Raw genomic sequence first — 72,089 nt, forward strand, 5'->3', positions numbered from 1 at the left:
ATCTCATATATCGAAGTAAATTGTATGTACAACCAAGCCCGCCTCTGCTTACAGTAAAACACTCGGTGTCAAGATTCCTAACCTAGCAATCTCAAGTAAGAGGGAGAGCATGCACTCGTAATGTCACTCTCTCTACCCTTCTCCCTGTTACAAAGCTTTCTCTAGACTATGCAAAGCCATCTTGTAAAAGGTGGCATGCACGGCTAACTATGTTGTTGCTCACCATTGGTTAACTACCCTAAATCATCTACTTCACCACATGCTACTACTTAAGTATGTTGCACTTCTTGTGGCCGCTCACTCCAACCAATGAGACACTTAGTCCACCACATATAGGAACCATACTCACCTCTATACTTGTAAGTTCCTTTTCTTTGTTGGCCCTAACCCAAGGTCCAACATGTTGCTCTATGTCTTTCTTGTGTACCTCAATAGATCATTTCTTATTTTAATGGTGTTGCACAAGAGAACTTAAGGTGGACAAGGCATTTATGGCTTTTCCAATAGCAGCCTCCTCCATAGTAGAATGATATCTCTTTGTTAAGATAATGTCAAATCTAGTATTTTCATATGGTAGAGTACATTTCACCTTCGTACTGAATTTGAATACCTTTTTGCCTTTTGTCTGAGAAGGAGATGTCAGTGGAGTACTAGTTGCTAGCATTGCTGCTGATTTGGATATTGGATTTGATCACATGACTTCAATAGGTGATGTCTTTGGTAGTTGTTTCGTTGCATCTTGTGCTTCATAAACTAAGTAGGCTTCCTTAATTAAATCTTTGAAGACAAAAACTAGATTACCGTTAAGCCGATGGCTCATCATCTAAACTATCAGTCGTGGCCATTGATTTTAAGGGTGTTGGTCTGACTTATGAGACCATTTCAACTTTGATAGACACCTAGTCTGATTACTCCTAGATTGTCTAAGTGCTTTGTATTGGTCCGGTGAATAGATATTGCCTTTCCATTTCTTCTAGGGTAAATTTACATAATCCAAAAAACCAATCCTATTAAGGCATATGAGATTAGCCACTAATTCAAGGTTGATGTTGAGGTGGAAATCCTGAATTGGGTGCATCATTTCTATCACCAATCAATAGATCTATCTTAACTTGATGCTCACATCTGAATCACAAACATGTCTAAAGGTCGAGGAGATCACGTGGTCTTTATAGATGCCATGGGATTTCTGGGGCAAAGAGAGTGATATTCATTGTTGTCTCTGTGCCAACATGGACTTAGGTAGCACAAAATGTGTTTGTAGAGTAGCAGCAAAGCTCCGCTTGTACTTGCATAAGGCTAGGAATAATCTTTCTTGGGAATCCTCAACATGCAAGTTCTACTTGCAACTCCTACATGCATGTTCTATGTTCTACATGCAACATCCAACTCCTACATGCAAGTTCCATTAGGAAAAAAGGGAGCTCATTTTGGGGCCTTTTAGGGTTTAGAAAAATAGGCTCTCGACCAATCAAAAAAGGTCCAACGTAACGTTGGAAAAATACCCAAAACCATGTAAAAATATATAATAAAGTCATATTCAAAATCTTTTTCTTTTATTATGTCTGACATACGTGATCTTCAAAAGATGATTTTTTGTACAATATTTGATGATTTTGACATTGCCAGTGCATTTGGAGCCGGCCAAAACCCCCAAATCGACCCTGGAGAGACCAAAAAGCGATTGTCGAGAGGCCACAAAAAGGGCAAAAATGCCCAAAAGCCAAATTATGATTTTGTGCAAATCCCGCATTTCGAGCATTTTTTCCCATTGTACAGCTAGCCAAATCGTGTTTTTATGCAAATCCCCCATTCCGAGCATTTTTGCCCTTTTCCAAGCATCGGTTTTCGGTGTCTCCAAGGTCGATTTGGGGGTTTTGCTCCGGACACTTACACCTTCTTCCTCTCCCACTCCTATGCTCTCCCTAAACCCTTAGTCCCTCAACCCTTGACCTCCATGATCTACGAGGTAGACGAGTTCTCCACCATGTACTCTATCCTCACTCTATTCTGAACCTCGGATCCTCCTTCTAACCCTTAAACCCTTCTGGACCCTGGAACCTCTTCTAGACCCTGGAACCTGCTTCCAAACCTTGGAACCTCCTTCTAAATCCTAAACCTCCCTCTAACACTCAAACTCCTCCTAAACCCTTCAACCCCCAATGAAAGCCAAAGCCTTCGATACCCTAATCATGATGATGCATGTCCCTTTCACACATGCATGCACTATATTTTCTTACCACACTTAAGCCTACGTTTCTCACTGAAATATGACCTGAGGTCCTAAGCTACACTTATACTACAAACAACAACACCGAAATATTTGTAGGTGACAAAAAGCCTCAGAATGCTACATACTGAGAATACCCTACTCTTCCTGCGGATCCATGGGAAAGAGCCAACATTTGGCACCGTTATCATGGAGACTAGCATCTCAAGTAATGAGTAAACATATGCAAGTATGTGTAAAAAACAGACTACTATGAACTTTCACAAACATAACACTCAAGGGCAAGGAGAGTTTTAAAAAAATTCCAACCCCAAGCATCAACCTTGGGGTACTACCTTAAGAAATTTTCTTTATTTCTTAAAAAGTAGCCACTTGAAGAACAAATCAAGCTAGGTAATGGAACCAATATGTAGAGCTTGTAATTTCAAACATTTCACCTTTTACAGAAGAGCAATGTGAGTAACCATGAAAAGTTAAGGCCCGAGAAGAGTTTAGGGTTTTACCCTAACCCTACACCCATTCCTATAAAAACCCACTCCACCCCATCATTCTTCTTCTTGCACATCTAGAATCCATCCTCTTCCCCATTCCGAGCCCTACGCAAGACCCTCCTCCCTCTCCATCGACCACCACCCTACTCCCATCCTCACACGTTGAGTTATTTCGAGCTCTTCTCGCAACGATAACCTAGCCATCCACCCACCTTCCATTCACCCTCAACAATGCTGTTATATCGAGAAAGACTTGGAGAGCATTGTAGGTGACCATCTACTCCTCCCTTTGAATTTCCATCAAAGTTTTCCATCCGTCAAGTTTCCACCACCACCTCCCCCTCCCTCCACCCACCCCCACCCCTCTCCACCCCCTCCACCAACCCTCCCCTCTCAACCACACACCCCCCCTCTCCACCCCCCCTTGAAGAACAAATCAGGCTCATAACGGACACCAATATGTAGAGCTCGCAATTTCAAACATTTCACCTTTTTACAAAAGAGCGATCTGAGCTAACCATGAAAAGTTATGGCCCAGAAAGAGTTTAGGGTTTAACCCTAACCCTACACCCATTCCTATAAAAACCCACTCCACCCCCTCATTCTTGTACTTCGACATCTAGCCTCCATCCTCTTCCCCATTCCGAGCCCTACGCAAGACCCTCCTCCCTCTCCATCAACCACCCCCCTACTCCCATCCTCACACAGTGAGTTATTTTGAGCCCTTCTCATTGTAGCAACAATAACCTAGCCATCCACCCACTATCCATTCACTCTCAACAATCCTGTTACATCAAGAAAGACTTGGAGATTGTTGCAGTTGATGATTTGCTCATCCCTTTGAATTTTCGTCAAAGTTTCCTATCCGTCAACAAGTTTCCATCACCACCACCTCCCCCTCCCTCCACCCCCCCCCCCTTCTCCACTGCCCCCTCTTCATTGCCACCCCCCCCTAACCCCACCCTACTCCCTCTCCACCTCCCCTTCCCTCTCGTCTGTCCCCCCCCCTCCACCCCCCTTCCCTCTCCACCCTCCCCCCCAACCACCCCCCTCCACCCCCCCCTCTCCACCACCCCCCCACCCCACCCCTCTCTAACTGCCCCCCCTCCCCCCACCACCGACTCCCTCTCCACCTCACACCCCCTCCCTCTTCTAAATCTTATCCTAAGGGGCCCTAAGGCCCCTGCTTTGCCTAGTCGGCCGCTGTGATGACACAACCCGCTTGCAGCAGTAGCACCTCCTGCCCGCCACCCCAACTCTGCTAACGACAACCCATCCGCCCACCAAGTCAAAACTGCCAGCACAAGGCGGCAGTGCTCGCCACATAGGCAATGCCCACCCCACCCCACCTCTCACTCTTGTGCTTGCCTTGCCCTGCCTCTCACTCTTGTGCCCGCCCGCGATGCCTCCTACTCCCTCCACATGCCCTACTCCATGTGCCTCCTACTCCCTCCACACCTCCTACTCCCTCCAGTACTCGGCTCCCCTCCACTCTGCTCCCCTCTGCGCATCTCTCACCCTCCTCCTCCCTCACCTCCTCCCTCATCTCTCTAACCCCCCCCCTTACCTCCCCTCTCACACCCTCCTCCCTCGACTCCCACCGCCCCTCAACCCCTCCTCCACCCTCTCGACGGCCGTCGCACCCCCCCCTCTGTAAAACAACAACAACAACAAAAGAAACTAGACTAACCCTAGTTAGATGTTAGGTTAGGTAGTACTATCTGTAGTTAGTTAGGGGTTAGGTGAAGGAGGGTTAGGTTGGTTAGATTAATTGTGGTTAGTAGAGGGACTTACCCCGATTAGATTAGGGCACACTAGTTCAATTAGACTAACTAAAGTTAGTTTGGATAGGTTAACGTAACTATAGTCAAGTTAAATTTATGGATAGGTTAGGCTAACTCCGCTCGGGTTAGTTAGCCTATGGTTACATCAACTAGTTAGGTTAGTGTCTAATTAATAGTTAGACAAACTAACTTAGTTACCAAGGGTCAATCGGATTGAGCTAGTTAGGTCAACTGAGCTGGGTAAGTTACTCTCCCTCAGTTAGACTATAAGTCCATTCACACTTGGACCTATTGACCCAGGGATCCCCCACACAAAAAGGCCACATTTTACCCCAACTTAAACCCATCAAAACTCCTCCATTGGGCAGCCAAAATGGACCCTAATTGAACCAAGATTTCACACACAGAAACACCACGCTACGGGAAATTTTTCCAACCCATTTCACACCATTTCAACATCCCTAGCACTCGCTAATTCATGCCCCCATGTGGGCCCCTTTTTGCACTAATTCGCTCATAAATTTCCACGTCGTGACCTCTGATTGATGATCCATCTGCACCGGCACAATGCCCCACTCACGTGGGACAATCCTAGGCACATTATTAACACGATGGTCCCTGCAACAACATTATTAACACGACGGTCCCTACAACACTAACGCATCTCTAACCCCCCTAACACACCTAGATCAACACTCGCACTTGCGGCAGAGGCTCATTCCACCTCTCACCAAATCTGCATGCAACTACACTAGAGCCAACGCCTCCGATAACCATTTGCCCCGAATTCCCCCCTGAAATTCGGCAAATCCCTTTGACTCCTCCACGACATGACATGGCCAAGCACCATCCTGATGATGGGGACCTTGAACTCAAAGCGGAGGGAACAATTTCTTTAACCCTCCAAACAATTTTAACAACAATAATAGCAATCAAGGCAGGCACCCCCCTCCTCCGGCCAAACTCGAACTTCCCAAATACAATGGTAGGGGCGATCCAGCCCGATTCCTCCAACATTCTAATGCCGCATGTCGGGCAGGTGGAGATTGATCCAATGAAACCAAGGTCGCCTGGTTCCCCATGGCCTTAACTGATGAAGCCTCAAAATGGTACCTAGGCCTCCTAGTGGAAGAAAGAGCCACATGAGACCTATTACAAACAAAATTCAAGAGGTGCTTTCAAACAGAGAGACTACAAGATGATCCTGCTCTCCAATTAAACAAGCTCAAACAAGGTTGGTGAGAAGATGTACGCATATACCTGGGCAAGATGAAATGCTTAATTGCCAAATGTGACCCATGCCCCGATGCTAAGTATCTTATGGCCTGGTTCATTGCAGGCCTAAGGAAGAAAATCCGCAAAGACATGAAAAAGATTAGCAGTTATGAAACATTCAGTGCTGCTCATGCGGCAACCATCAAGGATGGCATGACTGACTATGACACTAGTAGTGATGATGGAAGAGCCAGTGCATGAGATAAGTGCTCTAAAAAGGGAAAATCCAAGTCCACTATAGAAATATCTAATGAAGATCGCCTAGACACCATGACCCTGAAGCTAAGAGATGAAATGATGCAGACTATGGAACAAAAGCTTCACATGTCTCAGCCACCACCTCAGACTTATCCACCATGGTGAGAAAATGTATGGTGTCCATACTGCATGGTCAATCATATAGCAAATGAATGCTTGGTCCTTAGAGCCAAGATCACTGCACAAGAAAATCCACTGCCAAGGTTGTGGTGCCATATCTGCGTAGTCGATGGCCATGATGAAAATAGTTGCATCTTCAACATGTGCAACAACCTAGCTCGACCTCAACAATACCAACTGGCACCCATCCCACTGTATAGGCAACCGGAACTTGCATAAGCAACCCCAGCTCCAAGGCTGAATCATGTTCCCATCCGGACCCAAGTTCCACAATTACTCAAGAATCCAAATCCATGACCATATCTAAGAGCGCCAAATCTAGTACAACAACTTCAAGCTGAGGAAGTGGATTCACCATTCGAGTATGAAGCTGAGTACCCAATGTACTATGTGGAAGGAGCAGAAGGTTTAATACCATTCTATGCGAGTCAAGTTTGGCTCAACATGTATCGAGTGCCAATCAAGTGCTATGGGTCCTCTCTATGACACATGCATCAAGGGTCATTGCAAGATGAATATTTTGCCATGCTGCCTTTGACACTTTTGACCTATAGTATGCATGGGGTGGTGACACACCTAAATCTTCTTGGGCCATGTTTGTGCTTGAAGTAGCACATTCATTCATTTCTTCATTGCCACTAGAGCCTACATTCTCCAACTTGAATCCTGCAGCTGTGAGACAGTCAACCTCTTCTTGTGTAAGGGATGTTCCTTCTTACACATGGCACACAATCAAGATGGTATCTGGTATTGGACTAATGTTGGAGTGAACATTCCATGCATGCATGTTGTATTGCAGAACCACACCATTTGAGATACTAGACAGCCATGAGGATGTTTCCTTGTAGCAAAGAAACATGGTGCTGGTATTGCCAGGCTGTGTTTTGAGATAATCTCATTGCACTTTCTTCTTTCAACTGTCCACCATAAACACTTTACTTGACTTCCTACATTGGTCCTTCGAATTTCCCAAAATGTGTCTACCACCTTTTGCTCTGCCACCCTTTTCCCATCTTGTTCAGCATGAACTTGTTATTGACCTTCTGAGCTATGTTCATTGCCTATCAATATCCTTCAAGGCCGTCCTCTACTTTTCCTAGGTTGGTTGACATGATCATATTTTTGGCATGTGGGCTGGTACCCTCCTATTGTCTCTGCACCAACATGGACTTAAGTAGAACAGCATGTGTGTGTAGAGTAGCGCAAAGCTCCGCTTGTACTTGCATAAGGCTAGAAATAATCCCTCTTAGAAATCCAACTTGCATGTTCTACATGCAAGTTCTACATACGATTCCTACATGTGAGTTCTACATGCAACTCCTACATGTGAGTTCTATATGCAAGTTCTACATGCAACTCCTACATGTGAGTTCTACATACGAGATCTACATGTAACTCCTACATGCAAGTTCTACATGCAACTCCTACATGCGAGTTCTACATGCATGCAGCTCCTACATGCAACTTCTATATGCAAGTTCTACATGTAGAGAGAGAATGTCTTACAATTCCTACATGCAAAGAGAGAAGCTCTCCAACTTGTATAAATACCCTATAATGGAATAACGCCCACACTCTTTGGGGCATTGTGTTGAGTTCTACTTTGGTATTCCAAGCAATTGTCTCAAGTGTCCATGCTTCCTTGCACTCCACGTCCAAAAGCATGTCCTAACCTTGCAACTCCTCCTCCCCTCTCCTCCAACCTTGCAACCCATCCTCTCCCTCTCCTCCTCCCTCCTCCTCCTTCCTTCTCCTATTCCCTTCTCCTCCTCCTCCTCCTCCTCCCTCCTCCTCCCCCCTTCTCCTCCTCCCTTCTCCTCCTCCCTCCTCCCTCCTCCTCCCTCCTCCTCCTCCCTTCTCCTCCTCCTCCTCCTCCTCCTCCTCCTCCTCCTTCTCTCTTCTTTCCCCCATGCCCTTACACCTTCTTCCTCTCCCACTCCTATGCTCCCCCTAAACCCTTAACCTCCATGATCTACAAGGGAGATGAGTTCTCCAGCATGTACTCTACCCTGAACCTTGGATCCTCCTTCTAACCTTGGAACCTCTCTCTAAACCTTGGAATCTCCTTCTAATCCTTGAACCTTCTTCTAAACTTTGGAACCTCCTTCTAACCCTTAAACCTCTTCTAAACTTTGGAGCCTCTTTCTAAACCTTAGAACGTCCTTCTAAACTCTAGAACCTCCTTCTAACCCTTAAACTCCTCCTAAACCCTGCAACCCCCAATGAAGACGAAAGTCTTCATTACCTCAAACATGATGATACATGTTCCTTTTACACATGCATGCACTATGTTTGCTTACCACACTTAAGCCTATGTCTCTCATCGGAACACGACTCGAGGTCCTAAGCTACACATATACTACAAACGACAACCTCAATATATCTGTAGGTGACAAAAAGACTCGGAACCCTGTATACTGAGAAAACCCTGCGCTTCCTAGGGAAGTCATGAGAAAGAGCCAACATTTGGCACTGCTGCCAGGGAGACTAGCATCTCAAGTAAAGAGTAAACACACACAGGTATGTGTAAAAAACAAACTACTTCAAACTTTCATGAACATATCACTCAAGAGCTAGGAGAGCTAAAATTTTTCCAACTCAAAAATAAAATAAAATAAAATAATTCTTCGCTGAAACTCTTCATTATCGGTTTAGGAAAATGCATGTTTTCTGGAAAAACAACACCTTAAGAAATAAATCAGACCATGTGATGGTTGTCAGAGTGTAGAGCTTGAAATTCTAAACATTTCTCTTTTTTACGGAAGCACATTCTGACACAACCACCAAAATTTATGGGCAATTAATGATTAAAGGTTCTAAATGCCATAACCCAAAAGAAAAATTAAAACCACCTCCCTAGCCAAACATGGACAAACTCAAAGCCGCACATGTATTTGAACACTCAAAAGTGGACAAATTCAAAGGTGTGCCAAATTCAAAGCTGCACATGTATTTAACTACTCAAAAGTGGACAAATTCAAAGGTGCACAAGTGTTTGACTAAATCCATAGCTCCCCCTCCTTCCCTATAAAAGAGCACCCATCCCTCTCATACTTTTTCTTTCACATCTTGCCTCCATCCTCTTCCCCACATTCCGAGCCCTACGCAAGACACTCCTCCCTCTCCATCGACCACCACCCTACTCCCATCCTCACATGGTGAATTACTTCGAGCCCATCTTTTAGCGATAACCTAGCCATCCACCCACTGTCCATTCCTTCTCTCCATCAACCACCACCCTACTCCCATCCTCACATGGTAAGTTACTTCGAGCCCATCTCGTAGCGATAACCTAGCCATCCACCCACCGTCCATTCATCCTCAACAATCCCGTTACATCGAGAAAGACTTGGAGAGCGTTCAAGTGACCATCTCTTCCTCCCTTTGATTTCCATCAAAGTTTTCCGTTTTCCATCAAAGTTTTCCGTCCGTCAAGTTTTTTTTTCTTTTTTTCTTTTTTCCCCCTCCCCCTCCTCCATCACCCTCCACCCCTTCCATCTCCACCACCACCCCCTTTCCCCCCCCCTCCTCCATCTCCCCCTCCACCCTCCACCACCACCCCCTTTCCCCCCCCCTCCTCCATCTCCCCCTCCACCACCACCCCCTCCCCATCTCCCCCCCCACCACCACTCTCTTCCCCCCTTCTCTCTCTTTCTCTGTCTCTCTACCCCCTCTCTCTTCTACTCCTCTCTCTCTCTCTCTCTCTCTCTCTCTCTCTCTCTCTTCTCTCTCTCTCTCTTTCTCTCTCTCTCTCTCTCCCCCCCTTCTCTCTCATTCTCTCTCTTTTCCCCCTCTCTCTCTCTCTTTCCCTCCCCCTCCCTCTTCTCTTTCTATCTCTCTTCCCCCCCCCCCCTCTCTCTCTCTCTCTCTCTCTCTCTCTCTCTCTCTCTCTCTCTCTCTCTCTCTCCCCCTCTCTCTCTCTCTCTCTCTCTCTCTCTCTCTCTCTCTCTCTACCCCCCCTCGTTGGCCTCTCCTAATAACTAACACTAACCTAATAAGCAAGGGCCAAGCCTTTGCTACTAAGGGCACGGCGCCTGTAGTGACACCCGTTGGCAAGGCGGTGCCCACGCGCAGCACCCGCCCTGCCAGTGGCGGTGCTGCCCTTTGCCTCCACGGCTCCTCCTCCCCGCCTATCAACGCTGCCCTCCATCTCCGTGACTCATCCTACCTTCCCCCCTCCACCTCCACGAGTCCTCTTCCCCGCCCTACCTGCCGATGCCTCCCCTCCACCCTCCCCTCCACCCACCCCTCCAACCACCACCCCCCCAACACCGCGCAAACCCCCCTCCCCCCACCATTTTTTTAAATTAATTAATTATTTTTAAAAAAATCTTTTTTTAAAGAAGAAGAAGTAACCCTAACTTAACCTTAGTTTAACCTTAGCTAGGTTAGTTCTAACCTAGGTTAAGTTTGAGTTACCTTAGGTTAGTTTAGCATAGGGATTGACTACAGTTAAGTTAATAGACTAACTGAGTTAGTTTAACTAACTCAGCTTTATGACCAAGTTAGAGTAAAGGTACTAACTGCTGTGGCTAACCATTAGTTAGGTTAGTGGTGAACATCTAGATTCATTAACAAGATTGAATCAGTTAGGTCAATTAAGTTGGATCAGTTACTACCCCTCAATTGGACTTAAAGTCCATTCACACCAACCTTAAGACCAAGACCCCCCCTAAAAAGGCCAATTTTACCCCTACTTCAACACTTCGTATCGCACCCATTTGGGACCCAAACTCGACCCGGTTTAAGCCAAAATTTCACACATGGAAACACCACGCTATGGGGCATTTTTGCAGCCCATTGCACACCATTTTGGCATCCCTAGCACTCGCTCATTTGTGCCCCCGTGCGAGCCTCATTTCGCACAAATTTTCTCGCATCTTTATGCCGTGACCTCAGATTGACGATCCGTCTGCACCGGCACATTTCCCTATACACGTGGGACAATCTTAGGCACATTATTAACATGATGGTCCCTACAAAACTAACACCACTCTAGCCCTCCAAACAAAACTACATCAACACCCACACTTGCGGTAGAGACACCCTTTGCAAATCTTGCCCAATCTACATGCAGCTACGTTTCGACCAATGCCTCTGACTCAATGCTCGCCAAATCCACATACAACCCTGTTGCAACCACCACCCCTGACAATCCTCTACCCCAAATCCCCCCCTAAAAATCAAGCAATCCCTTTAACTCCTCCACGCCACAACATGGCTGGACGTTGTTGCGACAATGATGGGGATATCGACCTCGATGCAGAGGCTGACAATTTCTTTAATCAAAGAAATACTAAAAATCAAGGCAAGCACCCCTTGGGAAAACTGGAACTTCCCAAATATAATGGTAGGGGAGATCCAGCCCGATTCCTTCAGCATTTTGATGCCACATGCCGAGCAGATGGAGATCAATCCCATGAAACTAAGTTGGCTTGGCTTCCCATGGCCTTAACTGATGAAGCGTCTGAATGGTACCTAGACCTTCTAGTGGAAGAGTGAGCCACATGGGATCTACTTCAAACAAAATTTAAAAGATGCTTTTAAATGGAGAGGCTACAAGATGATCCTGCTCTCCAAGTAAGCAAGATCAAACAAGGCTGTTGAGAAGATGTACGCATGTACCTGGGTAAGATGAAAAGATTAATTGCCAAATGTGACCCATGCCCCGATGCAAAGTACCTCAAGGCCTGGTTCATTCAAGACTAAGAAAGAAAATCTGAAAGGATATGAAAAAGATTAGCAGCTATGAAATGTTCAGTGTTGCTCATGTGGTAGCCATTGACATCGAGGATGGCATGACCGACTCTGACACTAGCAGTGATGACAGCAGATCTAGTACACAAGATAAGTACTTGAAAAAAGGCAAATCCAAGTCCACTGACGAAACATCAAATGAAGATCGCCTGAGGCCATGACTATGAAGCTTGAAAGAAGACATGATGCAGGCCATGGAACAAAAACTTCACTTGTCTCAGTCACCAACTCAGACATATCCACAGCGAGAATGTCTGGTGTCCACACTGCATGGTCAATCATACAGCAAAAGAGTACCTGGTCCTAAGAGCCATGATCACTACACAAGCAAATCCACTGCCAAGGTTGTGGTGCCATATCTGCATCATCGATGGCAGCCATGACGAAAACAGTTGCATTTTCAACATGTGCAACAACCAGCCTCGACCTCAACAATACCAAGCGGCACCCATGCCAGTGTACAAACAATCGGCACTTGCACAAGCGCCCCCAGCTCCGAGGCTAAATCCTATTCCCATTCGGACATAAGTCCCACAACTACTCAGGAATTCGAATCCATGACCATATCCAAGAGCACCAAATCTAGCTCCTCAAGCAGTTCCAATACATCAATTACAAGCCGAGGAAGTAGACTTGTCATTTAAGTATGAAACAGAGTACCCAGTGTACTATGTAGAAGGTGCAGAGGATCTAATACCAGCTTATGCAAATCAAGTATGTCCCAACACATATCGAGCACCAATCAAGTGCTATGGTTGTGGAGAAAATCACCGGATCACAGAGTGCCCTCATCGTGGTAGCCCCACTACTTTCCAATCACTCTATGGAGATTGTGGCATAGGACATGCCTATATGGATTGTCCCATGAAAAATAAAATCCCACAACTAACAGAGGTTAAGCTTGACATCCAATCGGCATCATTGGGGTGGACCATCAAAGTCTAGGTCCGGCAAGTGTAATATCACAACCTGTAAATGTAATAACACGCCAACAGAAAGAGGCCACCAAGGACCCTCACATTCCAATCCAACCAAAGCGACTTCTTAAAAAGAAAGCACAAGTGCCTCCACCTCTGCCAAGCAATGAGCAACCAAGCTCATCCACATCAACTCCCGAGCCTCCAATAAAAGAAGCTCCATACCCAAATGCAGAGGTGGAGAAGGCTCATTTTCAAGCACTTCAACAATGGGTACAAAAGGAACAAGCTCAATTTGAGGCTGAGAAACAAGTTCAAGACCTAATCCATGACTTGGCCCTACAAAGTATTGATACTGTACTCAAGCCTTTGTTCCAACAACAAACTCCATAGCATAATGTACTGCCACATCACTTGAAGGAGCCACACTCTCTAGCACCCTAAGTTGCTCTGTGTCAATTCCCATTAGAATCCTCCTATGGAATTGTCCCAATCTTTGGGAGAGTTTCAAAGGATGGATTGAACTCACAAATCCTCCTCCACCTATGAACGACATCGAAGATATCCCTGTGCGGATGGGTGAGAGAGATGACATACGCAAGATTACTTTGCCTTTGATCCACAAGGCATATAATGAAGTCCAAGCCATAGTGGATGGTGGAGCAGGTGTAAATGTCCTATCAAAGGAGCTCTACGAAGAATGGGGTCTCCCACCAATGCAAAAGGCTAATTTCAACATATGCCTTGCCAATGATTCACTGGATAAACCCTTGGGAATAGTAAATGGCATGTCCACATAGGTCGCAAGAGTCCACTTTTCCCTTCAATTCACAATTTTGGATCTCCCCAAAAAATCCTATCAAATCTTACTTGGATGTCCTTAGTTACGGGAAGCATAAGTCCTCCATGACTGGGGAACTAATAGACTGACAATCTAGAATCGCGACACTGCAATCAGGGTGAATGTGGGAACAGGAGCTATAAAACCAATTGTGCCTAGAGCATTGGATGACACATCTTCCATGACAAAATCTCAAGCATATCAACTCCCTTGCAACAGCATGCCATAGCGGGTGACTCACAAAGCCATGTCAATAACTGGATACAAACATTGGCAACCATCGACAACTGCCATTCATTAGACCCCATCTTCTCACAGATAGATGCTAAGGTGCTATAGGTAGATCCTCCACTCACACATGAAGAACTTGCCCTTCTTTATGGCTGACCTCGAGTGGGATAATGAACCTGAAGAAGGTACCCATACCAATGATGACTTAGATTTTCCTTGGAACCTTGAAATTGAGGCTGAGAATGCTAAAATTGAAGATCAAATCTTTGATAATGATAGCCATTTTGCATGCCGTAATGTCAATCGAGCTCCCAAAAGTTGAACCTCCAAAGTTGAATAATAGCAGAAGATCCCGCAAGAAAGCTGAAGGAGGAAATCGCAGAAAAGCCAAGGCTAAACACTTCAATGAATTTGAATGAGTCCAAACAAGGATCATCGAATTGTACCTTGCAAAGCTAGCTCCCTCAAAATCAGAACCACCAGCTCTTGAATGGTTCCTTGAGGGACTAGAAGGAGTATGTGCATCAAATGAACCCTTACTTGGAAACACCTTACCAATGGAAAAGTTACCCCACAGTTCCCAACGTAAGAAGTTTTGAAAATATAAGCCACATGTGTGGATGAAGCTTGATCAAGAGACTTCAGAAAAAGAAAGTCCAGAAGAGCCTAACAAATTGGTAAATACAACTATGCCACCCAGTACACATGGCACATATCAAGCTAGTTCAACACCATCAAAGGCTGATCTTCGAGAAGTTTTGGAATACTTCAAGAATTACACGTGGCAGTGCGCCAATAGCAATGCCAAGACCACTAACTAATAAATCGGTAAATACAACTATGCCACCCAGTACACATGGCACATGTCAAGCTAGTTCAACACCATCAGAGGCCGATCTTCGAGAAGTGTCGAAATACTTCAAGAATTACACAAGTGGCAATTTGCCAATAGCAATGCCAAGACCACTAAGAGAATCTGAAGTTCAAGAAACTAATAGCATTGGAGAAACTCCAATCTATGAGGGATTGGCAAAAACATGCACAATAAACCTCACCCCTGAAGGGGAGGAAGAAAAACTAGTTTTCATTGGGAAACAACTTTGACAAGAAGATGAAACCAAACTCAAAGCACTGTTGATGGAATACCGTGACTGCCTAGCATGGTCATACATAGAGATGAAAGGAATTTCACTAGAAGTGGCAAAACACATGATACCTATAAGGGAAGGTGCTCACCCTAAGGTATGTGGACCTTATCGCACAAATCCTAAATATTGCACCATGGTTTATGACAAGCTGGAAAAACTCCTAGATGCCGAATTCCTCTATGAGATAGAGCACACTAATTGGGTTTCACCCATCGTCATTATGCCTAAATGCAACAAGAAGCTTAGAATATGTGTAAACTTAAAAAATGTGAATGCCGCCACAATTAGGGATCATTATCCCCTAGCCTTAAAAGAAACAGTGTTGGAAAAGGTGGCAGACTCCGAAATATATAGCTTCTTGGATGGCTTCAGTGGCTATAACCAAGTGCAAATTGCTCCTAAAGACCAATGAAAAATAGCATTTGCTATAGAATGGGTTATTTTTGCATTTAGAGTCACGCCATTCGGCCTTTATAATGCCCCGGCCACATTCCAACGAGTCATGTTCACAGCTTTCAAGTCATTTTTGAATAAGTTTTTAAAGGTGTTCTTGGATGATTTGTGCATCCATTCAAACAAAAAAGACCACTTCAAATGTCTTGAAGTAGTACTAATCAAATGCAGGGAGTATGGCATCTCCCTAAATCCAACAATATTTCAGTTCATGGTCACCCACGGAGTTGTTTTGGGACACATCATCTCTCAACATGGGATTGCAACTGACATGGACAAAATCAAAATCATCATGGAATTGCCTCCTCCTACAAATTCCAAAGGTGTACAAGTCTTTATGGGACATGGTGGCTATTATAGAAGATTTATATTGTGGTATGCCATGATAGCTAGACCACTTTACAAATTATTAGTGGAATTCTTATGGACAGAAGAGTGCGACCAAGCCTTTGAGCTATTAAAGTGGCGCCTAATCACAGCACCCATCCTTATATCTCCCAATTGGGATATTGATTTTCATGTTTGTATTGATTGATCCAAGTATGCAATTGGGAGTGTGCTTTGTCAACCTGGTGAACATAAGAAAGACTACCCATTCTACTTCACCAATCGACAACTCAATGACGCAGAGATCAACTATACCACCACAAAAAGAGAAGCCCTAGCAATGGTGTATAATGTAAAGAAATTTCAGCACTATCTACTGGCAAATGATTTTGTCTTCTACACCGACCACCATCAAGCATTGCTTTATCTTGTGAATGTCCATGTACAATAAAAACAATAACTAGATGGCTTGTCTTGCTTCAAGAATTCAACTTCAAAATAGTGGTCCGCAAAGGTGCCCAACACTACATTGCCGCTCACATGTCTCGAGTCAAAGTCAGGAGAAGAAGCCACTAGAGTAGAAGACGACTTACCAGATGCCACACTATTTCAAATAGATGATGTTCCAGAGTGGTGTGGAGATATCATTGGGTACTTAATGACAGGAAGACCACCCCTTGAAATGAAAGCAGTAGATGCCAGAAAACTAATTCTAAAGGCTGCACCCTATCAACTCATTGTAGGATAACTTTACAAGATGGGCAAGGACCAGATATTAAGAAGATGTGTAGTGCCTCATGAGATCATGCCAATCCTAAGTGAAGTCCATGAAGGCATTGTAGGAGGACACTTCCAAGGGGAAGCCACAGCAAGAAAAGTTCTCCTCACATGCTACTGGTGGCCAACACTATGGGCAGAATCTGCTTATGAATATATAAAAGGTTGTGATGTATGCCAATGGACTACTAAACCATAACACAAATACTTTAATCCCCTAACAACAGTTGTTGCACAAAAACCCTTTGAAAAATGGGGGATTGACTATGTGGGTCCCATCCATCCCCAGCAGCAAAAGGAACATAGGTATGCTACATCATTGTGGCCACTAATTACTTTACAAAATGGGCTGAAGCTAAAGCAGTCAGAAAGGCAGATCCCAGAAGCACAGCAAGATTCTTATACGAAAATGTGATCACCCAATTTGGATGCCCCATTGAAATTGTGTCGGATAGAGGCACACATTTTGTTAATGAGGTAATCCAAGAACTCTTGTCTGGCTTTATGGTAATCCATAGAAAAATCACACCCTACTATCCCCAAGGGAATGGACAGGCTGAATCCACCAACAAAATATTATGCATTATCCTCACCAAGGTAGTAGAACCACCACGTTTTGATTGGGTAGAGAAACTGAATGCAGCCTTATGGGCATACAAAACCACACTCAAGGTTAGTACAGGGAACACAAATTTTCAATTGGTGTATGGCCTTGAAGTTGTGGTCCCATTAGAATTTGTAATACCAAACCTATGCATAGCAGTACAGGAATGCATGGGAGACCATGAATCCTTGAAAGAAAGACTCTATCAGTTGAAGAAGCATACAAAAACAAGACTAGTCGCCTACCATGCCATGACAACAGAAAAACACAGAAGAAAGGCATGGTTTGATAGAAATCTTAAAGCTAAAGACATCAAGGAAGGTGACTTGGTCCTATTAAACAATGCCAAAGTACACAAGGGGAAACTGAAGTATCTAGGTCAAGGACCCTACTGAGTAAGAAAGATGAATCCCATCAGAACTATGCTACTAGAAACATTGGATGGAGTCCAATTCAACACAACAATAAACGGGAGCTGACTAAAGCGCTACTGCTTCAACACACAAGCCATCCCCGACAAAAATGAAGATTTGGAAAACCAAGTCTTCCCTAGTTAGGATTAGATTGTATCACGAGCACTCACTAGCATATGCACACTTTTGCACATATAGTTTGCACTAGATTGTTACACGCACACTCACTGGCATATGCACGTTTTTGCACATTTAGGAAGACCTAATCAATTTCGTATTAGGGATGATTGAGTCTTAGTTTCCCTATTAAATCCCACAAATAAGCATATAGTTAGACACATCACATGCACTCACACAATTTTGCATAGGCACATAATAGATTGCATCAATAATAGTATCACATGCTTTCATTCCATACTCTCCAAGCATGCAATGAATTCACAAGCAGGACAAGAAGCTATGCCAAAACTCAATATGAATTGGCAAAAGAGTCTGCAACCTCAGCAACGAGACCCCCACCAAACATCACAGCTATCTCCTAAATGCAAAAATATCAAACTTGCATACAAACTTATCTACAAGCTCAATGATATGGGTGCAATCGCATCCAACATGTATGCAAGATAGCAAGAAATGCCAGCCTCAACAATGAGACCCCCACCAAACCTTTTCCCAAGAAGATTCAATGTCAGAGTCCCGGAGCCTCAGCAATGAGATCCCCTTTGAAATTCACAAGTGTCTACCCCTCCTCAAGAGGAGATAAGCTTCCTGACTATAGACCATAAATTGTAGGTGCAAAAGCATTACAGCAGGAATGACTCGCATGCCACAAGCTCAACAGCCACTGGGTTATGCACATGGCATCCCAACTACGTGCCTGCAATAAGCCATAACCCGAGGATGGGTAATAAAATGGATCTGATAGTATGTTGTCTCTGCACCAACATGGACTTAGGTAGAATAGAATGTGTGTGTAGAGTAGCGGCAAACCTCTGCTTGTACTTGCATAAGGCTAGAAATAATCCCTCTTAGAAATCCAACTTGCATGTTCTACATGCAAGTTCTACATATAATTCCTACATGAGAGTTCTACATGCAACTCCTACATGCAAGTTCTACATGCAACTCTTACATGCGAGTTCTACATGCAACTCCTACATGCAAGCTCTACATGCAAGTTCTACATGCAACTCCTACATGTGAGTTCTACATGAAACTCCTACATGCAACTTCTATATGCAAGTTCTACATCTAGAGAGAGAATGTCTTACAATTCCTACATGCAGAGAGAGAAGCTCTCCAACTTGTATAAATACCCCATAATGGAATGAGGCCCACACTCTTTGGGGCATTGTGTTGAGTTCTACTTTGGTATTCCAGGCAATTGTCTAAAGTGTCCATGCTTCCTTGCACTCCATGTCCAAAAGCATTTCCTAACCTTGCAACTCCTCCTCCCCTCTCCTCCAACCTTGCAACCCATCCTCTCCCTCTCCTCCTCCCTCCTCCTTCCTTCTCCTCCTCCCTTCTCCTCCTCCTCCTCCCTCCTCCTCCCTTCTCCTCCTCCCTTCTCTTCCTCCCTCCTCCCTCCTCCTCCCTCCTCCTCCTCCCTTCTCCTCCTCCTCCTCTTCCTTCTTCTCTCTTCTTTCCCCCATGCTCTTACACCTTCTTCCTCTCCCACTCCTATGCTCCCCCTAAACCCTTAGTTCCTCAACCCTTAACCTCCATGATCTACAAGGGAGACGAGTTCTCCACCATGTACTCTACCCTAAACCTTGGATCCTCCTTCTAACCCTGGAACCTCTCTCTAAACCTTGGAATCTCCTTCTAACCCTTGAACCTCCTTCTAACCCTTCAACCTCTTCTAAACTCTGGAACCTCTTTCTAAACCTTGGAACCTCGTTCTAAACTCTGGAGCCTCCTTCTAACCCTTAAACTCCTCCTAACCCTGCAACCCCCAATGAAGACGAAAGTCTTCATTACCTCAAACATGATGATACATGTTCTTTTTACACATGACTGCACTATGTTTGCTTACCACACTTAAGCCTACGTCTCTCATTGGAACATGACTCGAGGTCATAAGCTACACATATACTACAAATGACAACCCCAATATATAGGTGACAAAAAGCCTCGGAACCCTGCATACTGTGAGAAAACCCTGCTCTTCCTACAAAAGCCGTGGGAAAGAGCCAACACCTCCTCAAGTCTGCTTACTTGTACTGGTTTTCTTCTCTTTTGGATAGTCTCCCAGTCACCTTCAAGGTGTGTTCTCTCATTGTATAGAGGGGATCTAGCTATCTCATCCCTAATGACATGTACCACCTCTGAAGGCTTGCTTGTCTTGCCCTCTCTTGCTCTCTACTATAGGGTTGCTATGGATGGACCATGTCCTATGTGTCTTCCCTCATCATATTAATTTTTCTTTTCTCTTTGGATAATTGTGTTGCATAGATCGCTAACTGCAACATCATACAGAGATATATTTGTTTTGAGCCCTTCTCCAGCTAGCCAACTATGGTGTTTTGCTTCTGAGAGATTCACAGTCAATATTAGGGTTGCTCTAGGGCTTTGGATTGCCTACAAATGATGTCAATCCACAATTATATCTCAAGTCTCACTTTTATTACAGAAATTAAAGAAAAGTTTATTCTACTTGCGTCCCTTACCACTCCTTCAAAATTTTCCCAATGTTGAATTCCTACTCCCCACCAACTGAGCCAACTCTCCATGTAATGTAGCTTAGCTGCTACAATAGTTCCTCACCTCCAAAATGCATGTATCTCTTCAAATAGTTAGTCTGCCTCCTCTCTTGTTTGACTCAAATGCCATCACTCACATATCTCCTTGTGCTCCACATGATGTCTAGTCTTTACATATGCCTGGTATCGATGCAAACTTTGCTCCCAATGGAAAAGACATGACCGCTCCCTTCCTTCTATCCCACGACCCCCATTGAATACATGTCATATTTCCAACCACCCTACTTGAGCTTCATCATCCATAAATCCATAAAAATTTGCTTTCGAATAGTTGGACAGTACCATGACCTGGTTAAGGTTCTCCCAGAAGAGTATTTGTGCATTTGTGTCCTCTTCTTTCATTTCACATGTGGCTATATTGAGCACCTCCCACAACCTATGATACAAAGAATAGAATACAAGATCAACATGCAACATGTAGCAAACAAACAGTATGGGAAAACCATAGCAAATTATGGAATATTATACCTTGGATCATAGACATGACAAGCAAAAGTGCTCCAACCAACCACTCTCCATGTGTGATCAAACATCAACCAACTTATCTTTAGATCACCGGGACCATCGTGATTCATGCGATTAACTATGTCAACCCCTGAAGCTGGACCCTTTGTGCATATTTTGAGCACAAAACATCTTTCCTCCTCAAACCCCTGTCCAGGAAATTGGCTACAGTGAAAGAAGTCATACATGCATTTTTGTTTTAGCTCCAAGATACTGTCTAGCCCTCCATTTCCAGGTAAATTTGTCCTTTTTACCTTCCCAACAATGTCTTTCAGCTTGGTTAAAATAAAGGCAGAAAACCCATTTATCATCAAAAATTTTCAAACACCAAGAAAGAAAATGACAAAGGATTTTGAGATACCTACACGTTCTTGCGAGAGGCTCCAATTCTTCCGAAATGTTGTACAACTCAATATCACCAAAATGAGACTCTAGAGGCCTTTTAGAATTCATTACCATTTCCTCCATTAGTCTTCATGTCACATCCATTTTTATTTTCCTTGTTCTAGCAATGCGATTTGATTGCACGGTTTCTTGCACCGATGATGTTATCTTCATCAACCAAGTGAATTTCGCATCGTGGGGCATGACATAGTGAGCGGTTCTCTGGCACACACTAATACACATAGGTATTTCTTGCAAAAATGGCACCTCAGGGACCCTCCATCCTTGACAGAGGGCTCCATGCTGACATCACACTTCTTTCCTGATAGACCCTTGAAAATTGCATCATTCTTCATTCCTATGTTCAACAATTTTGGACACAATGGATTGTCACATTCAAAGGCACCTGCACATGAAGATTTGCAAACTGTGCCTTGAAATGCAATATTGCAAGTTATAGGCTTTATCCACAAGTGGCCATCATATTTGAGCTCCATACCCTCCATTGGTCGATCTACTCTTTGGGGGGGCAGCTCAAAGACATAGTCTCCATTATACTCTCTTAGGAGCTCATCCACCTGCACAATGTGCCCACTCCTTCTCACTAATGTTGCTAAACTGGTTGATGCACAATGAGAAAGTATGTATTCTACAACACTGGTCCCCTTTGATTTTGCACTTTTACTTGTGGAGGGTTCATCCTCTTTTGTGAACAATATCTCGTCACAAATAGTTTCAAAAGGAGCCCGACTATAGGAGCCTGACTGGATGAGGAAACCTTGTCTACACTTGTTTTCCATGTAGGCCTAAAGGAAGATACACTTCCAATAGATGTGCGGGCTTTACTCCCAAGTGATTCCATAATATTTATTGGTGTGATAGAACTGGACCCTGACATTGTGGATTTCCACTCTGTTGTAGACACCACCTGGACTGTCTCGTCATCATCATGAACACTCATAAAACATTTATCATCACTGTATTCATCATCCTTGACATATATGGTGTGTGGATCACTTCTTGCCATTGCTGATGAGGATGTCCTCTTTGTGGTGGACATTATATACTTGTCAGATAAACTTGAATCCACAATGAAATGTATACATCCTTCCATGTTTATGTGCTCCACCATAGGGCCAGAGTTTGGCCACAAACAGTATCAGCAATCACAACATTGAGTCCATCAAATATGAGGCCTGTAGGAAGCTTATTAACCAAGAAAATTTTGTTCACAAGAACTTTCCTCCCTTCAATGGGATTCCTACATCTTGCAACCGCATTGAGCATCAACTGCAATGGTTGCAATGGCCATTGTAGAAGTTTTCTACACAGAAGTTTGCAGAGGGCATAGTCAAGAGTTGCCATGGGCAGGGACAAGAAGATAAAAGCACTGTAAGAGGACATAGAAGCGAGGATGTGGGAGGGGAGGCAAGGAACTATGTTGGGAAGGGAACAAAAGAGAAAGGCAGGGACCAAAAGAGAAGGGCCAAGTACTAAGGGATAGGGGGATAGTGCAGCGAGGAATGTGCAGAAGAATGTTGGACAAGTGGCTGTTGAAGTGATTGTTGAAGGGACACTTTTTAAAAATTTTCTCATGCACACACCTCCTCCCTCATGATTCCTTTTTAACTCATGCACAGACCTCTCCCTCACTTTCCTAATCTCTTTCTCCTCAAATCCCAAGATGCTCCTGCCAAGGTTTCTTTGCCTTGACAAATTTTTGCAACCATTACATCATTTCTTTAGATGCTATGTTTCCTTTTCCATAGGCTTTCTTAGCCTTTTCCATAAGCTCACTAGGCATCATGGAATCAACGTCATTGGCTTCCCTCTCCTATGTTTATTTCCCATCTATGACACCTCATTTACTTGTATCTCCATAGCAGTTCAAAACTAAATATAAAAGTACCACCACCTTCATGTATATTCCGCCCTTGTAAGGTGTTTCTTGCTCGAGTGCACTAGAATGTGAGGTAAAGTGTCTTAAGAACCTGAAATCTCGTGCATGACTATCTTCTCGATAAGCCCAAAAGGAGTAGCACATCTAATGTAAAGGCATAAAGAAGATTGTGTGTCTACGGTGTAGGCAAGGATCTACTATTTATAGCATAGGAGCTTATGTAACCTCGCATTCAATTGCCTGAAGCAATCATTTGTAGCTTAGAGGGTCAGCATCATCAAACATCTCGTTGTCCTCCACAATACGAAAAATTTATGTTACAAAGCAACTCTGAGATTTAGAACAATGAATTCCATTGGAACCATAGCTTCAAGCCCATAGACTAATATGAATAGTGTCATACATGTAGTTACCTTGAGTGTTGTCCTGAATGCCCATAGTGCAAAATGCAATTTTTGATCCCAATATAATTTATTTTTTGAAACTATCTTCTTCAAAATTTAGAGTAGAATCTTATTAGAGATTTTTTCCTATCCATTTTCTAGTGGATAATATCATTTATTGCTTTTTTATGCATGATCAAATGCATAGTGGTTTGCTTAGAAGTCACTTGAGAAAATATACCCCTTGATCACAAACTAGTTTTCTTGGATATCCAAATCTCATCATAATTCTCAGATACAAGAATTTGGGAACAATACTAGCTTTATTATCTCTAATTGCAACTTCAAGCGATACAAGAATTTGGCAACAATACTAGCTTTATTATCTCTAATTGCAACTTCAAGCCATTCTGCGCAATCATCTATAACAACCAAAATGTATCAATTTTGTGTGTACCTTGCAGGAAGCTTGATTGGTTTGAAAAAATCTACAACCATTTTAGAAAAGGTTCCAAAGGGTGTACAAGTGGGCTAATGAGGCATTTGACTTGGTTGAGGTGGCCTACTATATACTACTTTTGCAAAGTTGAAAGAATTGTTGAAAGCATTTATTTGATTGAAATGGTCTACTATATTCTTGACATTATATATATAGTGCTTTGCAAAGTTGAAACAATCTTTAAAAACTATGGGCCACCATCACGCTTCTTGCAATTATATCACGTCTTACTGTTGAAATTCCTTGATGTTCTTCTAATAAAACTGCATCTTTCTCAAAATCAAGCACACATTCACTAATTATACAAAACATTCACAATTAGATAAATCATTCCCATGCAAGCTACCTTATTTCTATAATTTTCAGAAATAGTCTCTAGTACTAGTTCGTCAGTTAAGAAAACATATGATCATATCAGGAATTGGAGTTGAGTAGTTGAATATGAAATAGTAATGCATTGGGAAATTGTTCATATATTCCTTTAGGTGCTTTATTCAAATCTACTCAAGTAGTCTGTAATTGCATACTATCGACCCGGAAGCAAAAGAATACACTTGGCCAATTTGATTTAAATTTGTTATTTATCAACTAGATAAATGAGAGCTTAGTGATCAAAATGACTATCTTATCATCTAATAAATAGTGTCTTAATATTTTTAGTGAAGAAACAATACCCCAAGCTTCTCTTTCAATGAGATAAAATAATTTTTTTTAGATTTGTTTATCATTTTATAGGCATAGTACACTAGTTTGGTACTATATTTTGGTTTTCTTGGCATCAGAATTGCTCCAATAGCTATTTGGATGCATCCACAAAAATCTAAAAAGGTAGTTCCCAATCCCCAAAGATTCCAAAATTGAAGCTTCAACCAAGATTCTCTTTAATAGAGAAAAATATTTCTATTGTTTCATAATCCATAGATACAAAACATCCTTTCTGGTTAGATTGGTTACAAATATGAGATAAATACCTAAGAAGTCTATTGTGCAATTTGATTTAATGAATGAATCTATCCATCTACTTCAAATTTTTGGGTCCTCGGGCTTTCCAACCTTAAGAGGATGTATTTTCATGCCTTTTGCTAAAATAATATGTCTTAAAGGATGCCTCTCTTGGCTCCAAATGCACATTTATAAGAATTTAGACTCAACTTTTCCATGACACTTGTCAAAAGATAACTTTAGATGGTGAATATGATCTATTTTCTTGCAAAACACACTAAATTCATCCATAAATACCTTCTTGATTCAGTAAGAAATGGAGAAAATACTTGCTAAATCCATTTTTGAAAGGTAGGTGGTGCATTCTATAGTCCAAATGTCATTGCATTACTAGCAAAGACTCCCCATTCAGTTTTGGAAGCATCGGACATCATGGCTCCATTGTTCCCTCTTCCATCCAACTTGAAGTACAACTTCACTCCTTGATCTTGAACAATGACGAACATGCTATCTATTTTGGATTTTTTCCTTCCATATAGCGAGTTTTGTCACTTATTTGGTGTTGAATTGGCCTTAATTGTTGCTACTATGGAAAAACTTATCTTTTCTTCTTCTTGGTTTAGTTAACCTTGATCATTCAGAATTTTGGCTATGAAATTTGCTTTTATGTACCATACTAGTGCTAGTGAATTTATTTCATTCACCTCAAAACACTCATAAGCTAATATTAAGTGTTTTTTTTGCATGTCCCAAAATTAGGGGATATTTTTTATTAATTATGGTTGGCCCCATATGAACTCAATAAGAGGTCATCGATTTTATAATTCTATATATATGTCATGTGCAAGATTCATAAGTCTCTATCCTCTTCTTGTTTATAATGTTTGGGGAGTGCATGCAAACTTTAATCTAATTGTATAAGGAAGTTAGCTACATGTCTATTACCCTTGCACTATTGTGTCATGGTTGTCCTCAAAACACTCATAAACTAAAATGCCCCAAAATAAGGGGATATTTTTTATAATATATGGTTGGCCCCATTTAAACTCAATCATAGGTCATCGGTTTTAGGTCGATTTTTTATTCTATATATATGTGATGTGAAATATCTATGAGTCTCTATACTCTTCTTGTTCTTAATGTTTATGGAGTTCATATGGACTTCAATCTAGTCGTATATGGAATTTGCGGCATGTCCATTGCACTTGCACTATGTCATCAATTGGACTTGCAAATAGCCTTCATAATATGGGATACATTATGGACCATTGCAAACAACATCGGGGAGTGTTGATGTGTGAAGCTTTAATGGGCATGTCACTCAAGGCAAGTGCATATGTAGCCATAAATGCAAGCACTTTCATCCAAAACTCAACACGATACAATAATTGTCGAACTCTAAGTACCATCTACATCAAATGTCTATCCTTGCATGCTTCATGATCCCTCCCTAACCATTTACCAAGTATCATACTTATTAGCAAGGTTGCTTTAGCCAACCATGCTAATTGTGGCCTAAGTCTTGCCAAAGTATGATTAATGAAATATTTACAACTACTCTAACAGTCCTTTATGTAGTCTACATGTCTTCCTACATTGAAGATAATAAAATGATGACTTGCTTTGGAGTGCCTTATTCATGTGAGTTGCTTCAAATTGCAGGGATGGGCTTTGTCTGGCATTAAGGGAAACAGATACCCTTTCTTACCAACTTAAAATGCTAACATACAACAAATGCAAAATTGTAGAACAATAATGGACAAATACAACACTAAGACTCAGAAGTGTCTGAAAGAGAGAGAGCCACAAGCTCACAGACAAGAAGATACAAAACTATATTTAGATCTATCTAAGAGTGGACACAAGTCTAGAAATATGGCTACAAAGTCAGTTCTTGTAGTGTGTTTTTAAAGACTATCAGGTAGTTTGTGTTTTGGAACTATTTGCCTTCCAATAGTTGAATCTACATATTTCAAACATTTAGATTCAATAAAGATGTAATCTAGAACATCTAGCACATTTGGTGGTCAGATTTGAAAATCTGCTCTTAAACCTGCCTAGTACATAAAGAAATTTTACTTAAAATTTAGGGTCTATAGAAACAAACTATTAAAACAATATTTTCATAGTAGAAGAAGCAAATGTAGAAAATCTTGGTTTCATAATTTCCATAACCTCTTACAGAGGTTGGCTTGCATGCTCAAGAGGTTGACTCTACCATCAAGCCTTAGGTGCAATATGTTTGTGTCACTTTTACTATTTCTTCTAGCAACGTATGCTCAAATGCATTATTTAACTCCTATAAGTTTCTGCAATCATTTCTATATATGTCTATTAATGTTTTTGCTACTGGTATTTGTTTAATTTAAATGAGTTCAATTTGAAGTTGATTCAATTTGTCAATCAACCCACATTTTTTAGCTTCATTGTCATTCTAGGCATAGACTTAAAATGGCTTGCTTGCAAATTTGAGCTATTGAGACATATTCTCCCCGATTTGTTAGCTTGTTTGGACCAAAGCGTCTTTAATTTCTTGTAAGTCCACATTTGTTATGTACACACTGTTCACAGCCACCTCTTAGGCATGTACCATATCATTCAACTAGTTCTTAACATCTACAAGGGCTATCAACTATTCAATTAGAAGCATATTTTTTTCTTGTAGAGCATTGGTATTCTACATGAGTAAATCCAACTCATTAAAAGAAATTTCTTGCATTTCATCAATACTAGGCGTAAAATACTTGGATTTTGTAGTTGTATGCCATTGTTGTGCATGACCTGTGATGTTTTGTTTGGTTGATCAATGTTTCTTCGAGGTGTTTTACCTTTTCATGTAAGGTCTATATCTCTAGGTGCTACTATTGTAGTTCTTGGGTTGATGGTCTGGTTTACTCACTCTTGACAAGCTAATTTAAAGGTGCTCAGTGCTTGGGAATAACCAACCCGATGTAGTGCTTGAGTGAAGATGCTTGCTCTTGCAATCCATTAAGTGTAGTGCACGTGCTCAAGGTGATGAAATAGTGGTCAACATTAAATACTCAGAGTTGGTGTTAGCTGTTCAAAGGAGGGACCATATGGTGATGGGAGAATTGAGTTATCAACACTTGGGAACTTAATAGCACACCAAATAGACAATACTTGATTGAGAAATAGGAAAGAAATCAATCTCGTATATTAAAGTAAACTGCATATACAATCAAGCCTGCCTCGAGTAAGTGTAGTTGCCATGCATTAAATTTTATGTGTCGTCGCTTGAATAAGTGCATGATTAAGTGGAACATACCCTTTTTGGATATGATCACCCTTAATAAATTCCCCCATAATGTTCAAAATGCCACATTTCTACATGTGTCATATCCCTTCTACTGTCACCAAACAGCTGATTGGCATTCATGTTGGCACAAAATTCACCCAAGGCATTTTTAACCCAGTGACCCATATCCAATTTCTGTGTGACCAAGAAACCTATTCCTTGATGGGGATTCACTTTGCTCACATTATACAACTTGGGGAACATATTTCCTTGCAAAATCCTTGAGCAACACTGTCCCATTAGGAAAGACTTTAGTTTAACACCTATAGGGCCATTCCAACCAAGTTTGAAATTTGTTTTAAGGGGTCCTAGCTTAGCATTATACAATAGTACAAGCATACCCTTTTCCAAGTTCTTAGGCACAATATACCTATCATGCCAAGCTTTCCTTCTACACTCAATCACCTCATGTGACCAGGCTTCTCGGAGGGGTAGTTCATCCAAGTGGCTTAGCTAATGCAATCATCCCTTGATTGCCTTGAATTCATCCAATTGATGCTTAGTCACCACACATAGATTGGGAACAATAAATTTTAAGGGAACTACCGCTTCCAATCCAAATGCCATATGAAAGGGAGTTAGATTGGTGTAGGAACCTTGTAAGCACTACGGTAAGCCCAAAGTGCTGCATGAAGTATAGTATTCCAATCACTTTTATGAGATCAACTTGAGTGTTTCATTAGTTGATTTAGCTTCACCATTTCCACGAGCATAGTAAGTGGTCGAAATTGAATGCATAGATTTGAATTCGTTCTTCAGCAATAACTTCATGAATTCATTGAGAAAATGTGAGCCTTGGTCACTAATAAATTGTATACCGCATCCATATCTACAAATTATAACTTCAAAAACAAACATAGCAGTACTCTGAGATGGGTTTTCTTGAAGGGCCTTAGCTTCAACCCATAATCATTAGCCACTATGATATATCTATTCTATGTGGACCTAGTAGGTTTGAAGGGGCCAACAAAATCCAAACCCCACCTTTGGAATGCTTCCTAAGGATAAGTAGGTTGTAATGGCATAGATTGATTTGGCAATAGTCATCCAGTGCGCTGAGACACATCACAATGCATGTACTTAGTCTGATCATCCTTAAACAACATTTCTCACCATAAATTGACATTGCAACACTTTCCTTGCATTCAACTCTCCTTCAAAATGTCCACCTAAAGGACCCGAGTGAGCTTCTTGCGATACTATTAATCACTAATAAGCTGTATACAGCATCCATATCTACAAATTATAATTTTAAAGCCAAACTTAGTTGTACTCTAAGCTAAGTTTTTGCGCAAGGCCTTAGCTTCATCCCATAATTAATAGCCACTAGGATATAATTATTCTGTGTGAACCTAGCAGGTATGAAGGGGCCAACGAAATCCAAACCCCACCTTTGGAATGCTTCCCAGTGATAAGTAGGTTGTAATGGCGTAGACTAATTTGGCAATAGTCATCCAGTGTGCTCAGACACATCACAATGCATGCACGTAATCTGAGCATCCTTAAACAATGTTAAATTTACTTGCAATACTTTCCTTGCGGTCACCTCCCCTTGAAATTTTCCACCTAAAGGACCCAAGTGAGCTTCTTGCAGTACTATTGCTCACTTGTGTGGCAAAACCCAATGCCAAAGAACACCATTGGCAAAATAATGATAAAGGTGTCCACCAATTAAAGTGAATTTCCTAGCCTTCAAGGCTAATTGTCCATGCTTATCATTTGAGATATGAGAAACTGAGTGTTCTCCTCAAGGAGTTGTATAAATGGAGAAAAGCTGAGATATGGGAAACTGAGTGTTCTCCTCAAGGAGTTGTATAAATGGAGAAGGTACCTAGAACTTCTATCCATATTGCATCTTTTAAAGTCGTTTCAATATCTATCCCTGCAAAAATAGTGATTACACCCTTGAGTTTGTAAGGTTGTATGCTTGTCATAGCTCGTAAAAAATAATTTGTGTAGCTTCCTTGAGGCCTTTCTCTCCTTGCAAATTACACAAACTAATTCCTACAAGGTTGAATCAACACTAATAGCTGAGATAACCTTAATAACCTAAAGCAAATTGAATGTCTCTCAAAATTCAGCATGTTTTAAAAACACAGAATGCAATTAAGGATGTGCAAAAAACAAACAATCACTCTTCAAACATTGGAGAAGATAGGACACTTGATTGCCATATCTGATCTATTGGATGTGAGTTAAGGAAATGTTTGATAGCTTGGCTGAAATAGATGGATCCCTTAATGGATCTGGAATTGGCACTCTCGAAAAGTCTTAACTTATATACATACCTCTTTCAAGTAATCAAATCTCTGATTACCCTAGAATGTAAGCTGATGAAAGATTCAACTACTCCATGAGGTGAATATGGGGACATATGTACAAGATCATTTCAAAGATTTACATGAACTGACACAAAAACCTATAAGATTTATTGTGATGAGATTATCTGTCGTGCTCCATCTCCAATGATAAGTTCATCTCGTTGCTCGAAGGATATGCCTAGCTTGATAATAATGACAACCAATGTTGCCAATGGCAACTGGTTGCCCTCACCCTTGTTTATAGTGAAGGATATGTCTAACTTGATAATAATGACAACCAATGTCGCCAATGGCAACTGGTTGCCCTACCCTTGTTTATACAGTCATTGCAAATCTCGTTGTGCTCGGAGATGCTATTTTCAAGCAAATAGTAAGGCTCTACATTACAAGTGGGGATTCTTTGTATGCCTGTGGAAGGTTTGAAGGTGATGGTTTAGTTAGTTTACCACTAGCATTCCTCACGTTTTCCACACACATGGAGAAGTTAGCTATATCCACACAATCTCCCATATTCAAAGTCTTTACAAACTCAACATAATCAACCTCGTCAATATGCAAGGTAATACAACCAATTCCTTTCAAAGAGGGTGGAGGAGAAGCTGCTAACAATGACACTACTCCATGTAATAGGGAAAGGCTTGTATTCTGTACTTTTGTTCCTGAGACTCGTTGGATAACATAGTATTTTCTTTCTCTTCCATAACAATCTGATCTAATATACAAAGTCCAAAATAAAGCAGAAAATACTAACTTTCAAAGGGGTGTCTACTAATTCATGTTCTCATAATACACAATCATTCATCTACAAAGCTTGAACAAGAAGTTTGTTACTTTGAATTGTGCTCCCATAAATACTTAAAGCAACAAATCTAAATCCCATCTCTTATAAGACAAAAATTATTTTACAAGTATGATTGCAAAAAATAAAACTCTGCACTAGTACTTCCAGTTTTAACTCTGTCGAAGGACTACATATAATCAACTAGAAATTCACTGCTAGTATGGCCTGTTTTACACTGTCATTGACCAAGAACATTAAAAATTTATTGTCTTAATACCGCTAGTAATGTCATAATTACATTGTCAATTGACCAAGAACAACAAAAATTTCATTGTTTCAATATTTTCATCAACTCACCAAGAACAACAAAAAATTAACTATTTTAATACTGCCATTAATGCCATTTTTATGCTATCAACTGACCAAGAACAACAACAAACAATACTCATTTTGAACAGTGCCACTAATGCCAGTTTTACACTGTCAACTGACTTGTCTAACAATTTAGATGGCATGATCTTCACATGCAATGCCAGTTTTAACAATGGATAGTGGCAAGAAATGTGTAGTTGCAACAGTGCTGGCAATCTCATATTTCAATATTATTACCTATCTCAAAACCAGCAAAGAGAAGGCTTATGCATTCCTTATATGAATATAAATATCCTTACATTTTTGTCTACTTCTCAATATTTGCAAAGCTATAGCAAATTATACTTTAAAATTTTGACGCTGTTCACCTTATAACCACAAAACCAGTCCCTTATAAAATTCATGGCATCAACTGCACACTTTAAAGTCCATCCATTCGGTTCTAGTTGTTCAGCTGTAAGCTATCTCTTAATGATAGCTCCAACTACTCCATCGCATTCTCCTTTCCCATGGCCTCAAACTGGAAAGCTCCATAACATTTATAAGTCGAAAGGGTGCTTGGCTTTGAAATGGGCTACACATCTGTCCGACCACACCCAATGGCATTTTAGCACAAGATCCTGATGTTTAAGCCACTAGTCATGTAGCAGAAATAAATTTTTGCACAAAGAGGGTGTCATGTGCCTTGTCATTCGAAATATAGAAATGGAGAGTTTTCCTAACATCACCCAAATCAGTGTGCACATGAAAGTGGTATAGGAAAACTATCAAAAGTATCTTCTTGTGGACCATCCCAACCACATTAGTGCTTCATTTTGGGCGCTTGTAATATACTGTGCCGAGCAACATACTAGAAGGATGCATCACATGCAAGAAGGAGAAGCCATCTGAACTTGCGCATCATCCACGAATGAGCCTGCAAGCCACTGAGTGCATGCTCAAGCGCAGCTACTACTACGAGATAGATACATGCCACGAGGTGAAGGGATGGAAGGAAGCTAGGAGCTCCAAGGAAGAGGGAGAAGGTCAAGGTTAGCATAGGATTCCCATAAGACTAGCCTCAAACTTCTACACTTAACCACTAACTAAACACGTAAACTACAGTTAGCATGCACCACGCACCTAAACAAGTAAGCATGACTTTTCTAGAAAAACAAGCCCAAAAGTAGCTTCCATTTCTCTACTATCGATGACGTTTAGTAGACGCAACGATCGCCTGCGAAGTAAGATTCATGGTTTCTCAGTCAGATAGCAGCTGTGTTAGCGAGAATTGGGCATCATGCCATGCATCTGCCTTATCGTCATGAATAAGAAAAGAGTTGCGATGGAGCTGGACGATCATCTACTCAGCAGCATGACTGTAGGTGCTGCCTTCAAAGATTATGTAAGGCCTTTGTTTTGCCGTGCAGTCTGAAATTGAGCGAGAGAGAGAGAGAGCGAGAGAGCGCAACAAGAGAGAGAGAGAGATATGGGCCGCCATGAAGGCAGCTGTACCAGATGTATGACCCGTATGGTCAGTCATCAGTCCAAACTTCTCACTCTACAACTTAGTGACAAAGATCCAGTGATGGGTCATGTCACTAGGGTCAAGAAGATACGAGATCGGCTGGCTGCAGTTGGAAGCAAGCTGGGTATTCAGCAGTTAACGGTAATGTTGCTGAACCAACTTCCTTGTGCCTACTAGAGTTTCATCACAATGATCACTTTTGGTGAGAGGAGTAAGCCATTAGCCTTTGAGAAGGTGAGCTCCTTGTTGGCTCAAGAAGAGATGAGGCAGAAGTTGTATGGAGGAGGGGATGAAGCTGCATTGGTAGCCCAAGGGAAGCACAAGAAGACCAACACCAGGGGCAAGAAGCCTATGGGAGAATCTACTTCTCAGATCGCGAAAAGAAGGAGTCTGACGGACATGAAACAAGTGAAGTGCTTCTGCTGTCAGAAGCTTGGGCACTATGCCAAGAATTGTGGCAGACAATGCAAAGAAGTCTCAGTCTACTCCAATGAAACCAATGGGAGAGTCGACAAAAGTTGCTAAGTATGAGTTACTCTTTGCATAGGTCCATGAGGGACGCTGGTTTCTATTTCGGAGCTGCCCGGTACAGACCCAGCAAAAGGAGTGGGTTCCCACAGATTGAACCTATACCTCAAGAGTTGGCGGTGACCATCGGCGATGATTTGAAGTGTCCGTTAAAAGGGCGAGGTTTTATTCCTTTGTCTGCTGATGATGGTGTAACAAAACTTTGTCTGATGTTTTGTATCTACCAACTCTCGCAAAGAATTTCTTTAGTCTTTGCCATGACCAGGATCAATATGAAGGTAGAGCAGGCATTGATTCGAAGACTCTTTGCACTGACAGGGGTGGAGAGTATATGGAGGTCCTAGCATTCTGCAAGCCAAGGGGAATCAAGAGATTAAATGACAGTTGCTGTCACTCCTCAACAAAATGGTGTGGCGAAGCACAAGAACTGAGTCATTATGGAAATGGCAAGAAGTATGATGGAGGGAAAGAACCTGACAAGGAGTTAGTGGGCTGAGGCTGTTCAGACAGCGCTCAATATCATCTCAGAGCTCAGCGACGAGGTTCTTGTAATTGACCTCTGCATAGACAGGAGATTTTTGAGGCTACTGTCTGGTACAATCTTGGATTCCTATATCAATGCTTGAGCTAGTAGTATCACTTTGCAAGTAGGTATGCCATATACGGGCTACAAATGATCATACTTTGTACATATTTGGCGACTATGAAGTTGCCAGGCATTGTAAGCAGGAAGGCCTTTCACTCTATCCTTAGCTTGGCCATATATAGGCTACATAGTTTGTACATATTCGGCAAGTACTGAAAAGGCCAGGCATTGCAACCAGGAAGGCCTTTGATTGTGTCCTAAGGGTTCTTCTCTTCCAGAGGCTAGCATACTGGTGCTTCTCATAGAATGGTGTTCATCTGTAATGGCTGTTGATGAGAAGTTTCAGAGTAAGATTCAATCTCCTGTTAGCTGGTTAGGCAGGCTGGTGGACACTGTCTTGAGCAGACAATTGTTTAAAACACGGATGTGCTCTCTCATGTACCTTGTTTGGTCTTTATATTTACTAGCTGAGCTACACATCATGCAATTTTGTGGTAGGGGGTTTATGCTGGCCTATACTTTTACATGTTGATTGTGTGGTCCTGATTTTGTCCAGTCAGGAGGTGTGCAATGCAATGGGACTGCACTACTATTGTTATTCAAGCCCTCAAAGACAAGGCCAGGGTTCTCAAGGATTCATTTGCTGGGCTTAAAGGGTCAGCAAGAGTTTGTTGTTGGGTAACAGCAATCAACTTTGTAATGTGAGAGAGGAGCACAATAGCAGTGTAGCATTGTTTTGACCAGGTCTTCAAAAATATAGCAAATCTCAACTTTATCTGATGATTTTCCCTTTAAGCCAAATGCATAGCATGACGTAATCTGAGCATTTAGGCTGCAAGCTAAAAGCTTGTTCTCAACCGCCCCTATGTATCTAGAGTTTTGTGAGGGCATAGTCTTGTTTCTAGAAGCCGATCAGCATGTTATGTGGAGAAGTTAACAATATAAAGTAATTAATTGCTCTCGTATTTTGCAAGTTTGGCAGGTGCAATCCAAAGCAATGCAATAGCTAATATGCACATAATGCAGGATGCCTTTCAAAGTAGTGTGTATGGCAATATATGCGTATGAACTTGGTTGCATCTCCCGAGTAAGTTGGAAAAAATTTGATCTTCTCAAGAGGTTTGTCATATGCAGACTTGCAAGATCAATTCATTGGACTTTCATGAGACTGAAGATTTTCTAGTTACAGCAAGTGATGATGAGTCGATACGCCTTTATGACACAGCGAATGCCTTGTATGTAGACACGTTCCCTGACTCTATTGTCAATGTGCAGTAATCCATTTTCAATCTAGATATTTTTAGTAGCTTATGCTTGCTTCATTGTTGTAACTGGCTAAAACTCATAATGAAGATTTTCTGCTTCATTTTCTGCTAGGTGTTTGAAGATGATCTACAGCAAGAAATATGGTGTTGATCAGATTTGTTTCACTCATAATAAAGGTTCTGTTTTATATTCCTCAAAGAATGGTTGGGATGGTGAGTATGTCCAAGTTTAGAAAGGTGATATTTGACAATTCTTGCCTGTTTAAAAGCTTTGTGGTGTAGTGCAGGCTTGATATTGACAATTAAAATATCCTCACTGAATTCTGTTTGTGTTGAAGGGCAGAATCATTGCGCTACTTGTCCCTCCTTGACAACAAATACATTCGCTATTTCAAAGGCCATAGAGATAGGTATGCTTGTCCATGCCATTCTCTTTTGGAATATATTTTCTTTCTTTTATTGTGGACATCTGAACAGGGAAACAAGTTTGGAGGGCGGGAACTGTAGGAACACGTTTGTTAGAATATTCCAGCTTGAAAGAGATGGGATGTTTTAGCAACATGGTCTTTAGTTTCTGTTGCATACTTTCAGTTGACTGTAAAAGAGGGGTCGATTGATTGACAATGGAGGGACGAATGACCGTTGATAGCAGAACCGATCCCTTAACCATCCCTTAACTGCAACTTGACAGAAATGGATCAGTAGATAAAAGAATAATTGTGGAAAGCCATGTCACCCGAATCAACTATTTTGTCTAGACCTGCTAGTGTCATGTAGTTTGCATCTCGTGTTTCGGTAAAGTTGCAAGCTCACGCACATCATTTTTTTGTTCCGTGGTAAACAAAGGTCTGTTGAAAGTAAGAAATGTGCAGATATTATGTGGATAGGACACACCCTACCCATATATCAATATAGTTGCACATAGGAAAAATTGAAATATTCCATCTCAGCTTCGCCCCAATCCGCCTGCTCCGCTGCCTCTCCAGCGCCTCCCCTCTACTTCCTTTCTGCCCCCCCCAAACTGATTTGATGATCTGATGATAGATTGACGATACGGGATTGCAACATTCACAAAAACTTTTAATGGAATTCACAAAGGTATACTTTAATGGAATTCAGATTCTCTCTCGCACTAGGGCCCAGGACAATCGTTGGGCTGGACCCCTCTGAAGGTATTTATTCCACGTTTTAAAATTTGAATACAAAATGTCTCAACTGTTAGAAATCGACCAATAGAGGGTATGCACAGCGGAAGACTGATAGAATAGCTCAGGAGCTCACACAGTGTGGTGTGGGGTGTGGAATCACAGACTTCTTAAACTTATGTGCATAGCATAGGTGTGCAGAGTCATCAATAGACAATGAACCAGCCAGATAGAGAAACCACCAAAATAATATATTTCCGTCCAAAGCTATGGACACAATACAAAAGAGATAGATCCAGAGTCCCACCAATGGTGTGGTCCTCCGATCTTACCACGAGGTACTCCTTCTATCTGCTGGCTATCTCTAGACTCGAGCCCGCATGCTCCACCTCGAGCGTAAGTAGACTTTCGGTCCAGATCTCTTCCACCTTGCTGTCTGCAAACCAGCCTAGGTGGGCAGCCCTCTGAGTGAGCTAAGTCTGCAGATCTCCAGCCAGGTTCACCTCTAGGATGAGGCCCTACTATTAAAAATGGCAGCGGAAGATGCAAACAAACTGAAGCTACAGAACCACACAGAGAACACTAGAGACAACAAGATGTGCCATAAACAGATCTGCTGTAACTCAGCCCATAAACCAGGGCAGCAACTGAAATACAAAGTGTCCTGAACAGGATGAGAAACAAGAGCTGCTGAAGGGGCTGAACTGAAGCAGAGGAAAGGGGCACAAGGAGGCTGCAGCCTGAGAGCACGGAGGCTGGAGGAGCGTGAAGCGAGGAGGCAGGAGCCTGGGAGCGAGGAGGCTACAGGAGCCTGAACCGAGAGGCAGGAGCCTGGGAATGAGGAGGCTGAAGGAGCCCGGGGCGTAGAGGCAGGAACCTGGGAACAAGGGGACTGAAGAAGCCTGGAGCGAGGAGGCAGGAGCCTGGGAAAGAGGATGGATCTGCAGAGGGAGCGTGGGCAGCCAACAGGGCAGCTTAAGGGCTCAGGTAGGGACTGCCAGGAGCAAGCGAAGACTGGAGCCTTGAGGAGCTGCTGTAAAGAGTGAGTGAAATGAGGAAGGGGGAGGGCCCTTATAAAGGGAAGGCCAGGAGGGTCGGTCTAGCAGGGGGCCAGGGGCTGGTCGGCCAGTCTACCCCCTCTGGCCCCCTGCTGTGTGGGAGCTGGTCGGCCAGTCTACCCCCTCTGGCCTTGCTGCGTGGGAGCTGGGGTGCGCCTTGGAGATGTCAGTCTCAACACCCCCTCTCAGCTCCAGGGTGTGGCACAAGACCCAGAGAGCTGGCATGACGCTGGAGAAGGGGAGAGGAAACAGGTTTGGTAAAAATGTCGGCGACGTTGTCGGTAGTGGTGCTGAAGAGGAGCAAAATGGTACCGTCAAGAACCTTCTCTCGCGTGTGGTGGTACTGAATTTCGATGTGTTTTGTCCGAGCATGGAAAACCGGATTGCGAGCAAGGGCAATACAGCTTTGATTGTCACAAAAAATTGTGGTAGGAGCGGGTTGCTGAAAACCACAATCGAGAAGAAGGCGCCGAAGCCACACAGCCTCACAGGTGGCACTACACATAGCACGATACTCAGCCTCGGTGGAGGATAGGGCGACCGTGGGTTGGCGTTTACTGGACCAGGAGATAGCCGCAGAGCCAAAGGAGAAAACATAGCCCGTGGTAGAGCGGCGAGAATCGGGGTCGCCAGCCCAATCAGAGTCACTCCAACCTCGGAGAGTGAGCGGGGAAGGAGAGGAACCACCGGCAGTATATAGGAGCCCGAAAGTAGAGGTCCCCTGAAGATAGCGGAGGAGACGTCGAGCAGCGTGCCAATGAGAAAGCGAAGGGGTTTGCATGAAGGTACTGAGGGTGCCGACAGAGAAGCCAAGATCCAGTCGAGTGTTAAGTAGCCAGATAAGAGAACCAACAAGCTGGCGGTAGAGGGAGGCATCAGGATAAGCAGTGGACCCAGAAGCAGAGAGTTTAGAGTTGGGATCCATGGGAGAAGTGATGGGCCGACAGTCAGCCATGTGGAAAGTTTCGAGGAGCTCGTGAACATAGCGCTGCTGAGAGACAAAATACCCCCTCTTGGTCTGCCAAATCTCAAGACCCAAGAAAAAATGGAGGAGGCCCATATCCGTCATCTCAAATTCAGTTTGAAGAGCAACTTTAATGGCAAGGATATGATTGGTATGACTCCCAGTAAGTATTAGATCATCCACATAAAGAATGATGAAGGTATGAAGCTGTCCTTCATGAAAGAGAGACAGATTGGGATCAGCCAGAGAGCAATGAAGCCCTTGGCAGCAGAAGAAGGTATCAATACGCTGATTCTAGGCCCTAGGAGCTTGCTTGAGACCGTAGAGGGCCTTGCGAAGGCGACAGACCATGGAAGGAGAACGAGAATCAATGAAGCCAGGTGGCTGATCCACATATACCTCTTCTTGAAGATCACCATTTAAAAACGCAGATTTGACGTCCATTTGAAAAATGGGCCACTGATGGTGGGCCGCAAGAGCAAGGATCATTCGGATGGTGCTCATCCGGGCGGTAGGTGCAAAGGTCTCCCCATAGTCGATGCCGGGTCGTTGGGCATAGCCTTTAGCCACCAGCCGAGCTTTATACTTGTCGACAGAACCATCAGAGGCGTACTTTGTTTTGAATATCCACCGGACACCGATTACGGAACAGTGTGAGGGACCAGGAACAAGGTCCCAGGTATGGTTCCGAAGAAGAGCATGAATTTCTGCTTCCATAGCCTGTTTCCAATGAGGCTGGGCCAGAGCCTGAGGAAGGGTAGTGGGCTCGCGAGTGGCGAGGATGCGAGACATAAGGGCGTAATTGACATGGAGGGGATCAAAAGAGGACGGTGGGGGGTGGCGATGAGAGCGACGAGGCCCATCATCAGGATGTGGTTCGGAGTAGGGATCCTCAAGACCGGAGGAGCGGAGAGTATCAATGAGCCATCGCGGAACACGTACCGAGTGGGGTTCCAAGGGAGGAGCAGACGAGGGTGGAGCCGGAGAAGGAGGCGGAGGAGAGAGAATAGGAGGTGATGTAACGGGGGACGAGGCAGGTGGAGGGATAGAGGGCTCCGGGGCATCGGACGGATCTCCAAGAACAGGGGGAGAATCGGAGGATGGCGGAAGGACCTGCTCGTCGAAAAGGACATCCCTGCTCACGGAGATAATTCGGCGGCGAGGATCATATAGGCGATATCCAGTGGAGACGGAGTTGTAGCCTACGAACAAGAGCTTGTGGGACTTAGGATCAAGCTTTCCACGATCAGATTTAGGAATATGAACATAAGCATCACATCCAAATACCCGAAAATGGGAAACATCGGGCTTAGATCCATAGTAAGCCTGATAAGGGGTCATGCCTGGAACCGCTGATGTCGGAGAGCGGTTAAGAGTATGGATCGTTGTCATCATGGCCTCGGCCCAGAGGGACTGAGGGAGTTGACTGTGAGTCAGCATTGTCCGAGCCATTTCAACGCCGGTACGATGTTTACGTTCAACCATGCCATTATCAGAAGGGGTACCTGTGTTGGCAAATTCCCAAATAGCACGTGTAGAAGTAAGGTGCTTGATATGATTGAGAACCCCTGGTTGACAATTGAGAAAGATGAACGAGCGTACACGAGCATTCAATTTGTCCCAGATAAGAGAAGCATGTGGATCCTCCTCAGGAGACGGACGAGGGATCCCGGGATCAACAAACTCGGCAAGATCATAAGATTCCAATACAGACGCCATCTGAATTTTCCAAAGGGAATAGTTGGTCCCATCTAACTGCCGAGCATCTGGAAATGTAGGAAGAGTGGGGATGCGTACAGGCTTGTTAGACTCTTGAAAGAAACTGGACATAGGGGGAACGCGAAGATCCGGAGCAGAATCCTTTGTTTCATCAGCCATGACTGAAACCAGGGAGTGGACAGCAACCAAGGGCTGAAGAGAACGGGGCTGGTGAGCAGATCGAAATCTAGAACGGGGCTGCCGACAGGCAGCAAAAAAAAAAAAATAGGGGAAGAAGAGAGCTCTGTAGTCAGCGGGAAAGAGAGTTGCCGACGAGGACAAGCTTCTTCAACTTCATCAATACAGGAGCTCCAAGATCAGAGAGTATTCTGGTGCTCTGATACCATATTAAAAATGGCAGCGGAAGATGCAAACAAACTGAAGCTACAGAACCACACAGAGAACACTAGAGACAACAAGATGTGCCATAAACAGATCTGCTGTAACTCAGCCCATAAACCAGGGCAGCAACTGAAATACAAAGTGTCCTGAACAGGATGAGAAACAGGAGCTGCAGAAGGGGCTGAACTGAAGCAGAGGAAAGGGGCACAAGGAGGCTGCAGCCTGAGAGCACGGAGGCTGGAGGAGCGTGAAGCGAGGAGGCAGGAGCCTGGGAGCGAGGAGGCTACAGGAGCCTGAACCGAGAGGCAGGAGCCTGGGAATGAGGAGGCTGAAGGAGCCCGGGGTGTAGAGGTAGGAACTTGGGAACAAGGGGACTGAAGAAGCCTGGAGCGAGGAGGCAGGAGCCTGGGAAAGAGGATGGATCTGCAGAGGGAGCGTGGGCAGCCAACAGGGCAGCTGAGGGGCTCAGGTAGGGACTGCCAGGAGCAAGCGAAGACTGGAGCCTTGAGGAGCTGCTGTAAAGAGTGAGTGAAATGAGGAAGGGGGAGGGCCCTTATAAAGGGAAGGCCAGGAGGGTCGCTCTAGTTGTCCTAGACTGATCAGCCTGGTCGGTCAGCCAACTGGGCCGACCAGCTGGTCGGCCAGGGATTGGTCGGCCAGGACCTGGTCGGCCAGGGGCTGGTCGGCCAGGACCTGGTCGGCCAGGGGCTGGTCGGCCAGTCTACCCCCTCTGGCCCCCTGCTGTGTGGGAGCTGGTCGGCCAGTCTACCCCCTCTGGCCCTGCTGCGTGGGAGCTGCTACCCCCTCTGGCCGTGCTGCGTGGGAGCTGGGGTGCGCCCTGGAGATGTCAGTCTCAACACCTACTGCTGCTGCTGGTGCTGCTCCTTTCTGCTCCTCAAAGGCTGCTCCAAGTGATAATGAATGAGGGCACACGGCCCTTCCTTTTATAGGCCTAGAGAGCTGGCCAACCAACCGACCCAGCAGACGTAAAATGGCCGACCTGCTGGTCACCCCCTTTGGCCCATTAAATGCTCCCATTCTGGGGCTCAAAACAAGGGCCTGTTGGCCCACAAAACTAGGGCACATGCCCCCCTATATATACAGGGTCCAGCCCCCCCCCAGGCCTGAAGGGTGGCTGTGACCAGCCCTATCATCCTTCCAAACAGCCGACCAGGTGTTGGCTCCTTCCGTCACGTGTGTGCCACTTCTAGGGCTTGCTGCAGGTCGCTCTGCTGCCCACAACCCTTGCCAACTGGCTTATCACCTAGACACCTGCTGCGCCTCCTGCCAGGCCAGATCCAAGGACTTTTGCCCTCGCCACCTTTCCTGCACATGGTCGCTATCTGAGACAGCTTCTGGAGCTCCAGGTATCTTTTCTTGTGAGGTGCTGCCCATGTGGCAGCCCCCTCTCTTTCTCTCTATGGGTGGAGCATTTGGTGACATCCCCTCGGCTTCTATTCAGTTGACCTCAACTGAAAAGCTTCCTTTTAAATATCAAGGAGGTGTGGATGATCAGACAACATGTCTTCATCCATGCACTTGGCATTCAATGCCAAATAGTTCTTGAATTTTACAAGGTACTTGTAAATTCCTTGCAATAGGGGCCTTTGCATACAGTATGGCACACAATCTGCTCTGGTTGAAGGACCTCCTCCAGCTCTTCCACGTCCGTTGGATCTTCTGTTATTTACTGGCTCTGCAGGCTCCGGCCCTTGATATCTCTTTAGAAGAGTCGCATGAAAGTTATTGTGAATCCTCCAATGCTCTGGTAGTTCCAATCGGTATGCAACCTCATTAATCTAATCTGAAACCTTGAAAGGGACATAATATCTGGAAGATAACTTTGCATACAGTCTCTTTGCCTTTAAGCTTGCGGAGCCTCACCTTTTCAAACTTCAAAAGTACCCAATCCCCTCGCCTGAGATCTAGCCGTCGCCTATGCTTATTTGTAGCCTTCTTATGCTTTTCTTGAGACCTTTCTATTGCTGTCCAAACCTGGCTGAATGTTGTTTGGAGGTCTCTGACATAGTGATCAGCTGCAAATATCTCATCTTTGGTCCTCGGGTAGGTGGCAGAATCACCTTTCCATACATGACCTCAAATGGGGCTTTCCTTGTGGAGCTGTGAACAGTATTGTTCACCGTGGAGCTGCGAACAGTATTGTTATATGCAAACTCCACAAGTGGAAGGTACTTTTTTTCCCAGTCTGATTTTTGGTCAGCCACGTAGCATTTCTAACATAGTCGAATTCACTACTTCACTTTGACCATCTGTCTAGGGATGGAAGGAAGAAGAAAAATTCAGATTCGTCCCCATATTATCAAATAAGGCTCTCCAGATAGGCTGGTCATTTTGGGGTCTCGGTCACTGACAATGGACTTTGGCATACCATGATGCCTGAAAGCCGTTCAGATAAAAAGAGCAGCCCACATGATGGAAACAAATATGGACAGCAAGGGGGCTGTTATATCAGTTTGCATGACCGATACATTGCTCTAGACAATGCCCTAGCAGTTCAACATACCAATGGAAGGAATACATGTATGCATGGTGATGGCAGAAGCCTACATAAGGCCAAATGGCTGAAAAGATAGATGATGAGAAAAGCAATGTTGAGCAAATCTGTGATAGAAATCAAGATGCGGATGTTGACCAGCAAGATAAGGATGTGGATGCACTTGCACTTAACATGTCTAGGCATGCAAACTTTGAGGACACAGTTTTTGAGGAGGAGGTGAGTATCCAGTGTTGTATGGTCTCCATTAAGGAAGAAAATATTGAAGAATACGGTGATGATAACAAAGGATGCCAAAGCAAATCTACTAAGAAGCAGATTGTGCAGCAAGAGCAAGGTATGCATGACAGTTTAATCCCTGAAGCTGCATCACCACACATTCAGGAGCAGTACAGTGGGAAAGATAGCCACATGAATAATGCCCTTCACTATTGCTCACTAAATGAGTATACTTGGGAGTTTTGCCTCCAATACTTAGCAGCCATAATGGGAATGAAGGCATTTCGCATGAGTGCTGTAAATGGAAGGGCAGCATGTCATAAATATTGCTGCCATGTATTGGCACTTTCAAAATTTGAGAACAAAGTTTTCAAAGGGCAATCAAAACTTGAGCTGCTCAACTTAAATGACATGTTTATGAAGCACACAATAGAGATGCATTCATTTGGGACTGAACTTAATGGTAGGAATGGAAACCAGGCCAAGCATGCAGATTTCTGGGATAATACCAGATGGCATACGTTCATGACTAGAGGAAGGGGACTGAACTTAATGGTAGGAATGGAAACCAGGCCAAGCATGCAGATTTCTGGGATAATACCAGATGGCACGTATGTTCATGACTAGAGGAATGGGACTGAACTTAATGGTAGGAATGGAAACCAGGCCAAGCATGCAGATTTCTGGGATACTACCAGATGGCATACGTTCATGACTAGTAGGAATGACAAAAGCTGCAAGTACATGGTACAACCTCGAAATGACAGCCCAAATTATGAAGACAATGGACAGCACAAAGAAGATGGCTGTTATGGCAATGGACAGCAGAAGGAAGATGCCTGTTATGACACTTTTGAGAAGGTGTATGGTGGCAAGCAACCCTTGCACAACCATATTGGTCTAAACAGCTACTGTTTCCAACAGTACATGGGTCCACAGCAGCATGATAATGCAGATTTTCCAGATGATGGAAAAGATGCACATGGAAGTGCGATGGAAGGAGACCAAGGTAGAGCTATAGTTAGGGGTGAGGCAAACTTGCCACAACACAAGTTGGGTATCGTACAGGACAAAGGCAATCAGCTTCTTTCTGAGAAGGGTGATCTCGTACGACACGATGATGCTTCATCCTTGTCTGTAGAGCACGAAGTTACACTCATGCATGTGGATTCTGTCGCATCCCCACACAAGATGCAGGGTGGGCAGCTGGTAGAGTATTTACTACACAACCAGCCAAATCCTTCCATCTTTGGGAAGCGTATTAGTGAGCAGCCCACTATGATCTCACCCATGGGAAATTTTAGCCAGAGACTTCACCAGCGACTCTTCCAAGGGGTGATATCCTTGAGTTATGTGCAGGGGATATAGGCCCATCTTTATTGCTGCCATTTGTCACATCCCAACCTCATGTTGATGTTTTTGGGAGAGCTTGTCCCTCTAGCACTCATCTCTCAGCTTTGCTTCAGCCCAATGCCTATGAGAGGATTTGGCCTCGATCTGAATCAGACATGAGGCTCTACATAGAGTCTAGGCCACCTCGAATGCAGCCTGGACAGATTTTTGTGGAAGGATATTTCAGATTATATCCAATGGATGATGAGGGCAAGGTTCCTCATGATGGCATGCACCATGCCCACACTTGGTTAAAGTTGAGGGCTTCGTCTTGGAAGTCCTACACATGGGCACCTTTCAAGGACCTCATGGGTGTCATGGTTAGAAGTAAATTACAGCGATACAGCCCAGAGCTGAAGGCCTTACAGGTGAGGACTGAAAATCCTTGGATTGCTGAGGAAGCACAAGCACTGCTGGAAGTGTCAGAGCCTGAGTACAGCAGCTATAATGAGAATGATTTTCAGTTCCTAGCATATGGGCAGTTGAAAAATGCAATGCAACAACTCCTCCTCAAAGCTGCCTTACAAGGTATATGGCAAAACAATGAATGCTTCTGACGTGGGGAAAAGTGGGCAGCAAGGCATGGAGAGGTCCCCAAAATAGCTGTCTTGGGGAGAGCTAATCTGTATGTGCTTTTGAAGCTTCTGCATGACAAGTATGCTAGGTGGGATCAACACTGACATGACCCCGGTGGTGCCACAACTTATGGGGACAAGGACTATCTTATTTTTCCTTTTGACCCGGGTGGCATATGTTTCACCGTTTTGCAGCAGCCAGGAGCCTTTGTTTCCAGCCACCACTTGCTATTTTGAGGGCAAAATTACATTGAGCGGGGATGGTTGTAATGAAGGCCAAGATCAGGCCAAGTTAGTGAGGGTTAGATCTGATTTGGCTTAGGGGATTTTTAGACCTAGAGGGGGCAAAAAGGAGATATAGTAGAGGGAGACTATATAAGTCCACCTCCACACCTTTGTACGGACTTTTTGATGCGACATATAATCCTATCTACTCTCCCTCCCATTCTTGCTACCTGTTGCCTACGCTCACACTCTCTCTCTACTCCCTCCCTCTCTCTCTCTATCCCCCTCATCCTTCTCTCTCTTCCTTTCTCCTTCCCCTTCTCCTCTCTTCTCCTCCCTTCCTTCTACTATTCTCTCCCCATCTCCAAATCTGCTCCTCCCCCCTTCTCTACATTGGATGGCTTGGATCTTCGCAGGGTCCATCTGTATTCCATTCTTGGAAATTATGTTCCCCAAGTAGTGGAAATTATGTTGGCATAGAGCTGGTGAATACTCAGCTCTTGAACAATAGCAACAACATGTTCTCCGTGCTCTTCTTTGGTCTTTGAAAAGACTATGATATAATCGAAGAAGGTACCTTTAGAGTGTGTGTATGGATGGAAGATGCGATCCATCGTTCTGTTAAAAGTAGCCGGGGCATTTGTCAACCCAAAAGGCATCACCAGTTACTCGTACAGCCCAAATGTAGTGCGAAACGTTGTCTTATGCACAACATGGAGCTATATTCAGACTTGGTGATAACCACTTTTCAAGATTTGCTTGATCCCGAAAGGGGGCGACAGGGCCAATTTACGATGATCACTTCGCTGGACACCGCTTACAAGATATCTCGGCCAAGGTCTTGAGTCTATGATTGCGGCCCCATCTAATTGGTATCATTCATGACACCAAGGCAAGTTTCGTCAAAGAACTTAGTATCTTGGATAACCTCTTCACCTTATGGGAGGCTTTGGATTGGGCCCGGAAGGAGCCTTAGCCTCTTGCTATCCTTCTCTTGGATTTTGACAAGGCCTATGATAGGGTGGAGTGGTCTTTCCTGTAGGGCACCATGCAACGTTTAGGTTTCTCAGACGTATGGATCAAACGAGTTTCAGCCCTGTATGCAGGGAGTTCCAGTCATATGGTTATCGGTGGTCATAGAGGCGGGCTTTCTCTCTTTCTTGCTCAGTTCGATGAGGCTGCCTTTTTGCCCCCTTTCTTTTTCTCTTCGTCTATCTTCTGTGCTCTCAGGTCGGAGGCCTTACAGAGATGTGGCTCCCGATCAGACAGGAGGAGCTGCTAGATTCAGAGTTTGCCGACGACATGGCACTCTACGTGGAGGCTCTGTGGAGAGCCTTGAGATAGTCTGGGAAGTTTTAGCCACGTACTGCGCTGGCAAGGATCAACTAGACCAAATTAGTAGGTTTTCTTATAGCAGCCGAGGAGGTTTGAGACTGCGAGACAGCCTTGGGTTTTAGGTGGATTCCAAGAGGATAGACGGCGGGACACGATGAATGTCAGGCATGCATGGATATTTCAGCAGAGAAATAGATTGCCCCGGTCCTAAAGAGTGTGTGGTGTAAGCTTCTATTTAGGAGCTCGGTCAAACTCTCTTTAGTAGGCAGCGCCCTGTTGGTCGACCATGCCCTACTTGCCTCAACTTGGTGTGAGAAACAATGAGAGCAAGAGTGAGCTGAACGTAGGTCACTCAAAAGGTGGACTGAATGAAGTGAAGTACACACAAGAGATGAGGGGTTTTGTCTAAGTGACAAAACCCTATCTAATCACTAACCGTAGTTAGGGATTAGACTGTGGTTAAGAGGAAAAACCTCTAAGAGGGAAAAGTGCCCCTAACCCACTTATTACATTACATTGGCCACTGCCTAGAATATAATAATAATTCTAACACTTGGTAGCTAGTGGTACGCGGTTTTACTCCAAGCTCTGAGCCCTATAAGCTCTTACTTCAAAGAGAAACACCCCTCACACAGGTAGATAGTGGCAGCAGTCCCATAGATGGATCTTATCGGAGGCCCCCCTCACACGGAAGGGCTCCTCTCTGATGAGGATCCTCTTTAGCCTTTCTTGAGGACTTATTTGGGCTAGACCTACTTGTTGAGGGGAGATCAGGCGGCAACCGCTCATCAATAATAGCCCTTCCATGTCTGAATCCGTGTGAATATCTTTGATGATATGAGTAGGAGGTTTCCGATAGCCTAGATGTGCGCTTGTACTTGGTAATCTTTGAAAAACGACTCTTTTTTCCCTTCTAGAAAGATATTTTGTCCTCTTTCTCCCAGCAAATAAAATCAATTCGTACGTAAATCGTACTTATATTCCATTGCTCTTCCCTGTCCATTCTTGATATTTATGGCAGTTTAAAGGCTGGCAAAAGAAAAGGGCTAACCGCATTTCTGGACTTGTGCCGAGGAAGTTTTGTGCCCATCGGATATCCTTTGCATGGTCGATCGAGCATTAAATACTATTTTTACTCTAGTGGTTCCTGCTGGCCGGTTTCTTTCCTCATCAGGAGATATGGCATTCTGAGGTCTGGGATTCAGAGGGATGCATGCTTGGGCAGCAGATACATATAGACTTGGCAAAGTGGGAAAGTGGCCCAACGAGATCTTTCGGGGCCTGGAGACAGTTCCCTTTGGCAGAGGGTTCGGATAGTGGGCCGTTTGGGCAAGGTGTGGACTATCATCCCGGACACGGTCCTTTTAGAAGAGGAGGGAGCACGTTGGCGACTTTGGTTATGGGAGGGTCGTTCTCTTCGGGACATTTAGTGGGATCTTGGGAGTGGTTCTGGCCTACTCGAGTATAGGGTCGAGGAGGTCCCATTGTTCTCATATACAACTCGTATTGGCGGCCGCCTATAGATGGAGGCGGCAACTTGGACCTCCTCGGGGGAGCGTCATTGGGTTGAGCAGGAGGTCGTTCTTTCTCACATCTGGTTGCGCTTTTGGACCAATCTGAGTGGTGCATGGGAGCTTGCCCCATTGGCTAGAGCAGATGCGGGTGGATGGTAGTTGCCACTGTTGTGTGGATAGAGTGATAGAGGTGTACCCCATTGCCTTTGGGGATGCCCAACAATGCAATGTATTTGGTCGGCAGCCCCGAGGATTGTGGCTAGCACTCAGTGGATGCAGCGTGACTTCACTTGGGGGATGGTTGCTTGGCTTACATGCTTTCTTGATTGATCCTACCTCCCCAGCTTATTTGATACCGGGTTAGCGTGTGGCTAGGCATACGACGCGATGTTCACCTTGTACCTTCGTCAAAGGATAGTGTTTGGGAGACAGTGTCTAGCATCACTGCTTGGAACATTTGGGTCGCCTATTGCAACTTGGTGACGGGAGTCCTCTGATAGCCAGTATTGTTGCTATCTAGCAATACTCTACGTGCCATTTGGGAGCGTGGGACTCTGGGTTCTAGAGTGATTGCCGAAAGGCGGGAGCGTTTCTGCAAGGCATGGCCTAAAGGCATATTCTGCATCCTCATTGTGAGAGGTATTCGCTGGTTGTATAGTCCACCACCTTGGTTGTTAGCCAGGATTCCATAGATAGTGTGCTGGGTTCTCAGGAAACAAGCTGGTTTTTTCTCTAGGTGAGAAATAGTTTTTCTTTATTTCCCATGGTCAACACCTTTTGGTTTGGCTTATTTGTATGAAGGTTTATTTCAAGCATTAATAGAAGCTCCTTTTCTTTATAGAAAAGCCTATGTAAGGCATAAGTTGGATGATAAGGAGATGAAATATCACTTTTATGATCAAGAGATGCTTGCTACCGTGCATGCAATCAAGAAATGACCATAGGACTCTCAGATACTTACTATCTCACACGACTTTATCCCTTAAGTAGAGAAGGTTGTTATCCATTGTGCAAAACTATGGTTTTGGTATTGAATATAAAGCGGGCAAAGAGAATATAGTGGCAGACTCACTTTCCAGGATGTGGGCCTGTACTTTTTTCACAATTTCTGAGATTTACAAGGATTGGATCCATGGGATTCAAGAGGAATGCCTCTCAGATCCCAAAGCTAGTGCTGTATTCTAGGCCTTGCAAAACATCCCCACTAACGTTATCAGCGCCCAACAGTGGGGGTAGACCATAGTACAAAAATATGCTCTCACACATACAAATCCACACACCCACACATACTTGAGCATCCTTTTATACAAAGTCTTTGTACTGAGTTTTTGTCGGCATTCCGGAGGTGAAGGGCAGACTCAGCCATGACGAAGGCTAGCACTAAAGGAGAAGGCTAATCAAAAAGTAGTCCAAAATCTCTTTATTCAAGCTACAACTGCTTGTGAAGTCTAAACGATTTCATTTTAGTCTCTCCCAAACGAGCATCTAAATCTAGTTGATAGGGCAAGGCACCATTTAAGATAGAAAGAATTATTGCAATACTAGCAAGCCGCAACTTGGACGAAAACTTCACAAGGTGAAATTTGCATGTCCGCTAATACGGTAGAAGCATATACTAGATGAATCCAGGAACATTCCAAACTCATCCTCTAAAAACACAACATAGTGCAGTTTCAATCTCACGATAGTCACTCATAAGATTGAAAACCATAAACTCCATCACACATAGCAGGGTCTAGCTACTATGACATCCCCACTGACGTCATCAGTGCCCAACAGTGGGGGTAGACCATAGTATAAAAATATGCTCTCACACATACAAATCTACACACCCACACATACTTGAGCATCCTTTTATACAAAGTCTTCGTACTGAGTTTTTGTCGGCACTCCGGAGGTGAAGGGCAGACTCAGCCATGACGAAGGCTAGCACTAAAGGAGAAGGCTAATCAAAAAGTAGTCCAAAATCTCTTCATTCAAGCTACAACTGCTTGTGAAGTCTAAACGATTTCATTTTAGTCTCTCCCAAACGAACATTTAAATCTAGCTGATAGGACAATGCACCATTTAAGATAGAAAGAATTATCGCACTTACAGTTCTACACATATGTATAGACATCCCTCCAAAGTCCCTTCCAATAAAAGCTTTTCTTGACTTTATGAATTTCTAGCCCAATATGGCCAATAGGAGATGAATGAAACTCCTGCAGAATTAGCAGCTTTATAGGTGGAATTTTCAGTGAGAAATATTCTGCCATTATGCCACAGTAAACCATGTGCAAACTGAAGTTGGGATAACCATGACAATCATATAGTAGCTAGTCCTTGCTATGCGTGATGGAGTTTATGGTTTTCAATCTTATGAGTGACTATCGTGAGATTGAAACTGCACTATGTTGTGTTTTTAGAGGATGAGTTTGGGAATGTTCTTGGATTCATCTAGGTATATATGTGTAGAACTGTAAGCCATGTCAACAAAACAAGGAGCTGAACAACAAGCCCTGCATCTCTATGGATTTTGTTTCAGGTCTGCCAGCAACTCCTAGAGGATGGAACATCATACTTGTGGTAGATCTTATTTCAGGGCTGCCAGTAACTTCTAGAGGATGGAACAGCATATTTGTGGTTAAGGCTGCCCATTTTATCCCCACAAAGACTTAATACACAGCTTCTTTGGTAGCTCAACCATTCATAAAAATGTATTCAAGCTGCATGGCTTACCTCAAGAAATTGTGGGTGGCCGTGATGCCAAGTTTATGGGTCAATTTCGGCAGAAGCTTTTCAGGTCCATTTGCACACTCCTTACTCCTAGTACAACAGATCATCCTCAGACTGATGGGACAGACTGAGAGTTTTAATAGGTGGGGAAGAGTATCTAAGACACTTTTGTTTTGATACCCACTGTACATGGGACAAGTGGCTTATTATACCACAAAGCATGCTCACCAGCCAGCAAGCTAAGGATGATCTAGCCAATACAACTGCCCTGTTGCAGCAGTGCAAGTACAACATGCTGAGAGCTCAACCTAGGAGGATGGAGTATGCTGCTTGCCATTTTGAGGGCTCCACAAATCAAGGTATGCATATCTGAAGGGAATACTAATGTCAAGCTTGCCCATAGGTATTATGGACCATACAAAGTGATAAGCGAAGTGGCCTATCAATTGGAGCTTCCTCCTAATGTTTTCCTTGTTTTACTACTCAAGAAATACCTGGGTCCTATGGAGCAAGTTTTAGAGAAAATATATCCTTGGGATGAGGCTGGGCACATTGAATATATTCATGTGAAGATAATTGGATTCAGAGATCATGTGCTCAGAAATAAGTCATATGTGGAGTATTACATCAAATTGAGAGGCCATTCTGATGATGAATCTTCATGGCAGCATGCATCTATTATAGAGCAGTAGCCTTACCTCCTCAGCTGATGCAGAATTCCAGGAGTTTTGGTTACCATTGTTGCTGCATGGAGCTGAATTAATTCTACTACTCTTCCAGAAACTATTCAACATTTGGGTTGAATTTTTTTGGGAGGAGTGGACTGTAACGAAGGGGAGTTTAGTTAGTAACTTTTTAATCAGCTTTGTACTAGCTAGGACTGCTAGTGTGCTGCCCTTGTGCTCATCATCGACTGCCTCTGCCTCTGCCTCTGCTGTCGGTGCTAAAACTGCTACCCTATGACTTGAAAGAGTAGCCGGTCTGCAACAGAATTGCTTCTAACTAGAGCTATCCCTAACTATATATATACTTTGTATGACTAGAATATATCCAGTCATACAAATTTAGAAATTTTGTTGTTCTAAAGTCCAAAAATCTACACATAAAATAAAGAGAAAACGAAAGAGAAGAAAAAAGAGATAACAAAGTTTTTTGAAAAACAAAAGGAAGACAGTCAGCAAGCAAAGCAACACTTATGTCATCATCAGAGCCCAAGCATAAGCAGCAAACAGGACTGCTTCTAACTAGAGCTATCCCTAACTAGTTTACCCTCAGACAATCCTAGGCTAGCCTACTCATGCTTAGAGCAGATTGGAATGGCTTTGAACAGGAAGTCGGCTAGATCCATTCATTAAAGAATAGAAAATGTATTGCTGAAGTGTGCAGGAAGTACAATATGAAAAGAACAGGAAAAGTAACTTCATAGATTTGAAGATAGTGAGAGAAAAAGTCAGTCAGGGGCTGGACTTACAATAGATGCTTGTGAGGGGCTTGCACTTAGAATTCAGCTTGGACCTGGCTGTAGTACAACAGTATGTAGATCATAAGCTGAGTACAACTGAGCAGCCATGCCTTTTATAGAAATTAGGGCAGGCTGTTTTACAGCATTGCTTATGGGATAACTCCCCTAGACTGCCACGTGTCATGATGTACTATCGAATATCACTTTGAGGAGCATCACTGACTGTTTCATATTGATGCAAGGTAAAGGCCGTGGCAAGTACTTTCCAGCCTTTTCTTTAAAGTCAGAGGAGGCGGAGGATGAGGTGTATGCAGTAGAGATTGTGGAGCCACGATATGATATTAAGGGTAAGACTATCACTAAGACTATCACTCATGGAAATTAGGAGATTAGGATTCAGATGAACTTTGTGACAATTCACAGTCACGTGTTGTCAATATGGTTACGAGAAATATTGATGAGCATTTGTGACTTCATGGACTGCTCTTGGCTCTTTAGTTATACTGTTAAGATTTGAATCCTGCTTGTGATGTACCTTCTATGATGGTTTTGATACATACGATCTATCATAGATTTCTTCAGTACTTAGTTTTCATTTTTCTCGGGCACCTGGCAGGTAGCAGGTGATTGGCAGTGGGCACTAGTTAGAAATAGTAGCTTGAGTATTGACAGTACTTATCTATTGAAAATGGGGAGAGGGTGAGAGACACTCATCACATGATTGGAGACAAGAGCTGAGGCACAATAGCCGATGTTGATAGATGGTTGAGTCGTAGCAAGTGCATGGCCTCATTTATAGGCTGGGCAAGCCTTATCTTCCCACACTGACACCTCATAGATGAGGTCACACACAAGAGAATCTAGATCCTATAATCTAGGGGAGGAATCACACCTACCACATAAGGTGGCACAAGTGGCCTCAAGACTCTTCACACTTACACTCCTAGGACTCTAGGACCACACACACTAGGACTCCGATAGTTCCAACAAACCCCCCTTCGGAGCTAGGGCGAGAAACTATGACATCATCCAGACTGTGCATTCCAGGCAATCTCAGAGGCTAACAGCTGAGCATAATTCAGAGGTTGAACCAAGCACTCTCATGGCTTAGGTGTCAACGTGATGAGAGACTCAAATCTGAGCATGGATGCATGACCAACTCATAGGTCTAGGGAGTACACCAATATCCTGGAACTCGGCCAGGTTTGATAAAGGAAAGACATCACAACCCCCCCGTCTCCTAACTGGGTACATGGAAATAAGTGGAGCCTTTTATAGGACAAGGCACACAAAATGACAAATTATTACATCATTTTAGGGGGACTACCCAAGGTAGAGTACCTAACACACACACGATTCTAGAAAGCCCACTCTTCATCTATCACCTCATGGAGGGATAGACCAAAAACAGCAACAGTGCAGGCTTGTTCCTCAGGTCCAGAAGGTGTAGCTTCATCGTCTTCGTCCTCGCTCTGCTCCGCAACCAGATTGGCATGTTCTTTGGCTTGTACCTTTGCCATCTTCTTGAAGCAACGATCCTCTGGATGGCCAAGCTTCTGACAGTAATTACATTTAAGAGGTTTTCCTTTCTTCTTGGGCTTATTTTTGAGAAAGAATGCTTTGTCAGGTTCAAAAGAAGATTCTGCTTTCTCTGTAAGCCTACGGTCCTCATCAATGAGATGAGCTACCATATCCTTAAAGCTCATATTGCGGCTGACTCTTAGGACAGCAAGGACTCACTGTACTTGGAAATGTCTTCAATACTTGAGAGAAGTATAGCAACTTGATCATCATCTTCAACAATGGCTCGAATGGCAGATAATTGTTGGAGAATTGACCCAAGATTGCTCAAGTGTTCATTGAGGGTTTCAGTTTCCTTCATCTTGAGCTTGAAGAGTTTTTGTTTGAGAAAGACTTTGGAATTATTGATTTTATTTCCAAACAAATTCTCTAATTTTTCCCAAACGTCATTTGCAGTCTTATCAAAATCCGCATGGTGGATAAGGTTGTCAGCTAAAGCTAGGCCAATGATAGCCATTGCTTTATCATTTTGGTTCTCCCACCAACTGATTCTAGCATCATCACTTTGGGGTTTTGGCTCCTTGCCATTGGTGATATTCCATATGCCTTCTCGCATAAGAAGAAGCCGGAGTTTCGTCTGCCAAGTTGGGAAATTGTTCCCTGAGAATTTCTCGATGAACGAGGAGATTTTTATGCTATCCATTGGTGGGAAGGTCTTAGCTGTTATTACAGCCAGTGTCTAAATCCCTTACAATGTTTATTCAAAAAAATAGGCTGAGACAGATCTCAAATCGTGGACATAGATCCCAAAAGAATAAGCAAAATGTTGTTGGAGAACTGGTGGCGAGTCACATCACGATCATCCTGGCGAGTTTGCATAGTGAGGGGGCATCCGCTCGTCAAGCAGCAAACAGCATCAGAGCATCACGCCATCCTCTTCGAGTATGGTGTCCAGCTTAGTTCAGGTCGGCAGGGAATGGCGGGCTGTATTGCTGATCATGAGCAAAAAATTGAGGACGGGTAGAGCAAAGGGTTTCAGGCGATTCCTTATACGATGTTGATAGTAGAGATTAGCGCAGGTAAGTTTTGACGAACGGGTAGCGGCAAACAGGGCAGCGCAGATGATCAGTGCAGGACCATATCAACACACAGCGCAGGTAGAGTTTCGGGCAGCAGCATAAGTCACGATCAGCATCAGGTCGTCAGTCGAACAGTAGATGTCGAGTAGCAAATGGCAGACATCTTAGATTGTCAAAGTAGCGCTTGTTGATGACGACCCAAAGACAGCAGCTGTAGGTGATGGTGGCAGCTACAGCTCAAGGAGAGGGAGTGGAGGAGCTAGCCTCTCCATAGCTCTGATACCATTTGTTGAAAATGGGGAGAGGGTGAGAGACACTCATCACATGATTGGAGACAAGAGATGAGGCACAATAGCCGATGTTGATAGAAGATGGTTGAATCGTAGCAAGTACATGGCCTCATTTATAGGCTGGGCAAGCCTTATCTTCCCACACTGACACCTCATAGATGAGGTCACACACAAGAGAATAATCTAGGGGAGGAATCACACCTACCACATGAGGTGGCACAAGTGGCCTCAAGACTCTTCACACTCACACAACTGTAGGACACTCCTAGGACTCTAGGACCACACACACTAGGACTCCGATAGTTCCAACATTATCTTGGCTCGTGTCTGAACGTTATTCTTAAGACTTGATCAGTTATGATATTTAGTACTACATACTTTCAACCTTCAATTGAACTCTGATTCCATAGTTTCTCTAAAGAATGTTAGGTCTACTTTGTTGAATCAGGAATGTTATTTCTTACTAATTAGTACTTACTAGCGAAGTACTTACTTGAAAGTACAATGTACTTACTGGTATGTACGTTGTGTTTTGTATATAAACTGTGTATATTTATACAATTCTATGTATTTTTCCATGCCAAATGTCTTATTCTTTATTTTTGCATCATATCTGGCATTATGTACTATTCATCAACAATCTAACAATCAGGTAATCTTACTGCATTCCTATTATTATTGTAAAATTCAATCTTGTGTTCCAGATTTATCCCATGGAAAGAGGCAATCTGGTGCCAGGATCTTAAGATTCCAAGTATGAGATGCGATGCAATGGTTTAATCACTCAAATCAATGTGAAGAACTATAAAATTAACTTCTCCTTTAACTTTAAAAGCAGCGTATTGAAGACTTTTGTTTGCACTTGCAGGGTGGTTTCGCTGTGCATGTGTCCCAAAAGTGAAATTTTCCTATCAGGATCTCTTGACCATACCATTCGCATGTGGGATTTAAGAAGCAATGTTTGCCAGGTATCATTCAATCAAATCTGCATGTGAGCATTGATTGTCGTAGATGTTACTTATCAGGTGTTCCCAACCCTAAAATTAAGGAACAATGTCTGCTGGTTTCTTCTGATTAGTTCTTACATGTGAGCATTTTATTATAATGCCTAAACACATAAAATTGAGTGAACAGGGCATGCTTCGTGTGCATGGAAGACCATCCGTTACATATGATCGGCAAGGTCTTATTTTTGGAATATCAATGGAGGGTGGAGCAATAAAACTATTTGATGTGCGGCATTTTGATAAGGTTTGGCTATGTACACGTTCTTTGCTGCAGTTTCTGATATTCTACACTTCCAGATTTTGAGTTTGTTGGTTATAGTGACTGTATTTGGAGCAGGGTCCATTTAATACTTTTATTGTTGGAGGAGATGCAATTGAAGTTTCTGGTATGAAGTTCAGTAATGATGGGAAGCTGCTCCTGTTGTCAACTACAAGCAGCCATGTCTATCTCCTCGACGCATTCAGTGGAGTCAAGGTGGAACATCATCACTGAGTGTTCGAGTTTTTCCTTGTGATTTCATTCTAACCATTTGATTTTGTAATTTCAACGCAGCTTCATGAATTTATCCTCGAGCCTGATCCTGATGGTGGTACACTCGAAGCATCATTCAGCCCAGATGGACAATTTGTGTTATCAGGTTTGCCACAAAGGAAGCTTGCATAATTGCTCTTACAACATGGAGGGTTCATGCCTCTAATGAGAGTTGCTAATACTGTTACAAATTGGTTGTAGGCTCTGGAGATGAAACTCTTCGTGCATGGAGCACAATGAGTGGCCAGGAGGTGTGTCCTTTAAAACAAAATATATGTATGCGGAGGTTTTGTATGAATACAAATGGTTCTTAGTTTCTTGGTGTTTCAACTTGAACAGGTTGCAGTTTGGACAAGCTATGGTGGAATTCCTGCAGTCGTGAAATGGGCCCCCCAGCGCTTAATGTTTGCTAGTGCTTCCACCCTATTGTCTTTTTATATCCCTGATGCTACCAAGTTAACGTTCCCTTATGTTTCAAATGCTTCTTTTTATGATAATGAACACCCAGCTTGTTAATATGTTTTATTCTTAAAGGCATTTTTGAGCTTGTCATATTTTTTTCTTGTGTTAGCTCCCCAGTCTTTATCCCAAGGATGGTGATTCTTCTCTCCTTGTTGCATTCCATTTAAGGCCATTTTGTTTTTGTCCTTGTGGGTGACAGACCTATGTTGCTGACATCCCGTTGCTGGTGAATTTGATCACACTTGACATGTGCATGCCCACATTCATTCCATTCATTAACTTTGTTGCCTGGGTTGGTGCACTATGTACAGCGGAGATTGCCTATGATGTAAATCATCAAGCTGCATTAGTGTGCGCTATAGATGGAAACAGTTTGAATTCAACCACTGTACTGGTTTGCAATTAGTTGTTGCTAATCAGTCCATTATATTTGGCTGAACGAGTTATTTGAATAAGCACTCTTGTCATTGTAAGTGATCTTAGCACATTATTCCCTAGAGGATAACCAAAATGCAAAGGAAGGAACATGTAACTCTATTTGTGTCTTCAGGTGCAAGAGCTAGAATAAGAGTGGTGTCTTCTAGCCTAGGTTGTCGACTCTTCACTTAAATTGTGAGTTCGAAAGCAAAAACATTAATGTACCTTCTGAGCGTCTGTCTGATTGACATAAGCATCGACATGCATCTCTATGGGTGGCTTGATGAGGGAGCAAAATACGTGTCCGTGGAGGTCGTCAATATGCATCTCTATGGGTGGCTTGACCAAGGGGACAACATATGTGTCTTTTGTTGGTAGCATGGCTAACAAACAAATGAAGATATTGGTGAGTTGCACCTGTCTCGCCATATGTACCAATGGCCTTCCATCGATGAGCCAAGGTCATGCTCGTGCCGTGCGTGCATGTCCAACATCCTGTGACGCCATATCTACTAGATTTGAGAGTTTTGAAAACTGCTACATCATAGTTCTTACAACCTATGTCATGAGGGCAATCACTAAGCCTCTTCCTTCCATTGCTTTTGATTTTGCAAGGTTTCTCATAGGACGTGTCATTCTGGTGCAAGGATGTCCAAGATTCATTTTTTCAACAAGGAATTAACTTCAAATCAACAGTCATGAGAATTCAAATAGTTTGACCATAAAGTAGTAGTTCACAATTCCTTTGCACCTAGATTGTAATAGGTTGACAAAATGCTTGAATCAAACTATCAAGTTGTGTTACTAATATACGTTAATCTGTAGCCACACAATAATGTCTTTGGTGCTAATTGCATAACTCTTTTTGGTCCACCTCCTCGTTTCCCCTATGAGACTATTGATTGAGGGGAAGGATATAGAAAATAGAGATGCAATTTAGTGGGCTCAATTTTTTAAAGATGCCTTCATTCATTTCTAGAACTCTATAACTCATCTAGCAAATGCACGAAGTCGTCAATGTAAATACTACACTCAACTACACTGTGAGGTTGAATTGTAATGTTGTATTGTCAAATTCACAAAGAAGGATTGCAAAAAAATTCATAGCTAAATGGTCCTACCCTTAGTAAGTGCCAAATTGAATTTAGAAAAACTTTATTTCTTGCAAGGATATGGACCTGGTAGAAAATAATAATAATACTTGAATTTTTTAGGATGAAATGTTTCTCCCCCTGCCTGTTGTATTTTCATGGGAAAGTGGGCATTTGCCATATCATCTACCAACTAATTAGTTGGCATTAGCCAAAGTGTCCATGTAATCCTAGCTGTCAATTGTTAGGTTTGGGTACAAAGGTGGCAATTGACCCAAGAATGGAAATAAAGTTCGATGATTTGATAGTGGGTTGGGAAAGGACCCATCAAAATTTACTTTTGCATTCTCTCTCGTCTTTAATCTACATATGTTATGATATGGAGAAAGGAAAATAGTTCTATACATGACATGGAGGAGATCAAAAAATAAATCATGCATTACTTGCCATAATTTGTTTCAAAGATATCATACGTAGAAACATCTTTTTTGGCCCATAATGTCCAATTTCACCTCTACTTTTGCGTAAATTAATCTAAAATTTTCAACCTATGTTTCTACCCTATGGGTAAGGGCCATTTATTTTTTGATTTGATATTTTGTTCTCATGTGGGAAGAGAGGTGCAAAGTCTAGAGCAACTCTCTTCCCATTGAGAGCAAAGCATAACCTATTGAAAAATAAAGGGAAATGGTGTTGTATACCCTAAGGGTAAGGATTAGGGTTTCCAATAGTGTATGCACAAAATCATATTGAGATTTTCATAAGCAATACATTCCCTCAAGATCAATGTCATGGAAGACATAAATCTATAAACATATCCCCATATAACAAATTTATTCATAACTAGGTGTACAATCCTTCTCCTTTCTTAACAATACCAAAATGGTATGGTTGTTGATGTATGTTAATCTTCTTTGCTAATGTTGGACCACTTTGTATATGGTGTCTCAATATTTTATCGTTGTTGCCTTCCTGGATCAAAAACCCTCATTTGATTGTCATTGTTCATCTATAGATTGTTGATATTTGTCGCAGCAGCAAAGGTGACCTTTTGGACAGGATGTCATAAAATTTGTTTCCCTTGAGTGAGTATATGATCCAAATAGTGGAGCTCTCAATCTACTTGATTCTCCTTAAATAGTGCTTCATTAAGTAGATACATTGCAAAAACATGTGATGGTATCTCAAACTTGATGTGTTTGTCATTGTCTACACTTAGGTGATTGCATCTATTCCAATTTTATATTGTCTTTCCAAAGATGGTTGCATAATTCCTTGTTCTTCTACTATTGTTTTGAAAAAGTTCTAATGATTGTTGACACTTTAAAGTCTATCAAGTTCTACCACATTTGTTTGCATGTACATTTGTATTTTTTTCATTCTTCAAAAAAATTGGCATCAAACATTGATGTTTTCCATGATCTTGTCCATGGAATGTCAAGATTTTTCTTGACACACGCCTTATATTCACGAAAGATCAAACTAGATTGGAGGAATTTTTTGCTTCTTCATTGCCATGCATGAATGTTGTCATAGGTGTGAAAGCTACCGCAATATTCAACTATTGAGGTAATGCTGATTTTTTTTGTATTAGACATTGATGTCATATTCATGCTATTGACTGTTGCATGCTTTGCATCTTCTTGTGCTTGTGCATATTCATTGCATAGTTTAAGATCAATGAAAATTTTGTCTTCAAATCTATCTCTTGGACTATGGAAATGTTAATTGATGATTCTTTTTGCTGATAGAATTGCTCTTCTATACTTGGCATGCTATCAGTATTGGTTTCATCTTCTTTAAAAAGTCATTATGGTACTCACACTTAAATATTCCATTGTTAATGTAGGACATTGTCTAGACTTGTGCTTGATACATCTCGTACACCTAGTACTTTCTTTCTTCCAAATCTCTAATATCACGTTCATTTAGAAGGACTTTGTCTAGAGATGTGCCTAACATATGTCATCTGGTACATTTCTTTCTTCCTATCATATCTTTTTCCTTATATATGTCATTTGTTGTCTTCCTTTCTTCCGGAATATCATGTCATCTTGATATACAAGCTTTGCATAGATTGAACAACTCTGTTTCGAGAGGTGCACTACTAAGAAACCCATGTATCACACGCATCCAAGGGGTATTTACCCCTCAACAAAAATCCCGCCCCCCCCAATAAGACCACCCCGCTTTGCCTATGAACTAATGGGTTTTTTTCTAAAGTTTAATTAAAAATCCCCCTCCTGTTATTGTAATCATGTTAAACTTTTTTTAGAAGGTGAAGTTATATACCCACCCTTTTGAATGCACGTGGTACACCCAAATTTCGGGAGGTGAACAATTTGAGAACTCTATTGGCTTTATTTAGGTCTTGATCTATGATATTGTTGGAGATGGTGGTGCCTTTTCTTTCTTTGTTTATCCATGTGCACATCTGCTGCTTAGAGGTGGTTGTGATTTTGATGACCATGCTTATGGTTTTTGCTCTTTACATTTGCATGCTTCATACTAGACCTTTTTGGCCATTCTGTTTTGTATTTGCCATTGTTTGATTTTGAAATTTTCCCTCATTTAGTTTATACTTTCCTTCTTCTCTTTGTTCTTCTATATAATAATCATCATAGCTCAGTGGAACTTAGCATATTGCATGTCCAACTCTTGTGTAGGCTCTATGCCTACTGATTTATCTTTCTATATTGGTTGTCTCTTTGATGGATTATCCAATAGAGTAGTCCACTAGTTCCATCATAGTGTTGACCACCTGTTGATATTACATCACGAAATATGCTAACCTCCTGATTAGCTATACCCATTCCTCTTGCAAATTTTTTATGTTACTTGTTGTGCTTCTTCTGGCACTCATCCAATGGATTCCTATTGACTGCCATTATGTTGCAGTTGTTCTTCTTTTCGTAAATTTTGACAATGCGGTAACTGAAGAAGCTGCACCAAGTGAGCCTGAGCGACCTTATGTTGAGGCAATGCCAGTTTCTTCATTGGAAACTGACAATTTACTAGTCTTCTTTTGCTTCTAATTTTCTTTTCTTTCCTACATGATCCACATCTTTAGTGATGTTTATTGAAACTCGTGGTTCTTGTTGCTAATATTTTACTTGTAGCTTATGCATGCCTCTCCTTTTTGTCTACAAATTCAAATAGTGATCATATACAAATATTTTTTACTAAGGGTCTGCATAGTTGAAATAGTGATCATAAATATCAATTTTATTGCTATGTCTATCACACATTTCATGTTGTCTTTCTTGTCATTATTGCACTACTCTTGGTGCTCTTCCCTACCTTTGACCTTGTGTCATTTTGATTGCATTGGTTTCATATTATTGCATGTTACTAAGTAGATGATTGCGATATCATTTCACATATTGTGCTTGCAATATTTAAATTGCATTGATTCTCTTCCTTGTCCAAATTTTATATGTTTGCAATTCATGACATTGTGTCATATTTTGAATTTGGTTGCTTTTTAGTATCATCTCTTCTAATGTCTATCAATTGTCCATTGTTGTCGTCAATTATGTTGTGAATATGCATTGCATTTAACCCTTACTATTATTGTGGGAGTACCTAATTTTCAACATAATCTCATACATCACAACATGGGTTGAAATACATCCCTTACCACTTCATTAAGGTTAGTTGTGTTAATTGTTATTTTTACAATAGTTCTTGATATGAGCACATATATTGCTTCATCAAACTCCCCAAGTAATAATTAATGATGGAATATTAATATAGATAAGCAAGTTGATTTCTTTCAGGCTATTTCTTTTAGGCTAGATTGTTCTTTCTTGTTTTATAATAGTCCCAAAACAAAGGATAGCAATCTTTTATCTCCTATTTTAGATATCGAGATGCATTTATTCATGTTTTTCTTTCCCAATTCTCGTGTATGTAGCTATTTTTTGGCTTTATTTTCTATCCTCTCTTTCTACTTTTCTTTACTACACCAGTCTTCCCTTTCTCTCTATTCATGCATTGGAAAGACATGTGGCCTTGCACCACATTTGTAGCATATGGTGCCGCTACTATTGCCACCTCCTTGTCCTATTGAAAACACCTCATAGGATGTTTACCATCCTCTAGATCTTGAGTACCCTTAGCTTCTTGAGATTAATCTTGCTTTTTCTCTATCATAATCAACTTGCTAGTTTTTGCTTTGACTAGATGGTTTGTCTCTCTCATAATACCATAGCATCTCTCATCTATTTCATATTGAAGCATTCCTTCCACTCTTAAGGTCATGTGATACGTTTTCACAAGTATTAGTCTCAAATAAACTATTTCCCTTTAGAAGGACTTCATGGCCTACATGTTTTGATCTTATCGCACACCCAATTTAATAGACAATTTGTAAAGGTCTCCATATAATATGTCACACTTTGATCTCATTCTTGACTTATATTTTTATAGGACATATAAGCTAAATATCATAATAAAGAGGGAAAATGTTCTTCTTCACCATCTCAATGAAGTCTCTCCATTGATAGATTGAAGTCTTGAGAGTATGTCCTCTACTATTGTGTGTGTTTCCACCACATGTAGACTGAATGTCCATGTCTTGGACTTTTTTCTAGCATAAGCAATCAATCTACTACCACATTGGCAACCATCAAGCTATCATAGTCAAAACAATATCCACTCTTTCCTTTACCACGAGGCTTCTATAGGGACATTTTGGAGATGATGTTGAACCGGCATCTACCTATACTTCCTCTTTGTCAAGAGCCTTGTTCTTATCCCATTTTGCAATAGTCTATTTTGCCAATGAAACCTTTCATAAAGCTTCACACTTGATGTTTAGCCCTTGACATTGGCACCCATCAAGTACATAAACATTTCTTGTATCTTTAGCATATTGAGCTCATTGCTTCTTTCATAATCTTGATTGCAACCAAATAGCTTTCATAATCATGATCACAGCTCAATTAGACTCTAATAGAGCTAAGGACCTTAGTCTATCAACCTTAAAGCTAAGGACCTTAGTCTAGCAACCTTAGTCCTACCCTAATACCACACAATGTGGAAGATGGTACATAGATCCTTCCAAACAATGCTCTAATATATCCAAGGCTATATGGATTATTTAAAAAAAAGCCTACAAGTTCTAATAGTTGTATCATATATTAGGATTGCCACTTTTACATCATGTTTTCTTCAAGTCTTTCCTCAAATTGGGAATTGGTTACAAATATTCATAAAATGAACTACTCTCTTTTGAAACTACAAACCATTTTTTGAGTTGCATTAGAGTTCGAATATCCAAAAGTGGTAAACTAAGGGAATCAGAGAAAATTTGCTTAAGCTACATGTTCCATGCACTACCTTGAGATTTATGGTAGTCCATGGAGCCCAAGATTTCATCAAGTTATTTTAGTGCATCTCTTGCACAGTATGCTTTTCCCATCTTTAATAAGAATATTGGCTACACCAAATCATTCTTCCACCTGTCCAAATATTTCAAATCAATATGTAAAACAAACTAGGTCTTTGGGCCTAACTATAATCAAAACTCCTCATACATAGGAATCCAACTATTAACCTAGGCCAAATTAGAGACTCTTTGCTTAGCTTCTCGTAGCAAATGAAGTCCAACTTTGCACATGCTTGTCTTTTGATAGGATGACTTGAACAACATAAATTCTAGGATCTAAGAACACAAAGTACTAGATAGAAGTGATGTTGTATAGACTTAAGTATTGGTAGAGGTCATAGGAAAAAGTGAGATAGAAACTCCTAATTATTTATCACCACTCAACAATGAGGAGAATCAATTCAAGCTTAGAGTGTTGGAAGCTACATAGTACATTTGATTTTTAGTCTATCAAAGCCTGCTTAGAAACTCTTGTAAATAACTTTGAGAAGAATACTCTTTGAGATACAAAATAATCCTTTTTCATCCCTCTTCTTTTTATTTGACTCTAATTCTTCCATGTATTCATCAAGAGAAAGAGGAAGAGTGATGGGCAAGGAATTCAAGGAGGGATTTGAAGTCTCTTTTCCTACCCATAGGAATCCCATCTCAAGCCTTTAGTGCCAAGTTTTAGAGTATACCTTTGGGTTTAATGCCTTCATTGTCTAAAGGGTTGGGGGAGAGTTTTTTTTCCCAATTTTGAATGACATTTCCCTACATACTATTTATTGCATTCTCTAAAGGATAGGGGGACTTTTTTCTATCAATTTTAAAAGAAATTCTCCTACATAATGTGTATGAAAAACTTTTTTTTGGGGAAAATTGACCAAATCTTGACTTTTGATTCCACATTTGTGTACCAAATATATACGCCTATACATGGTTTGATATATCCTTTGTAGTATGCCATAGAATCCAAGGTTTTTCAAGAATACTTAACATTTACTAGGGTTTTAACAATAGATAGGGTCACTATCTCTTTGCTTGGAGAAGAAATAGCATGTACTAAATGAAGTAGCCAAAGAAAATAGTTCAAAAAAGAAAGCCCACCAACACATGGATGAGATAAACTATTCTCAAGGATAAAGAGGGGTTTAAGGAATAGGCAAGCCTTTAGTCTTTTCTTAAAAGAAAGTGGATATTGACAATGGGATTCCCTAGTTTCTTTTGAGCTAGCCAACAAGGTGTTAGCCTTGCACCTAAATTACATGTTTATTAAATTTTAATGGTTAGATATCTAGGGCCAGGGATAAAAAATTATCAGAATGAAAACAGTCCCAACATAAACTACTTAACAGTTTCTAAGAAAACATTACAAGAACTGACTCTATAGATATATGTCTAAAATTGTTTCTAGTCTTGGATAGATTTGAATACAAATTTGTATCTATTTGTCTATATGCTTGTATCCCCCTCTCTTTCTATGGAATTTTTAGTTCTTATTAATGAAATATCCTCAATTTTGAGTCTTAGTTTATTGCTTTTGTCTTCTACATTTTTGTAATTTTTTGCATTGCTGTATGTTAGCATTCCAAATTTTGTAAGAAAGAGCATTAGTCTTTAAAATTGGAAATCTTGCACGTTGATTTGACCTTTGCAACACTATAATGAAGTCCAACAATTGGTTATATTATTATTCAAATGTAGCAAAAGTGATGTTTGAATTGAATGTGCATATAAATGCATGAATAAACAAGACCAAACTACACATGGAAAATGCTACTAAACATAACACTATGAATTGCAAGAATCAATCTCAGAAGATACTTCCATAAGTGCATTTCAAAATGAAAACATGCAACCGGATCCAAATCTCCTAACACCAAAACAATATGTGTTTTGTAGTTTGTTTTGTACTATTGTATTTGTAGGTGTGGTCAATCAAACTAAGAGGCAAGTTTAGTTTGGCCTAATACAACCTATTCCAACAAAAATAATAGTAAAGTAAATTCAAGTTCTGATTATGGCCAATCCAACACCTCTTGTGCAAAATCCTCAAGTAAATGCAACAAATTTTAATGGAACCCAAAGAAAATGAGGACAACCACATTAGTTAATTTGATGCCAAATGGCAAGCTAGCAAATATGATGTTATGTATATTGACGATGTGTAAAAGAAATAGTTTGCATCTACATTGGTTGGTAAGGCTATATGTCAGTTTACTTAATACAAAATTTCTCATTTTTGCAAGCTACAATGCACTGAAGTCATTTTCTTAGGTTTTTGAAAGAAAAAAACGTAAAAGTGTATTAAAAAACTTAAGAAGTATGAAACAAGATGGTGCCCCAAATTCAAAACTCTAAATCAGACACATACTGCTCAATAAAGGCCTACCTAAGATCAACTCAGTAATTATTCTTACAAATTATTTTCAATCTGCACTCTAGGGTAGATTGAAAAGATGTTATGCCCCCTACTTCCATGCTCTAGGGTAGATTGAAATCATTACATCCCTACAAATGAGCACCCTAGCAAGCACCCAAGGAGAAGGTGGGATTTAGACAAGGATGACCTGACCAACTAAGGAGGCTCTACTTTTGGAACACCCTCCTGCCTATTCGCACTTCCCAAACATGGTCAAAGATTATAGCTTCACAAAGGACACCAACAATAGGTGCAATGCAAGATTGTACCCAATAAGTAGGACACATGTCTGAAGTCTTGATAGCCATGCCCTATTGCTACTATCAAGCAGGTGTCAAGACCAAGGCAGCCCATGTTCTCAACAGTGTCTTATTTTGCACATGCTTCTGACCAAGGCCTCCTTGTTGCCAAACCAATGACTCTAAAATATAGGAACCTGGATGTTCCTTTTTTAAAAACACAAGTCATGCCTATCCTAGTCCATTTTTGTACCAACCACCAGCCTACATCATTCCCCTTGAGTACCTACCTACCAAAGTTTCTCTTTACGAATGGGGTGCGCATGAATTTGATTTATAAGTAAGAACCAAGGCATGTAATCAATGGGAAGGTTACAAGCTGAAATGATGATACATTTTGGATAGCATAAAAAACTTGCCTGGCCCAATCGTAGCAACTTTGCTAGAGTATTTTGATACTCTACTCTGGCTTGTACATAAATTTCTTTTATAGATTTCCATGACCAAAAACACTGGTCCATGGTAACACTTTTTGTAGATGTGCCAATCGACAAGAATGACCAACTGGTTCAAGCCACATATCTAGTTGAGGCACTACAAGTACAAATTTGCATACTTAGGCCCTACTTAGGCCTCACAGACTCGGAGATAGTCCAAGCAATTAAGAAGTGGAAGGAGGAGTGGCATCTTTACCCCAACGAGTTGCTCATCAATATTAATGCATTATCCGCCACCAACACTTGGCCATGAAGACCCGTTACTGCTAAGGCTATAATTTTGCCATTATAGGATACTGTAGTTCCAACTCCACCTCCTCTGTGCCTCATCCACCACCTATCTGACTCAAGAAAGATTCTTCCCTTTGTAAAAGGAAATGATGCCAATGATGATACTTAAGGCTCCTAGATCTTCCAACTTTGAGAAATGGCTCATGTATGCTTGCACACAAATGAAGAAGAGTCGAGGCAAAGTGTTGATCCCTAGTCAACTGAGACCCAACGTAGGTAGTAAGTAATAGTAGGCACCTTGGTTGTTTCAACAACCAGGAAAGCGATGGATTTCTCCAAGTGTGGGACTTTGGATGGTGAGGGCAATCATCAAGTCACCAAGTAGTCTATCCAGTAGGAATTTGTGGTCTAGAAAGGTTCTCATGTAGGAAAAGCGAAGATGGTTATTAGAATCACCTGCTAGAAGGGATCTTTGCATTAAAAGTAGCAAATCATTATAACAAAGTAGGACTTTCTACCCTGATCTATTGCAAAAATACAAACAAAATTAAAAACCTAGCAAAAATGTTGAAGTTAGGTTAAAAATAGCTCTTAGAAGAATTAGATATTGGATCATAGATCAAGGGTTTAGGCAATTATACAAGCAAAAAAAGCTTATGAAGAACATATGACGAAGAGTCTCAGAGCTAGTGAAGGTGAGCTTCAAGTCCTGAATTAGGATCAGGTAAATATCCCAAAATAGCAAACATTATTAGGACATTTTTGCATGGCATTACACTAACATGAATGGAGAGACCTAAAATGGTGGTGGTAAGTGTCAATATCTATTCAAAGCAACTGAATGTTGTCAAAGAATTGTTCACCAGGTACAAACATGTTTTTACCTGGAGCTATACTAACCTAATGGACTTCCTCTGAAGTTGTGCAACATAAAATACCTCTAGTGCTAGATCCCAAACCAATACGTCGACAAAGATATAGGATGAATTTGAATTATGCCAAACATGTGAAAATTGAGTAAGATCAACTTTTTTGTGTTGAATTTATTTATTCTATTGACCCTGGTGATTGGTTATTTCCCAATGTGGTAGTGTAAAATAAAAATGGTAAATGCTAGTATGCATGGATGATCGAAATTTGAATGCACAAATAATTTTTGATTCATTTCCAATAACGTTCACTGATGGAATCTTGGACCAAGTTGCAGGACATGGGATGTACTCATTCATGGATGGTTACAGTGGTTACAATTAGAAAACTATCACTCCAAAAGATTAGTCTAAAACTGCCTTAATTATAGAGTGGGGTGCTTATGCAACCCAAGTGATGCCCTTTGGTTAGAGAAATGCTCCATCAACTTTTCCAAAGTTTATGGTAGAAACTTTCCGAGATTACCTCAGGCATATTCTATCCAACCCAAATATGCAGAGATGCCCAATGCATGGCTTTTGTCCAGTGAATGCTTCATAAGCTGTCATACCCTATATCGGTTCGGTAGGAAGCCAATTAAGCAAGTAGTTTGCAATGTCTATTGCTTCTACCCAATACTAATTCGCAAGATGCTTCTCACAGAGCATTGTTGTCAGCATTGTTGTCTACTAAATTACCATTCTTCCTTTTAGCTCTTGCATTCTGCTGAGGGGTATCTGCACACTTGAATTGTCTTTGAATGCCATGACTTTTGCAAAAGTTCATGAATGCCAAAGACATATATTCACCTCCTCTATCTAATCTCATGACTTTGATCTTTCTCCCTATCTTGTTTTCTACCATGGCTTTGAATTCTTGAAATCTAGAAAACACTTCAGATTTCTAAGTAGACCCAACAATATCTGCTATAGTCATCGATGAAACTCAAGTGGTAAAGTGAACCATTGATGCTATAGGTCTGGGCATAACCCCATACATCTGTATGTATCAAATCAAGAATACCTCTTGCTCGAGAGGTGCTTCTAATGAAGTTGGTTTGCTTTTGTTTACCAAAGTAGCATGCTTCGCAAACTTTTCCAAGAAACTATAGCTTTGGAATTCCAATTGCCATATTCTAATTTCTGAGCTCTATCAAGCTTTGAAATTAACATGTCCATATCTCTTGTGCCATTTTGCAGAAAGTGGCATCTGTTGTGGTTGACAAGTCATGGCATGCAAATCTAGTACTGTGGCTAGCATTCTAAACAAGCATCCTTCCTTGACTGCTTTTCCTACTAGCTGATATCCTTTGGATTTGTCTCCGATAGTGCATTCATCTCCATCAAAGATTACTCGGTAGTTGTGTTATGTCATTTCACCTACTGATACGAGGTTCTTGCTGAGCTTAAGAACATAGAGTACATCTTTTACCAATCCTTTCGTACCATTGAAATTGTTCATAGGGACAATGCCTTTCCCTTGAACTGCTGGATTTGGTGTATTATCTGCCGTGTAGATGACATTCTTCTATCTTTCTAATGGTTTCATCTCTATGAACCATTCTCGATGCTTTGTCATATGAGATGATGCACCACTGTCGATGTACCAAGGATCTTGATCTGCTTGGTCGACTTGATAACTGCATTCCCCTTTCGAATTGCAATCAATGTCAAGATATACTGTTTCAGTCTTTAGCATATCCTCGTTTGCAAGAAACATGTTCTCAGGTTCATTGGCATAATGACTGTGACTTGAATGTCCACCGCAATGATTTCCTCTTCCACAAAAATTCCCTCGATTGCTCCTAAATTGACCACCTTGGTCATACTGCTTCTTGCGACAATCTTTTTCATAATGTCCAAACTTATGATAGTAATTGCACTGAATGTTTGACACGTTGGTGGATGCATTCCCTCATCCTTGGAAGCTTCCTCGATTGGAACGATTTTCTCTTTACTGATGTTGATACTACTGAGGATGATGCTGATGGTGATTCTAACTTTGATGCTGACTTTGTTGTTGATGATGACCACTTCGCTAGAATGATCTACCTTTGCCTTTCCCTCTGCCTCTACTTCTATCTGAAGTTGTGAATGCTTGATCATTGGAATGACCTTTGTGTGCATGAATGGCCTGAGTACTGAGTTCTTCACCAAGTAAGACTGACTGTAGTTCTTCCAGTGTCGAAATTTTTGTTTGGATGGTAATACTCTGGACTAGATTCTTGTATCCCTCTCCTAGTCCATTCAAGATGACTTGAACCATTTCTGCTAGATTCATGGTCTTTGCCGTTGCTGTGAGTTGATTGTTGTAATCTTTGATCCTGAGTACGTAAGCATGACTGGTTTCACTACTGTTGCAGAAACTCTGGTTGATATGGCTTCTTAGTGTGAGAATCCTAGAAGTGTTCTTAGACTCATACAGAGCTGCGAACATATCCCATGCTTCTTTTGATGTCTTGACTGTATTGAACTGTCCTAGCATGACATCTTGCACATTCTACTTGATCAGATGATATACATACTTGTCTTTCTTGTCCCATTCTGCCCGTGCTCAAGAAATGGCAGGATCTGCTATAGGTGCGGACATTGTTGGTGTAGCTGGAGATCCCACTATAGATCCTACTGCTGCAACAACAGGTGGAGTAGAGCTACCACTGGCTGGATCATCCAATGGTCTAGGTGTAGACCCATTGACATACTCCCATTTGTCCTCAAGTACAAGAATGGTTTCCATTTGGTATTTCCATGTGCCATAATTGGAGTTGTCTAGCTTAGTAGATGCCTCTAGATTGAGGTTGCTAGTCATAGACATGGTGCAAGAAATGTACTCAAAGTGTCTGTGAAGTCACTATCTGAATCAACTGCAAAACACTATCTATATCAAATGCAATCTGAATTGTCTGTGAAGATAGAACTACAATATATAATCCAATCTGTTATAAGGCTTGTGGCAAATGATGCCAGGAATAGCCAAGAGGATTTATAAGGCTTGAATAAAGTGCACAATGCTTCAAAAGGCTTTACAATGATGGCATGTGTGTATTAAGGCAACAGCTTCATGCACTACAAAATGTAGAACAGCAACTCAAGGAAATGGTCGACGAGGTAGACGGCATAC

The 72,089-nt window shown here is 42.1% G+C and overlaps 1 protein-coding gene across 1 annotated transcript; it reads left to right on the top strand.

Annotated features, from left to right (window-relative positions):
- The first annotated feature begins 32,965 nt into the window (after window positions 1-32,965).
- Window positions 32,966-58,312, top strand: LOC147895833 (protein ANTHESIS PROMOTING FACTOR 1-like). Its single transcript, XM_087382617.1, has 10 exons — window positions 32,966-33,174; window positions 35,546-35,646; window positions 35,789-35,889; window positions 36,020-36,086; window positions 56,657-56,756; window positions 56,923-57,039; window positions 57,133-57,270; window positions 57,349-57,433; window positions 57,529-57,578; window positions 57,667-58,312. Exons 1-10 carry the CDS (start codon window positions 33,070-33,072, stop codon window positions 57,841-57,843), a joined length of 1,041 nt encoding a protein of 346 aa, XP_087238743.1. The 5' UTR covers window positions 32,966-33,069; the 3' UTR covers window positions 57,844-58,312.
- Window positions 58,313-72,089: the final 13,777 nt, after the last annotated feature.

Source organism: Dipteris shenzhenensis, chromosome 12 (genome assembly GCF_047967505.1).
Source record: "Dipteris shenzhenensis isolate YYH24624 ecotype China chromosome 12, Dip_SZ_1.0, whole genome shotgun sequence".
Classification (NCBI taxonomy): Eukaryota; Viridiplantae; Streptophyta; class Polypodiopsida; order Gleicheniales; family Dipteridaceae; genus Dipteris; species Dipteris shenzhenensis.

Bases quoted from the DNA above. Each gene is read 5' to 3' on its own strand.
- LOC147895833 (XM_087382617.1), top strand. From the start codon at position 33,070: ATGCCATGCATCTGCCTTATCGTCATGAATAAGAAAAGAGTTGCGATG. The intron at 35,647-35,788 runs GTATGTAGACAC...ATTTTCTGCTAG, and splicing joins TATGACACAGCGAATGCCTT to GTGTTTGAAGATGATCTACA. The intron at 57,040-57,132 runs GTTTGGCTATGT...TATTTGGAGCAG, and splicing joins ATGTGCGGCATTTTGATAAG to GGTCCATTTAATACTTTTAT.